This window comes from Oryctolagus cuniculus, chromosome 13 (genome assembly GCF_964237555.1).
Source record: "Oryctolagus cuniculus chromosome 13, mOryCun1.1, whole genome shotgun sequence".
In the NCBI taxonomy this organism is placed as follows: domain Eukaryota; kingdom Metazoa; phylum Chordata; class Mammalia; order Lagomorpha; family Leporidae; genus Oryctolagus; species Oryctolagus cuniculus.
This window is the reverse complement of record NC_091444.1, coordinates 6,001,051-6,073,139: the sequence shown is the minus strand read 5'-3', so window position 1 is coordinate 6,073,139 and position 72,089 is coordinate 6,001,051. Positions and strand designations below refer to the sequence as shown.

The window sequence follows — 72,089 nt, the reverse complement described above, 5'->3', positions numbered from 1 at the left end:
GTTAATATTTAACAGGAGAAATAGGATGAAACTGAGCTTCAATATATACTCCGTTAAGGCAAAGAAAAGAAAACTGCCTTGATGATTGATTGTGTTTGCAAATGCTGCTACACTGGTCGCGCTGAGTGCTGGGATCATGGATATTCCAGAAGGCAGGAGTGCTCATACTCCCATTTCACTCTCCCACGTTACACCGCTGAACAAGGCTGCAGCTTTGCTGGACTCCATTCACAGATGTAGGCATCTTAAAAGCTACATGAGTGTCTCCACAGAGGTCAGCGAGCAGATTTATTTATCGTTTGCAGACATCCCAGGCCAAGACTCCTCCCTTGCCTCATAGCAAAGGGTGGACCAGGTAAGATTGTGGGGTTCCTGGGGTGACTCAGCTGTTCCTGGGGTGAGCAGCCTGTGCCCAGCACCAACTAGGCACATGAAATCACAGCTCCTGTGAGGCATGGGGGACAAAGAAGTCAACTACGGGGCTCCCTCTGTGCCATCAGGAGCATTCATCCGAATCCATGACAACTAAAAAGGAAATACTCTCAAGGAAAGAAAAAGCTATTTAGTGTCATGAGATCAGAGTTTAGTATCTCTCTCTCTCTCTCTCTCTCTCTCTCTCTCTCTCAGTGGCCCTGCGTTTGAGTCTGTACATCAATCTTTTGGCTGGAGTCAACTCCTTATTGTCAGTGAATCCACTTTCAGACACACTTCCATGACTGATGCAAGATTTCAGATGATCTGCTTCAGAGTTCTCTCACATGGCTGCCAGTAGGTGGCTACAGTTATCTTCCACATGTGCCTCTCTTCAGGCTTCCAGAGTTTTCTGAGGAAAAGGCAGCTGTTGCCTTCTCCCCCTGGGCTGCCTCACAACATGGCAGATGGCTTCACTTGGAGCTACTGATGAGTCTAATATTGGAAATGACATCTTTCCCCTTTTTCATATGGTTTAGTTTTTGCTAGAACCAAGTCCCTTTGTTCTGCTTATACACTTGGGGAGAGAAATTAAATTTTATCTCTTGAAAATAGAACTGAATCAAAGGATCTAGAGACATAATTCTTAAACCACCAGAGTTCTACTTCTGGCTACAGATCACTTATATTTCTTCCAAGTGCAAAATATTCGCATTCCATCCCAAGGTCCACAAAATTTTCATCACAGCATAAAATGCGTTCAAAATTTAGAATGTCCTCATTTTAATTAGTCAGATATAGATGTGTTTCCTTATCTTGTGGACCAATGAAGGCAAGGAGGGAGAAATTTGCCTCCCAGATATACAATATACCATTGCTGGAAAGACCTTTTAGAAAAAAGCATGAAAAAGAGATGGGAGGCAGATGGGATGCAGATGGGATTCACCAACATAAAGGATTTCTTAAGTCCAGCCATACAAACACCAGGTCTGGGGATTCATTGCTGATGGTTCTCATTTCATCCTCTTTGCACAGTTCTGTCCAACCTGGCAATGTTTCTGCAGAGGCAATTATTTTCACACTTTGTAGACATTTTTTGAATGTAACTGGGGTTCACTGCACAAGCGTATATCTCTTCTCTGATAACACATTCTGGGCTTTGGACTTCTGCTGATGTGAGTAAAGAATATTGCCCTTAAGCTTCTGGAAAGCCCACTTGTGTCTTGGAGAATATTGGTGAGACACATCCTTGGTCTCCATACAGGGAACTTGTCTGACTGAATTGAACTAGAGGTCACCATTGTTGATCCTCTGGAGATAATAGTAAAGTTGATAGTCTCATTTAGAACTGTATTTTCCACATTTTCTCATAAACCTTTCAGCTGTAGCACATCCAAAATTCAAGATTCTGAGGACTTTATTCAGGGAACTTGCGCTAACATTCTCCTCAAAGCCAAATCCTAATCGTAGGCTACCTTTAGGTTTATGTTGGAGCAAACAGTACTTTCAATGCTCCTGAATTTAGTAGCTAAAACAAATCAAATATCTCTCAGCATTGTGGTGAGGTGGGTGAAGCCCCTGCTTATGACACTGGGCCCCATATTTTAGCTCTGGTTTGAGCCTCAGCTGTTCCACTTCCCACTCAGCTCCCTGCTACTGTGCCTGGGGAAGCAGCAGGAAATGAAACAGTTGTGCTCCTGCCACGAATGTGGGAGAATTTAACAGAGTTCCTGGTTCCTATGGCAGATTTCTTTCTCTGTCTCTCTCCTACTCTCTGTCTCTTTGCATTTCAAGTAAATAAAATACATCTTTAAAAAATACTATTCTGTATTTTTGTGGGTCATAAACATGGGAGCAGCTTACTTGCCTCTTATGATCCCTTCTATAGCTTTAACAGCCAAGCTGTCTGTTGGTTGGGTCTGCTGCTAAGTTTATTTACACTGTGCTGGGGAGGGACTTCAGTGCTTCACCATGTTGGTCTCCCCTAAAGCTGCCTGTGTATCTTCATGGCATGGAAGTAGGTTTCCCAGTTCCAAATTCCATCTCCTGACATGACAGCTACCTTTTCCCAGAGTAAGTTACTCAAGTGGGAGGGAAAGAGAGAGAAAGCCAGAAAGATCAGAATGGAAGCTTATGCCATTTTATGGCCTAATGTCAGGAGAGCTAATTTATTACTTCTTTTATGCTCTATGACACCCTTACCCAAAGAAAGGAAAATTAAGCTCTACATATTCAGCAAAGGTACCCAAACAAGCTTACTTCAACACTGTACTGCCTTATACTCATGAGGGAAAATACTGAAATCTTACAATATTTGTTATAGAATATTAGCCTCTATATTTTATGGAGCCTCACATAAACAATTTTTTATTTAACCACCACCATTATGAAACAGTGTTTCTTAATTAAAATCAAAGTTCCACCTGGTTAATATGGAGAGAATTTTAGTTCAAAGGGTTGAAATGGGTTTCATATATATATATGTGTGTGTGTGTGTGTGTGTGTGTATCTTTTCCACATATATAATCATACAGCTATTCTGTATGAACACCTCATTACTTTCTCACCTCATTTCTGTTTTATTTAAGCACAGATAATTGCTGTATTTAAATGTGAGCCTACATTAAGATCACTTGAATTAGTTATATTTATCTAGATACAAATCTTTAGTGTTTTTGTTTTGCTCTACCAGAACACCTGCAACTTGGTGATTTATAAGGAACAGAGATTTATCCCTCATGATCCTGGAGGGTGAGAAAGTCAATTTAAGAAGCCAGCATTGACAAGAACACCCCTGCTATGCCATCCCATGGCAGAAGGCAAAGAACAAGAATGAATGAGCCAGAGGAAGCCAAACTTGCTTTTATGACAAACCCACCCTTGTGACAAAAATCTACTTCCCTGACAACACTGAGCCATTAGAGGGTGTCAGAGCCCTCATAACCGAAACACGTCTCAGAATCACAGCTTTGCACATAAACTTTGGGAACACATTTAAACCACATAATTTTGCTTCTAACCCCCAAACTTCATATCCTTCACATATGCAAACCACACTCATGCCAACCCAATAGCCTCCAAAGACAACTCATTCCAGCATGAAATCAAAAGCCCACCACATATAGTCTTATCTAAAGGAGATGCAGTGAGATTCAAGGCACAATTAATACGGAGGATAATTTCCCTCTAGCTGTGAGCCAGCGAAATCAAAACAAATTACATGTTCCCAAAAAATGTAATGGAGGTCCTGACATAAGTTAGATTTACCTCTCTAAGTTGAAATAATATGTATGAGGAAAGAATAACATGCTCCAAGCACTAATAACACAAAGCCCAAGATGGTAGGTAAAATTGAATCTTAAAACTCCAGGGTAATTCCCTGGGTACAGTTGGAAGTTTGCATCTCCACAGTACTGAGTGGTCCAGCCCCTGTAGATTTGCTAGACTCAACCTGCTCAATAACTCTCATGGGCTGGAACCTCATGGCTGCAGCCAGCTCAGTCTGGAGTTATTCACTAGTACTTTTACACATTTGGGTTCTTAGAGACAACCCTACTCTCTCAACTCCACAAGGTGTAATGAAGTCTCGGTATTAGCTTCATTTCCATTGTTCAGCTACATATTGCTTGCATGAGGTCTGTTGCAGTTCTGCCCCGGAACCTCATCTCTTCATGGATCCCCAGTCATCCATGATCCTTTGAAATCTATGGAGGTTTCCATGGGCACCTATCTCTTGTATTCTGCATGAGTGTAGACTTAACATAATGTTTCCACCATGAGGAGCTGTGGCTTGCAACGATACTGTGGCCCAAGTCGTGTCAGGATCCTCTTGAATGGTGACCGGGGAGTCCCAGAATGGAATAAGGGGAACAGAGACCAGAGGTAGTCCCATAAAGTGAGAGCTGAAGACAGGAAAGAACCTCTTTAGAAACTTTGCCCTCAATATCTGGTTTTCCTTGAAGATCTCTGAAAAGGCTTTGATACTATTCTACCACATCCTTGTTAATAGCAATGGACATCCTTCTGTTCATAGAGATTTGGCAAATGGCCCATTGAATGGATTTCCCTATAAATATTCTTTATTCTTTATATGTCCAGGCTGAAATTTGTTTTTTATTTTCTGTTTCTTCTTTAAGCTATTTCAATTGTATTTGAGAGAGAGAGAGAGAGAGAGAGAGAGAGAGAGATCTTAGAGATCTTAGAGATCTTCTGTCTACTGATTTTCTCTCCAAGTAGCCACAACAGCCAGGACTGCGCCAGGCTGAAGCCAGGTGCCGAGAGCTCCCTCTGGGTTTCCCACATTGGCGGTGGGAACTCAAGTACTTGATCCATCCCCTGCTGCTTCCCAGCCACATTGACAGGGGACTAGATCAGATGTGATGCAGATGGGATCTAAACTGGCACCCTGAAAGGGGCTCATATGTCCCAAGTGGCAATTTAACCCACTGTGTCACAGTCTGCCCCTTTTGCTTCTCTTCCAGTTATAAATTCTATCTAGAAATATTCCCCTCACTTCATTGTAATTGTCCAAAAATAAAGCCATGCAACACGGGGAATGGATGTTTCTCCTGCCAGATTTCATAGCTCATTGCTCTTAACTTTTGCCTTCAACAAAGGCTTAGGATGTGGACAAAATTCAACTTTGTTGCAACTGGACAGGAAAGATGGGCTTTACCCCATTACTCAGTTCTGTCCCTGAGACCACATTGTGTGTCCTTTTTTTTTTTTAGATTTATTTGTTTTTTTTTATTTTTCTTTTTTTAATTTTAATTTTAATTTTAATTTTTTTAACTTTTATTTAATGAATATTGTGTGTCCTTTACTCCCATACTTCTAGGAACATTCTCTTGATGACCGCATAAGCAACTCTCTATCTGTTCCAGACCTTCCCCTACATTTTTTTTCCTTTTTTTTTCTGAGCCCTTTTCAGAATTTCCTTTAATATTATTTTATGCCAATTTAAAGATTTTGCTAGTGCATCTGTGCAAATTATTTCACCCTCAACCCATTTCCCAGTTCCATTACCACTTTGACATTTTCAGACGTTCATGATAGATTCACCCCACTCCTGCTACCAATGTTCTATCTTAACTCAGTTCGAGCTTCTATAACAAAATGTATGGGACTGAGAAATTTATCAAGAGCAGAGATTCGGCCGGCGCTGTGGTTCACTAGGTTAATCCTCCACCTGGTGCTCTGGTTCTAGTCCCAAATGGGGTGCCGGTTCTGTCTCGCAGGCTCCTCTTCCAGTCCAGCTCTCTGCTGTGGCCCGGGAGGGCAGTGGAGGATGGCCCAATTCCTTGGGCCCTGCACCCTCATGGGAGACCAGGAGGAAGCACCTGGCTCCTGGCTTCAGATTGGTGTATCTCCGGCCTCAGCTGCCTTTTGGAGAGTGAACCAATGGAAGGAAGACCTTTCTCTCTGTCTCTCTCTCTCACTGTCTAACTCTGCCTGTCAAAAAGAAAGAAAGAAAGAAAGAAAGAAAGAAAGAAAGAAAGAAAGAAAGAAAGAAAGAGCAGAGATTCACTGATAGAGTTCTAGAAATAGAGAATTAGATATGAAGTTGCCAGTGTTTGATAAGAACTTTTTTGTGGTGTTATCACATGGAGCAGGTAAAATGACAAGACATCAAGAAGGGGGTGAGCTCACTTTTATAACAAACTCACCCTCATTATTGCAAACCCGTTACTGCAAAAATGATTTTAATTTATTCACAAAAGCAGTGTCCTTACCACCCAGCCAATTAAAGGTCTCACTTATTAACACTTTGCATTGAATATTAACTTTCCAAAACATGAACTTGGGAAAAAACTTTCAAATTGTAGCACATATCCTGCTATCAAAAAAATCACTTTTATTTCTTTTTTTTTTTTAGTTAATAAATATAAATTTCCAAAGTACAGCTTATGGATTACAATGGCTTTTCCTCCCTGTAACTTCCCTCCCACCCGCAACCCTCCCAACTCCCTCTCCCTCTCCCATTCCATTCACATCAAGATTTTTTTTTTTGACAGGCAGAGTGGACAGTGAGAGAGAGAGACAGAGAGAAAGGTCTTCCTTTTCCGTTGGTTCACCCCGCAATGGCCACTGTGGCCAGCATGCCACGCTGATCCAAAGCCAGGAGCCAGGAGCTTCTCCTGGTCTCCCATGTGGGTGCAGAGCCCAAAGATTTGGGCTATCCTCCCACTGCCTTCCCAGGCCATAGCAGAGAGCTGGACAGGAAGAGGAGCATCTGGGACAGAACCGGCACCCCAATGGGACTAGAAGCTGGTGTGTCAGTGCCACAGGCGGAGGATTAGCCTATTGAGCCACAGCACTGGCCAAGATTCATTTTCAATTATCTTTATATACAGAAGATCAATTTAGTATATATTAAGTAAAGATTTCAACAGTTTGCACCCACACAGAACATAAAGTGTAAAATACTGCTTCAGTACTAGTTATAGCATTAAGTCGCATTGAACAACACATTAAGGACAGAGATCCGACATGAGGAGTAAGTGCACAGTGACTCCTGTTGTTGACGTAACAATTTGACACTCTTGTTTATGGCATCAGTAATCTCCCTAGGCTCTAGTCATGAGTTGCCAAGGCTATGGAAGCCTTTTGAGTTCGCCAGCTCTGATCTTATTTAGACAAGGTCATAGTCAAAGTGGAAGTCTTCTCCTCCCTTCAGATAAGCTACCTCCTTTTTGATGGCCCATTCTTTCTACTGGGATCTCACTCACAGAGATCTTTCATTTAGGTTTTTTTTTTTTTTTCCCCAGAGTGTCTTGACTTTCCATGCCTAATGTACTCTCATGGGCTCTTCAGCCAGATCTGAATGCCATAAGGGCTGATTCTGAGGCCAGAGTGCTGTTTAGGACATCTGCCATTCTATGAGTCTGCTGTGTATCGTGTTTCCCATGTTGGATCGTTCTCTCCCTTTTTTATTCTATCAGTTATATTAGCAGACACTAATCTTGTTTATGTGATCCCTTTGACCCTTAGTCCTATCATTATGATCAATTGTGAACAGAAATTGATCACTGGGACTAGTGAAATGGCATTGGTACATGCCACCTTGATGGGATTATACTGGAATCCCCTGGCACATTTCTAACTCTACCATTAGGGTCAAGTCAGCTTGAGCATGTCCCAAATTGTACATCTCCTCCCTCTCTTATTCCCACTCTTATATTTAACAGCGATCACTTTTCAGTTAAATTTAAACACCTAAGAATAATTGTGTGTTAATTACAGAGTTCAACCAATAATATTAAGTAGAACAAAAAAAATACTAAAAGGGATAAAGTTGTACATCAACAGTCAAGACTAGGGCCAGTCATCACTGTTGTTTCATAACAGAGCAAATTTTGCATTTTCAAAATATAGAAGATGAATTAAAGTCATTTTTACAGAGTGAATCACTAATATTATTGTAAGTATATTTATGACTGTACCTATATATATATATATATATATATACACATACACACAAATATATTTAAAAGCTGGAATATGGTTATTATTACTAAAACCATACATGCCTATATAAATGATACTATTTTGTTAGAAACTTGGATACAGCATTTGCTATATAACTTGGAAAATAAAATATTTCTCTTCATTGTTTTCTTTGAACTCGGACCTATATCCAGTTTGAATACATTCATTCTCAAAAGTTTCCTAAGTAGGGGCCTGTGCTGTGGTGTGGAGGGTAAGAGCCACTACCTACAGTGCCAGCATCCCATGTGGGCAACAGTTCAAGTCCCAGCAGCTCCACTTCCCATTCAGCTCTTCCATGGCCTGGGAAAGTAGTAGAAGATGATCCAAGTCCTTGGGCCCCTGCACCTGTGTGGGAGACTCAGAGGAAGTCCTGGTTCTTGGCTTGGGATCCGTGCAGCTCTGGTCATTGTGGCCAATTGGGGAGTGAACCAATGAATGGAAGACCTCTCTCTCTCTCTCTCTCTCTCTCTCTCTGCCTCTCCTCTCTGTGTATAACTCTGACTTTCAAATAAATAAAATAAATCTTTTTTTAAAAAAATCAGTTCTTCAAATCTTACTTAGCTCTACTAAAGGGAAATATTTACGTTTATGTTAGTGAAAGCTTGCTATTGTGCCTTCCAAACATGTTTAGTAAGCAAATTCACATGTGTTCTTTGTGATTTTATATTTTAAATAAATGGAAACATCAATACTGGGAAGTCACATTAGTTACTTAGAAATAGATAAATAGCAATGTTTTCTTTCCAGTATTATTCAAGATGCGGTTGCTTGAATTATTGATCCACAGTAGAAATGTGACATCTCAATCCTTGCAGTAGCTTCATAATGGCAAAACGCACTTTCTCACTTCCTGACACTGGACTTGACCCCATGCACTGATGGGTGGGTTACTTTCATAACTTCTATCATGATAGGGTTTTGTCTTAGATCTGAGAGACAGTTGTAATGGATCTGAACTCAACATTCAACTTAGCCAGGCATGGCTCTGACCATCTGAAACACAAATAAATTACAGAAGCAAGGTGAGAAATACATGTCTGACAGCTGATTGTTACCCACAATTAGCTGGTTATCTTCTGCAAGCAGTTAGATGACATTGGCAAACAAGTAGGTATTGTGGGCATGTGGAGATGAAATACTATAAGGCAGATGAACGAGACAGTGCAAGTTTTAGAAGCAGTACAATGATATTAGAAAGAAGTTTGGCATTTTTAGTATATTTAAAATGTGAATGCCCCCATGTATATAACCTGAACAAATTCAGAAAGTATCTCAGGATACACCTGTAAACAACACACACAGTGGCATCATTGATTCCAGATAAAATCAAGAATCATCTCATAAGTCCATCAAGAGCTGAGTGGATAATTAAACTGTAAGACGTTCACAGAATGAGATACTTGACTTCCAGGAAAATAAACCACAAGGAGAGACAACAGCATAGATAAGGGCATGTGAAAGGACCTTAGTTATTTCTAAGCTTCTGCAATGGCAATTGTAGTAATTCCCTACATATTATGCTTCAAGTGTGTTTAATGCCTGTGTTTTGTAGTTTAATTTTAAAAAGTGGTGGTTTTGTTTTGTTTTGTTTGTTTTGTTTCTTTTCTTTCTTTTTTTTTTTTCTTTGCTTTGGTTAGCATTCAGTTGATTTGTTGCACAGAATTACTGTGGAACTACTTGACTGATTAACAGCAGTTATAAATGCCATTGACTTGCTACCCTTAAATAAATTTAAATGATAAAAGGAGTGTTTTTCCAGAGCTTTTGGGTTGTTTAATTTTCAGTCTTTTATGTTATAAAAAGTGTCTATAATACTGCCATAATAATGATCATTTCCTTGAGCAAATATCTTCCTTGTTGAAGACTTTATTCTGATTACCTTTGTGAAGGAATGGTAATTTAATGAATCTGTGCTATCTGCTTATGGATTCAAATGCACCAACATTCAGAGTCACACTCTGTTTCCTCTTCCCCATCTTTTTAACCCGAGCTCCTTGTCCAGATATACTCACAATCCAAGGGCACATCAGGGACTTTTACACATACTTGCTTTTGAAGACACTGTGGACCCGACCGAGAGTACCTTCTCTCCAAATTTCTTCCTTGAAAAATCATTACAAATTATTTCCATATTCTCTTTTGCAAACAATCTCTCTTTCCCAGTCTTCCAGACAGCTTAATTAGTTGCTTTCCTTCTTAACCCTGAAACTAATTTATTAATATTTTTTCATAACATGTATGTTATACTGTAGTTATGATTTCCATGGTTTTACACCATTAGAATATCCTTTCATTAATGCACTTGGCAATATTTCTTTTTATTTTTATTTATTTATTTTTATTTATTTGACAGGTAGAGTTTACAGACACTGAGAGAGAGAGAGACAGAGAGGTCTTCCTTCCATTGGTTCACTCCCCAAATGGCCGCAAGGCCGGTGCTGCGCCGATCTGAAGCCATGAGCCAGGTGCTTCCTCCAGGTCTCCCATGTGGGTGCAGGGCCCAAGCACTTGGGCCATCCTCCACTGCCCTCCCAGGCCACAGCAGAGAGCTGGACTGGAAGAGGAGCAATCAGGACTACAACCGGTGCCCACATGGGATGCTGGTGCTGCAGGCGGAGGATTAACCAGTGAGCCATGGTGCCAGCCAAGGCAATATTTCTAAAAAGAATCATCCAGGGGTAGGTCGTAAGAAATTTTATATTTAGCAATTTCTCCAGTTAAATTCTACATTTTTTAACTGTCATTCCCAAGCTGAAATGGAATTCATTTCATTCACTTTACAGACTGTTTATATATCTTTCATGAGATCACACAATCATTTCTGTTATCAGTGGAAAACAAACTGTGAGAGACCAGCACTGGGTCATCTGCTCACTGTGTGTGTCACTGCTCTCTGCTTCAATCTGCTATCACCTGCCTCATCTTACTCAGCTCCAGCACATTTATACGGTAGCAGGTATCACAAAAACCTAGACAACTGATTTCCCATGCTGGACTGGCATTTATTATTCAATTTCACTTCTCCATCAGCGGCTGCATTTGCAAGCTTCTGAAAAATGGTTCACGTCTGCTATCACAAGTTCTGGGGTTGCTGTTACAAATTTCCCAATAAAATGTTTATTTTTCCTCTTTGAAGCACTTGTGTCCTTCTCATCCTTGGATTTCCTTACTATCTCCTCTTAAGCAGATTAATTCATATATGGAGATTTCAGCTCTTCCACGATGACATATTTAAAATATGAAACATAACTTATATACATTTGTGCAGTCTGTACGTATATTTGCATATTGAACAGTATGATATTTAAACAATCATGCAATCTTCTCCAATGATGTAAACGAGAATATTTTAGAACCAATTCTCTCCCTGGGGAATGTCACTCCTTCACTACATCCTCTACATTTGCTAGCAGTAACGATTCTGACTTAATTTTCACTACAGTTTTACCAAATGTATTTTATTGTAATTTCTGTATAGCTAGTTTGACCACATGTAAAGCAAACCACACTATATAGTTTATTTGTTCAATATCATCGAGCTATGTAACTTATTCTCATTACTAAAATATATACCAAAATTTGAATATAACACACAAAAGTATTATAAATTTTTTTTCCTGGTTTGAGCCCTTTATAGGCATGATTCTGTCATTATTCTTGTACATTTATCCAGGGACATTTGTGCAGAATTACCTCTAAAATGCACAGGTCTGTGACACTATCAAATCACATATTTGTATATTCATCAAAAATTTCCAGAATTTCTGTATTAAAAGTCTATAAGCAACACATTGCATTCCTGCTGCCTCAGTTGGTCACTCAACAAAACAGGAAGCCTGTGGACATGAGGTGTTGGCTGTGCAGATCACTGTGCGTGAGACGTCACCTCAGGCATCCTCATGGTATTGCCCTGTACAAGGACAATATTGACCAAATTCCAAGTGTTCCTTAGCCATTTAGAGCTACTCTTTCATGAAGTTCCTGTGATCTGTTTTGCATATTTTTCCATTGAATTGTATTAAAGGAAATTAAGACATTAAAGCGAAAAAAAAGAAGCACATTCAATACTGTATTGTCAAAAGTAATTTCTGATTTGAATTTATAGATCATAATTTGAATTAACTTGGGAAGAGACAAAGAACAGAATTTAGACAAAAGATAAAAATATGCATTATTCAATTTTAATTTTATCATGTAGTATTAGTGATTTTATACAATTTTTGAAAACTCTCAAAACAATTGAAAAATAAATGTTTTTATAGATAATTGTGTATTTTTCTGCAAACCCTCTTTGCTTAAATATTCTGGCAATTTGCAGTTCTGTTTAATGATAAGCAATTGTCTCACTTGAATTTTCTACAATGAAATCATGGGTGGAGTTAATTTGTTAAATTGGTCATTGTTTTGATTACATATAAACAGACATCATTCCAGTTAATCAAAGTAAGCATTTGTGACATTTTCTTTCCCTTGAATCTCTCATTTTCAACTTCATTTCAATTTAAACAAAGATAATCATTACTTTATAATTCAACCTGTGTGTGCAAATCACACACATTTGAATAAAATGATACATTGGAAGTTGATTTGCAAGTGTAATAATTCAGCTCAAGTTCATTTTAATTCTTTCAGAAACATTATTTTATCACTTCTCTCCAGATTAGTTTATGCACTCCTAGTCAAAAGTGCATGTGTAGTAAAAATCTTCTTGTCAAAATAACGCTGATGAAATGGGGTCTGCATTTTGCTATAGCGTATCAAGTTGCAGCTAGCAATGCAGGTCTCCCATACTGGCATGCTCATTCGAGTCTGTTGCGCCATTTCTGAACTAGATTCCTGCTAATGTGCCTGGGAAGACAGTAAATGATGGCTCAACTTAGGCTCCTGCCACTCATGTGAGAGACCCAGATGGAGTTCCTAGCACTTAACCTCAGACTGGAGTTCCTAGCACTTAACAGACCTGGCTGTTGAGGCCACTTGGAAAGTGAACCAGTAATTGGAAGACTCTCTTTTTCTTTTTTTTTTTATTTTTGGACAGGCAGAGTGGACAGTGAGAAAGAGAGAGACAGAGAGAAAGGTCTTCCTTTGCCGTTGGTTCACCCTCCAATGTCCGCTGCGGCCGGCGCGCTGCGGCCGGCGCACCGCGCTGATCCGATGGCAGGAACCAGGAGCCAGGTGCTTCTCCTGGTCTCCCATGGGGTGCAGGGCCCAAGCACCTGGGCCATCCTCCACTGCACTCCCGGGCCACAGCAGAGAGCTGGCCTGGAAGAGGGGCAACCGGGACAGAATCTGGCGCCCCAACCGGGACTAGAACCTGGTGTGCCGGCGCCGCTAGGCGGAGGATTAGCCTAGTGAGCTGCGGCGCCGGCCAAGACTCTCTTTTTCTTTCTCTCTCTCTCACACTCTGTTTGTCACTCTGTCTTTTAAATAAATAAACCTAGCTAAAACAAACAAACAAACAAAAAAGCAATGATCAAGGGAGAATAAATTATATTTTATGAAGAAGTTGTTGTTAAGGATCTTTTCTGGATAAAAAGAATATATGGATGTTTTTAGGTCACAAAAAAGGAAATAACAGACCTAGATTCACTTCTTTATACTGGGAAGCCAGGAATTATTTCCAAGGGCATCGGTGTGGCAGGAGGATCAGGAGTGGGACCAAGTCAGACACAAGAAGAGGGAGGATACACTGTGTTGTGACAGAGTGGCTATTTAGACTAAGGAGAGAAGTCTGTATTTGAAATGACTGGCACCTTTCAGATAAAACATCCAGAAGGTATTAATAGATGCTAGAGTGAATAAATAAATTCTTAACTAGCAAATTGAATTGAAATAACTCTGAAAAGTTACTGGAATAAATTTAGTAGATCGCATAGGCAGTGCTGTTGCTGGGGTTAAAAAGGTAGTGACAGCAATAGTTCACATGTTTAAAGGTGTGGACCAGAATCACTTCAGAGGCTGGAGGTGTGCAAAGAAAATAGAGCTGTAGGAATCTGATGGCAGAAAAATGTCAGAGTTGACATTAAATTGTTTATGCAGAGACTGATAACTCTCTTGCTTTTAGAAAAATGTTTTGAGAAAGTCTTAAAGGAGAAACTTGTGAAGTCTTTGGCTTGCTATCTGAATTTTAGAGTGATACTTTTTAAACGAATGACTAGCAGAAAAATTTTAGTCTTGTTTGGATATGTTTTGCACCATAAACAATAAATCTTCTCTTCTGTTGAAAGAATGAGTTACAATTAACTGTCTGGTCCTAAGAAAGCTAATTATTTTCAATTGTCATTGTTAATCCCGAAACGGGGGTAATAGTATGAGCCAGTATGGACACCTCCTTCATCTTCAGGAAGATTATGTCTGCAAGAAGACAAAATAGATCACATGAAACCCATTAATAACATTGCTTGTGTCATAAATTGTTGGCTTAAAAGAGCAACTGGATTGATTTAAATCACTCATGGACATAGACTCAACCCAAACTATATAACTGCAAAGTATACCTATAGATATCTTTTTTCTCCAGCACAAAACACCAGTTGTATGAACATAAATCATAGTATGAGAGCCTTAATTTGGTTTCTGAAGCTGTTTTATCAGAAGTGTTTAGAACATGCCCTTTTATTACAAAGAAGGCAATTACAATTAGAATTCTACATTGATGCTGAGTGTCATTGAGGCCAAGTAGTGTTCTACCCTTTTGCACAATCTGTATGATATGTTTTTGTTCTTTATTCTGAGCTGTAAGCCTTGCTTTTATTCCCATAGTGATGGCTGTAGTCCAATTACTGCAAAGTAAGTGGATTCTGCATTATAATTGCATAACTTTGTGAAACTAGGACACTGGTAATCTTTCAAGTAAAGAAGAAATATGAAACTGGCATTTGGAGAGAAAAATAGGTCTTGATATTGGAGGAAAGAGCAAATAATTGTAGCCAAAAATTTTACAGCACTCTCATGGGTGAAGTGGTGTTATTATGGCTGTTCAACTCCCAATAATGCTGCATAGAATTGGTTCTCAGGAGGTGAATCATTTCCTGAAGCATCCTGGAGAATCAAGAACGCTCAGCCAGCAAAGCACATAGGATGGCAGAAACCAATGGATGCAAAATGATACAACAAGCAAGGAAGACATCCCATTTCAGAATGCCGAGGTCTGTCTCAGTTCTGGCTCTGCTCCCAATTCCAGCTTCCTGCTAGCGCTCGCCCTGGGAGGCAGCCAGTGAAGCTCATGTACTTGGGTCTCGGTCACCCATGTGGAAAACCTGGGTTGAGGTTCCAGTTCCTAGTTCTGGCCTGGCCATCGCTGGCTGTTGCCAGTACTTAGGGAGTGAATAAGTAGGTGGAACCAATCTCTGTATCTTCCTCTAAGTCTCCCACTCTTTCTTTTTGTGCCTCTCAAATAGGCTAAATAAATAAATAAAAGTTTTTTAAAGTGAGAGATAAGTCGAATCCTAAAGTGTAGAGATGTGATTGCACAAGGGGGGTTTTGTATGAGACAGATGAGGGGTACCTGTTCAGAAATATTTCTATGTATAATACAAAGCTTTTACATGTCTGTTATCCAACTGGACTACACAAAGTCATTGAAGTATAAATAGTTTGTATTTTATCACTCTACAATCAGGGAGAATTATATTTGCAAAACAGTTCAAAGAGGTTAAGTGGTTTTTCCTGCTCTGACACACATAGTTCATTGCAGCGCCATGCCTTCCCTAGGAGCTCGGGTGACTGCAAACTGTACATCAGTCGGGGAGTATTATACATGCGTGATCTCCTATGTATTCAAAGTCCATTTTACAAAGTGTTTTGTGCTTCATTGTGAATCACACATTCATACAGTTATAAAGAGAATGGAAAGTTGATTTTCTCTTGGTTTATCATTTTGTTTTTACAAGGAGTTGGCTTTGTTAGTTTTTTTCTGATGTTAATAAATTCAATGTAGTTCACAGATACATTACTTATAATGATATTCCCTCCCTCACTCCTTCCCTTCCCCCTTTCCCTCAAGACTCCCACCCTCCCTCCTTCTTTCCTTCCTCCCTCCTTACCTCCTCTCTCCCTCCCTCCCTCCCTGCTCCCTCCCTCCCTCCCCCCTCCTTCTTCCTTCCTTCCTTCCTTCCTTCCTTCCTTCCTTCCTTCCTTCCTTCCTTCCTTCCTTCCTTTATTGAGATAACATTTTAATATACATTACTGTCAAAGGCTTAACGTTCCATTAATTAAAAAGTTTACCAAGTAAAAACCAAAAAAGACCCTAGTTAATGGGAATACAGTCAAGAGCTATAAGCAGTAATCAAATGGAAAGATGACCATTTCAAATTGCAGACAAATAATATTAAAATTATTTCACAATTATTTCATTTCTTTGTTAAACATACTTCTCTGAAATCAGAAATGTAGTACTAGGGGTCATACTCATAAATTAAAATATTTTAAAAATAATAGAAAATTATGACAAGCATATTGGTCATACATTGAAACTCATATTTCCAAAATGCAGTATTAATAAAATATACAAATTCTAGCATTCATTAGAATATTCACATCAAAGGTGAACTTATTTTAATAATGTTTACTTGTTCAAAAAAAATTGGAATTTGCCTTCTGTAACTTCTTTTGGAATCATTTACCCAATGCTAAAATAATACATTACCATGGATCTCAAGATTTAGTTCTGAATATGATTTGTATGCTGCCCCAAAATAAAAGAGCTATTTTTTCCACAATTTAAAAGTATTAAACATATATTCAAAATATGGAACGTATATATTTTGTGAGAATCACAAATGTGATTTTGATGGATGACATTACTTCAATGGTTCTGGGGGAGCTGTTAGGAGCATTAGCTTTGACATGCAATGCAAAATATAATTAGTACCTCACACAAATATTTCCACTGATAAAATTGAAAGTAAACATCTGAGGGCAATGTCAATGTCAATGTGTGTGTGTGTGTGCACGCGTGTGCACATGCGCTTGTGTGCATGCATTCCCCAGAGAGTTTTCTTTTTCTGACATTTCAGTGCAGATTTTTGGTCTATACCAGTGATATACAGAATCTTTTAATCAGTAACATATTTCACAAGCACTTCAAATGTACCCGCTAGCTCCAGTAGCTCTTAAGAAAATAAAACCCCTGTCTGAAAAGATTGACGAATACAGAAAACATTTCACAAGTTTTAAAGGTTCTTTCTTTCTTTTTTATTTACTTAAAACACAAAGCTACACACACACACACAGACACACACGCACAGAGAGAGAGAGAGAGAGATGTTTCATCTGCTTGTTCTCTCACCAAATGCCCACCGTCCCCAGGGCTGGGCCAGGCCAAAACCAGGAGCCAGGAACTTTATCCAGGTGTCATATTTGGGTGACAGAACATGAGCCAACCTTTGCAACCTCCCTCCACATGCATTAGCAGGGTTGCGAGACTGGAAGCACAGACAGAATGCAAGAATCACCAAAAATGGCTTAACCCACTGCCCCCATGGTGGGTTTTTCTCCTCCCTCTTCCAAAACACCACAGACTGAGACTTCTTCCCAGCACAGGAGGGGAATCTGAGAACAGGGAAGGAGTGCAACGCAGCAGGAGCATATGTTATTTCTGTATAAGACAAATTTTAAAAGAAAATGAAATTTTTCCCTTTTTTTCTTAAAATCTCCTACCCCAGCACTTTAATGGGCTTTATATCAAAATGATGATTACTCCTGCTAAACAAATATATATCGAGCAACTTTGTTTATGAAGTAAAAGATAAAATATTTGATGTTATCAAGAAGAATTTGATAATTATTCGGTACATTTTTTGTTCTGTGAATTTAAGAATATTCAACAATATTATAAAAATCAAAAAAATTATATGAAAGTCTACAAATTTTAATTTCAAAATAGACAAAAATTAGTGTGCAAAATAACCTACTTTGAGAATGTGGAATGTTCTTAGGAAATTAGAAGTGCAGAGAAGTGTTAGATTAGTTTACTTAGTAGTAATCGTAGTGCTCCAAACCCGGGTTAACATTTCATTAATTATGCAAACATGTGACTTAGACTCACACCATGCTGAACCAATGCCTCAAAACTGTGGAATCACACACTCTCTATGCTAAGAATCTCAACCTCTCTGTCTGCTTTGTATCTTTATGTTCTACTCTCTTGGCAAGTAGTCCTTTAATACAACATATATATATATATATATATATAGGTATATATATAGAGAGATAGATAAAGATATAGATATATTTGATATATTTAATATATATTATAAACATACACACACATGTAAGATTTATTTGATAGGTGAGATATTAGAGAGACAGGTAGAAGAAAATCTTCCAGTCACTGGTTCAGTCACCAAATGGCCACAATGACTGGGCTGTATCAGGCTGAAGCAAGGAGCCAGAAGCTTCTTCCAGGTCTCCCATGTGAGTTGTAAGGATTCAAGCTGTTGGGAAATCTGCCACTGGTTTCCCTGGCACATTAGCAGGGAGCTGGATCTGAAACAGAGTGGACTCCAACTGGCACCCTAACAGGGATGCGAGTGTCCTATGAAATGACGTACCACATTGTTCCACAACACCGCCCCAGATAGTAGTTTCTCGCTCCTCCAGGAATGCCTCAGCAGTGGGGGCTCACTGCAGCGACTTCTACCATCCTCAGCTCTTCAGTGGAAGAGCTCAGCAGCAGTGCTTGCTAAAACTGTGTGGATACTGTGAATACTGTTTCCAACCATTTTCAGTTGATACAACATGCTTCTTAAACACTTTTTTTTTTATTTTTGACAGGCGGAGTGGACAGGGAGAGAGAGAGACAGAGAGAAAGGTCTTCCTTTTTCCGTTGGTTCACCCTCCAATGGCTGCCATGGCCGGCGCACCGTGCTGATCCGATGGCAGGAGCCAGGAGCCAGGTGCTTTTCCTGGTCTCCCATGGGGTGCAGGGCCCAAGCACTTGGGCCATCCTCCACTGCACTCCCTGGCCACAGCAGAGAGCTGGCCTGGAAGAGGGGCAACCGGGACAGAATCCGGCGCCCCGACCGGGACTAGAACCCACTGTGCCGGCGCCGCAAGGCAGAGGATTAGCCTGTTGAGCTGCAGTGTTGGCCATCTTAAATACTTTTGATTGATCTCCACATTGGAAGACCTGTGTCAAAACCAATTTACAATTCCCGATAAATCCTGACCTCCTTCCTGTGTGGATACTGCCAAAGCTTTGTGAAGTGCCATTTTCCCTCATTAATAGTCTCAGCTTTGTCTTGTCAATAAGTTATGTAGGTATTATCTGATCAGCCAGGTTTCCACATCATCTATGAAGAAAAATTTTTTAAATATTTTATCAAATGTTGTTAGTTTAATTGCACAATATGTTTGGATGGAGCAATATTTTATAAGTCACAATCATTTCTTTATATTACCAATGAGGCAGATAAAGACATATTACACTTGGCCGGCGCCACGGCTCACTAGGCTAATCCTCCACCTTGCGGTGCCGGCACCCCAGGTTCTAGTCCCGGTTGGGGCGCCGGATTCTGTCCCGGTTGCCCCTCTTCCAGGCCAGCTCTCTGCTGTGGCCCAGGAAGGTGGTGGAGGATGGCCCAGGTTCTTGGGCCCTGCACCCGCATGGGAGACCAGGAGGAAGCACCTGGCTCCTGGCTTCGGATCAGCACGGTGCGCTGGCCGCAGTGTGCTGGCCACTGCGGCCATTGGAGGGTGAACCAACAGCAAAGGAAGACCTTTCTCTCTGTCTCTCTCTCCCACTGTCCACTCTGCCTGTCAAAAATATAAAAAAAAAATACATATTTCACTGAAATTAATTAGTTAAATCTTACTTAAATCACAACTGAAATAAAATAATGAAATACAATAAACTGCATTTCACACACACACACACACACACACAATGATGACTCCCTCAGAGAGCTTATATTTTGTTACTTAAACCAAAGTATAACATATAAACAAGTAGATGAATTGTGGGTGAGATCTTGAAAAATACAGTGGAAAATATAATTCAAGGCAACAGAATTAAGAATGGAGAGTGGTATTATTTTCACACAAAGTAGTAAATGAACACCTCTTGAGTAACGCGGTGCTTGGACAGAGATCTGACTGGGCTGAGGGACACATCCGTGTGAACATCTGGTTTGAATAATCTGAGTATAAGATGTCTGAAAGGCTGAAGGATCCCGGTGCACCAAACATGGATTCTGGGATGAGAGTGGCAGCCAATGGCCTCAGAAGGGCATTGGTAGGTGGGAATTTGAGTTTGCCATCAAGCACACATTTTTGTTCCAGTAAGAAAAAAAATTGTTCTCTAAGTGACCTAGGTGGGCACTGCAGGGTTTTCAAGTGGGTGTTAGCATGATTTAAGAGGTTTTAAGAAACTCACATTAGCCATTGCAATTCTGAGAAAAAAACACAGAGGCTACCATCTCAAAAATCCAAGATAAGAGAGATCAATAAGTATGACCAGATTTTATATGAAGTGACATTTTTCTATACATTATTTGAGGACAGAAGTGATGACATTTGATGATGATCAAATTTTGTCATGTGAATGGGTGTTATCCAGAAGAATGATTCTTAGATTGTGGTCTGAGAAGACATTAGTGAACTGGGAGTTCTGTAGGGAGAAATATTTTGGGATTGAGTAGCCAGGATAATTGCTCTAGGATTAATGGATTTGAAATCAATGCAAGTGGAGAATTTCAGAAGGTCTTGATACATAGGATTTTGAATGTTAATAGAGAAGAACATATAGATGGATTGTAAGCTCAGAATGCATTATGAGTCACTATTAAAAAAAAAAAAAAACTTTGCTACAGAAGAAACTGCACAATATGAAACTATTGCATTTCAAGAGACCAAGATAGACCAGAAGGCAGAACGAAGACATGGCTGTCACTTTAATGAAGATATCATCATAACACATTAGGAATCACTATTGATGGAAGTTTCAATAGGCAAGAAACCAGAACAACCAACCTGTTACATGGGACTAAGAAAAACCACTCAAATAGGGTGTAGACTTTGCTAAAGCTCAGACATAGTTTGTTCCCAACAGATCCCATGTTGATATTAGATCCCCAGGGTGGCTGCTTTGGGAGGTGAATTAGTTCCCACAAGGTTGGATTAAGTCTTCCAACAGTGACTTTCTTCTCCTGGGACTGATGGGTTAGTAACTGACAACCCAGCTGTCCTTGTACTCTCCTCCCATGCATGACACAGAATGTGGCTCTTGCTAGAAGGTGAGCAGATGCAGAGTTCAAAGCCTGTAGGCTAAGTAAACCTATTTCTTTTTAATTACCCAGCATCAGGTACTTGATACAAGAATATAAAATAGACCCAGGTAGACACTTAGGACATTCAGGAAGTGTAAGAATAAGAAACAAGAGAGGGCAAACAGAAGAGAGAAATTATTCCCAATTGGAGTTTTGCCACCAGATCAAGTAAAATAAAGGAGGAGTATTGACCACTGGAAACAGCACCTTGCAGGTAATGGCTAATCTGAAAAAAAAAAAAAGTGTTGATAGTAACTCTGCATTTAACTGGACAAAGCAGAAAAAATGAGAGGAATAAAAACAAAAATGCAGAAATAATCTTATTTTAAGGTGTTTTTGTGGAAAAGACATGAAAGTAAGTGGGAAAAATATGCTGGAATTAAGCCCTTATCTAACTAAAAAAATACTATCTACAGGTTGATTATGATTAATTAACATAACTCTTAGAAATACATAAAAGAGCAAAGACTATAGGAAAATTTATTTGTGACAAATCTCTAAATTCTTTCTTTTTTCTTACATATGTACAAGTGATGATGAAAGAAGAGATGTTTCCAGTTTCAGAATGTGGAAATGGTAAGAAAGGCATGGAAACAATAGCAAAGACGGGAAACAGCAGTGATTTAATGCCGCTTGTGCTTAGGTGTGATTAATTTAAATTTTCATGCTCACTTTCTGGCATAACTTCTCTTGGATCATCCATCTGTGCTTCCTGTGGAGAAACACAACTTCAAAAGGAATGAAAAAGGTACCCCATAGATAATAATTCTATTACAAGATTTTACTTGAAAATTAATAAAATGAGTATTGTGAAATTATTTATATGCACACTGAGAGAAAGATAACTAAATCAAACACATATACAAATAATTGTAACCCAAACTGTGTTAGGTATGTCATTAATAGTAATGTCCTGTCTATCAAGTCCCTATGCTCTCCACATCACTGCTTGAATGGATTATTCTAAGCAGCTTAGCCACAGTGAGAAGAATAAATTCTAATTAGGGTGCTAAAAACTTGAATTGTTGAGTGGGGATCTTTTAACCAGGAATTACTAGTAATGCACTCAACCTGTAAATTCAAAAATATTAGTTTTCACCTCTGATTCCAGGTAGAAAGTTAAAATCATTTGAATGCCTTTTTTAAATTTACTGCAAACTAATTTAAAGAAGCCCTAAAAGTGATGAATCATCTTATTAGCCTAATTTGTATTCATGGGGAGTGGGGCTGTATCAAGATTCCCATAGGGGTTGACATTGTGGCACAGTGGGTAAAACTGCAGCATCACTATGGGTGCAGGTTGTTGTCCGGGCTGTTGTACTTGCAATCTAGCTCCCTGATGATGGCCTGGGAAAAGGAGAAGACAACAGGCCAAGTAATTGGGCACCCTTCCAGGTGGGTGTGGGTTGCCAGACTCGACAATCTCTTTAGGAGATGGGAACAACTTACCTGCACCTCTTTGAAGGCCAAGATGCTGGGAACAGTCCCCTCCTGCTTTAGATTGTGGGGAGGCTCATACCACAGAGACCTGGGATGTCTTGTACCAGGATAACAGGCCTGTGTATCACACACAGGTCTGTGTATCACACATGATGTCCCCCTCCTCCTCGTAAGATATTAGACAAATGGGCAAGAGTCTGTTAGTCTCACAAGATGTCCCTCCCCTCCTTCTGAGACATAGCCTGATGCGTACTGCTACATAGGTGAAATAGTGTTGATGAGAACAAACAAGAGTTGCTGATGCAACAAGGCAGAATGTTAGCTAGAGAGAATAAAAGCCACAGGGAGAGGCAAAGAGAAGTTCCTTTCCTTCTCCCACAATCGCTTGTCTTTGTGTTTATGCATCGCACTCTGTCCCCTCTTCACCTTGGAAAATTTGCTGAGCAGATCTCTGCATGTGGAGACCTGGATGAGATTCCTGCCTCCTCATTTCTGCCTGTCCCAGCTAAGGTTGTTGTAGCAATCTGGGGAGTGAACCAGAAGATGGAAGATCTCTATCTCTCTCTCAAACAAATAAATAGAAAAACAAATAAAATGCTATTTTAAAAGACTCCCATAATACTTGCTGGAGATGAGTGCTTTTAGTGTTTTGCATAATGGTTAATATGCTACTTAAGATGTCCACATCCTATGGTGAAATACTTGGGATGGAGTCCCAGCTCTGTTCCTAATTCCTGCTAATGTGTACTTGCCAAGGCAGTAGTGGTGGCCCAGGTAGTTGGGTTCCTGCTGCCCATGAGAGACCTGGATTGAGTTCACTGCACCTGGCTTAAACCTGGTGCAACCCTGGATGCTGCCTGCATCTGGGGAATGAGCCAGCAGATGGGTGCTTCCCCTGTATTTGTTTCTGTATATGTGCTTGTGTGAGTGTGTCTGTCTCATTGCTAGTTCTCTGCCTCTCAAAAGGAAAAGTTTCTCGTATTGCAAAATTGCTGTGATGAACATTAGTGTCCACAGAACTCACAGGGATTGCTTCCACAACCTTCATACACAGTTTGTGAATTTAGCCTGCAATTTAAATAAAATCACACTTGCTTTCTTGACATTTTCAAACTCAAATTTCAGTAGATACAGACCACTAGAACTTTTGTGTAATCTCACATTATACAAATATGGACTCTGCTGCTATCTATTTGTTTTGAATATGTATTCTCAAATCACTGTGTTTTACACTTCTTAACTTATCCTGGAACAATTCCTATCCTTCTCTTTTCTTCTAGAATTCGGCAACCCCAAATCAACAGCAGACAAACACTGCTGCTCTTCTTGTCTCATCAGAATCTGTCTCTGCCCTCTGGTGTCAATTGAAACTGAACTTTCCAATGCTGTGACTGCCTCTAAGATCTTTTAAGTGGAAGCTATATGTTCTCACGTGTTCTGGAGATAAGTCCATTCTCTCAGTCAATTCTAAGAGGCACTTCCAAGTCCAAATTCTGATACTGCATGTGTATATAAAATAAATGCACCATTAAACATTCAGTAATGCCATTGGCTAGTCCTCCCGATTTCCATCATCAATTATATTTTGGTCAGTATTCTACATTTATTGAGAATGTTCTTTCACATCTCATTGAGTTCATTTTCATCTCAAGTGACTTTGCAGTCAATACTTGTTCAATACCAATTCTTCACATCTTTCCTTCTTTTTTAAATAGACAACTCCCCTCTAGGGAGAAGCAATTGAAGTTGGTCTTAGAAAACCAACTGCCCAACACAGTGCATGACTGACACAGTGTCAACTACAGTGTCCCAACCAACTATTTAAAATTGTCTTATAAAAAACATTTTCTGCATATATTGAAGACAGGATCAATCTCTCTTTAAATTAAGGTGAGCAAATCACTATGAACAAATCCAAAGCTATGATGGTCATTCTGCCATCCTGTAGCAAAGCTTATGACAATGACACTAATTAGAGTAGCCAGAGCATAGCAAGGCAGTGAGAGCCAGGCAGTACATGAATGAGTCATGGCCCACGACAATAGCAGTGACAAAATCTAGTTCCAAATTATATGAACCAATATTGATTGAATTGTGTTTTTCATTGTTTTTAGTATTTCGTTTAAAAATCACATGTAATAAATGCATAAATCAAACACAGCTCGATGCATTTTTGCACATGTCAAACCATTTAGATAAATATGACTTGTGGGGCTAGTAGTGTAGTATAGTAAGCTAAGCCTCCACTTGCAGTGCTGGCATCCCATGTGGACTCCATTTCCTGTCCCGGCTGCCCCTCTTCTGATCCAGCTCTCCACTATGGCCTTGGAAGCAGTGGAAGATGGCCCCAGTGCTTGGGCTCCTGCCACCCACATACAAGACCTGGAAGAAGCTCCTGACTCCTGGCTTTGGATGGCACAATGCCAGCCATTGTGGCCATCTGGGGAGTGAACCAGCAGATGGAAGACCTTTCTCTCTGTTTCTCTCTGTCTATTGCTCTACATCACAAATAAATAAATAAATAAATAATATTTTTTAAAAGTATGATTTGATATCACATAGAGCTGGTCAATCCTCAACACCCACCTAAATGCACAGAGGTAACCTGTCTTCACTTCCATGACTAAAGAAAGACTATACCGGAACACCATATACTGGAATGTTAGAATTTATTCTGTTATGCTTGTTGATGATGCTTTTGAGATTCATTGATGGTTGTAAATATATCAGCAATCTGTCTCTTGTTATTGATAAATAGTATTCTACTACTATGAGTAGACTACAATTGGTTTGTATACTCTTGTTGAGTGCCACTTGACTGATACCTATACTGGTGCTGTGAACGTTCATATACAAGTCTATTTGGGGATATTTTTATATATATATATATATATATATATATCCTTAGTAATTTATTTATATAAAATAGATGGATATGTGTTTAATGATATTAAAAACAAAATGCATTTCCAGGATGTTTGTGTCTATCATTGTGACTTTATTCTGAAGAATATAGACATAGGTGGAATATTGTCAATCACAAACAAAATTTTTAAAAGATTTTATTTATTTATTTGAGTGGTAGAGTTACAGACAGTGAGAGGGAAAGACAGAGAGAAAGGTCTTGCATCCACTTGTTCACTCTCCAGATGGCTGAAACGGCGGGAGCTGAGCTGATCTGAAGCCGGGAGCCAGGAGCTTCTTCCAGGTCTCTCACGTGGGTGCAGGGGCCCAAGCTCTTTGGCCATCTTCTACTCCTTTCCCAGGCTTTAGCAGAGAGCTGGATCAGAGGAGGAGCAGCCAGGACTAGAACTGGTGCCCATTTGGGATGCTGGCGCTGTAGGCGGAGGATTAACCTACTGCGCCACAGTGCCAGTCCCAGAAACAGAAATTAATTCATGAAACTGGCTGATCTTAGGTGAGGTGGGGAACACCAGGGAGTGCTCCCTGCATGGCCGGTAGGGGTGGCTGTAACCATGGCGGGTAATAGAAAAATCACCTGTTAAGCAGACAGCTGCTGCAGCTTGAGACTCAGGGTCTGTACCTACAGATGGGAAGGTGCTACACAGCCAGGAGCAAAGTTGAAGGGAATGTTGGCAAACAGGTCACAGCGTCTTTTTCATTCAGAAATGTGCTTCAGGAGGAGAATGCATTCCCTTATGCTGGCAGCTATCTAGACTTCACGATCTTACAACTTCATGAGGACTACACAATCATATTGGGTTAGGGTAGATACGGTTTCTCCTCGCAGAATTACTCAAACTGAATTATCTTCAAACAAAGCCAGGGTAAAGCAGTCAAGTGAGGAACCCAGTGATAAAAATGATGTCAGGGAGTAGAAAAGTTAGAAGATCTGATAAAGTTTGTTTCTCAGTCTCTCTTCAAATCCCTCCTATTAGTCATGTTCTACTTGTCAAAGGTAATTCATAATTTTATAGTTAAATAATTATTATAAAATTTACAATCTTTCCTAGGTGAATACTTCACAACTATTTTTTCATCTTATAAAATAAATATTTACTATTTTAATTTACATTATAGTACAAGGCTAAATATCGAGTTCAACAAATAAAAAGATACAATATTACACTAGGAAAATAAGCAAGGGCTATCAACAATAATCAAATGAAAGGATGTTTAACTTCACTTATAGACATTGGCCACAAGCCTAAATCGTGGTAGATGCTGAGAAGCAAAAGAAGTGGTCAAATTTCTGAACATCAGTGGAAGTGAAGGGAGAATCATGTAAGAAAAATGTCATCGTTTTAATCATATATCACTGCAAAGTTTGGGGTAGTACACTCAAAAAAGTGCCATAACTGCTTGGAGGGGTTACGATGACTATTACAGTTAGTAGAGGGAAATCTGTGCAAGGTGTTGAAAAGTTAATGGATGAGCTACATCCTTTTGTTACATACTGCGTGGAAGCAAGCAAATGCTGCTTCTAATATTTACAAAATACACATTGTTTCTAGGGATGCGTATGTTTTCCAGAAGGTCCAGCCTTGCTCAAATAATAAGTCTCTCAATAATGGCTTCAAGCATTCAAATTTTTTAACATTAACATGAAAAATAATGCAAGTGAATTGTTATAAATAAATAACGAGGTGGCCTTTGTCTTATTATTCTTAAACATCCTGATGCCTTAGCACAGTGGTTGTGCATAGCTAAATTTTAACCTGTCCTTGGAGAATAGAGTTGAGTAACTAGATTTGGGTTAATATAATAATGTTAATGTGTGCTTTGCCACCCATTGTATAAATTTTCAAGTTTGAGTAAATGATTGTTTTCAATTATTATTACCTTCTATTAGATAAATTTCTTATGCATGCTTATATTTCTTATTATTAAATACTCCTAGGAAATATATCCCTATATTTAAGATGCCATTATACCATATTTTTCAACTAGACATGAGATTGCTTCCCAGTGGATATTTATAATAGCTGGATATATTTTTGCACCATCTCAAATGGATACCTGCTGGCATCTAATAGGTGGAGGCTGTGGGTGGCAGCAAACATCCTATGCTGCACAGGATGACTCCTCACAACAAAGCTCACCCAGCTGCAAATGTCAGTAGTGGCTAGGGTAAGGGATCCAGCACCACCTGGTGTGCTAACATGTGGTATTGCTGCATAGATTTTATATTATGATGCCTACTGTCTGCAGTTTCATTTTACATAAACTAACCTATAAGAATTTCTTTGCTGTGAGGTATTTTAAATGGTTTACAACACATGTAAAGCCGTATCTTACTTCTGAAAATCATCTACACAGTTAATTGGATTCCATTGACCACACTGTACCTTAATCATCTGTACACTTAATAACTGAACAAAGGTTTGACAATTATGTCATGGAGAGGTGCTTCTAATTCCAGGTGACAACTCAGAAATAGTTTTAGGTCCTACTTTTCTCCCATGTTGATATATTTTTGTCTTGGATCATTACTTTCTGCAACCAAAAGACATTTAGGCTTTTTCATGCATCCCTAATGAAGACAATTAAAATACTTGATATATATTATATGGACAGGATCTCTTTTTAATTGTTTATTGTTTGCTTTCGTAGTGATCATTTATAGTAAATGAGCCTTGAAGTTAAAGAGCAGCTTGCTCTTCTGTTTATAATTTATCAATTTAGGTGATACTGACTGTCCTTAAGGGTTCAATCAGGAATTGGGAAACTGGTAAGATTCAATAAGATAATAAATTCTCAAAATTAACAGTTTTCCTTGGCAATTAATCTAAGATAAAAGCATAATTTTCTATACTTCTAAAATGGATTTATTCTAAAATAGTTATATTAGCTTTCTTTGCTACAAAATAATCTGAGAGAACCTGTTTTTTTTTTTAAGATTTTATTTATGTATTTGACAGGTAGAGTTACAGACTGAGAGAGAGAGAGAGAGACAGAGAGAAAGGTCTTCCTTCCATTGGTTCATTCTCCAATGGCTGCCACGGCCGGAGCTGAGCTGATCCGAAGCCAGGAGCCAGGTGCTTCTTACTGGTCTCCCATGTGGGTGCAGGGGCCCAAGCACTTGGGCCATCTTCTTTTTTTTTTAACTTTTATTTAATGAATATAAATTTCCAAAGTACGACTTATGGATTACAATGACTTCCCCCCCATACCGTCCTTCCCACCCACAACCCTCCCCTTTCCCACTCCCTCTCCCCTTCCATTCACATCAAGATTCATTTTCGATTATCTTAATATACAGAAGATCAGCTTAGTATACATTAAGTATGGATTTCAACAGTTTGCTCCCACACAGAAACATAAAGTGAAAAATAATAGATGATTTTTTTAAATGATGATGAAATCAGAGCAGACCTATTTTCATGTTTAATCCCAGTGAGAGTCAAGTTGGGAATTGATAATTTCTTTTTTTTTTTTTTTTACAGAGGATCAGTTTAGTATGCATTAAGTAAGGATTTCAACAGTTTGCACCCCCATAGAAACACAAAGTGAAATATATTGTTTGAGTACTCGTTATAGCATTAAATCTCAATGTACAGCACATTAAGGATAGAGATCCTACATGAGGAGTAAGTGCACAGTGACTCCTGTTGTTGACTTTACCAATTGACACTCCTGTCTATGGCATCAGTAATCTCCCTATGCTCCAGTCATGAGTTTCCAAGGCTATGGAAGCCCTCTGAGTTCTCCGACTCTTATCTTGTTTAGACAAGGTCATAGTCAAAGTGGAGGTTCTCTCCTCCCTTCAGAGAAAGGTACCTCCTTCTTTGAAGACCTGTTCTTTCCACTGGGATCTCACTCACAGAGATCTTTTGCCAGAGTGTCTTGGCTTTCCATGCCGGAAATACTCTCATGAGCTTTTCAGCCAGCTCCGAATGCCTTTAGGGCTGATTCTGAGGCCAGAGTGCTATTTAGGACATCTTCCATTCTATGAGTCTGCTGAGTATCTCACTTCCCATGTTGGATCACTCTCCCCTTTATTTACTCCATCAGTTAGCCATCTTCTATTGCCTTCCCAGGCCACAGCAGAGAGCTGGACTGGAAGAGGAGCAACCAGGACCAGAACTAGAGCCCATATGGGATGCTGGCGCTGCAGGCAGAGGATTAACCTAGTGCGCCATGGTGCCGGCCCCAGAACCTGTTTTTGAAGGAAAGAAGGAAAGAGATTTTTTAGGCTCACAGCTTACAGGATGACAGTGCTGTCAGATGATACTAGTGGATGCCATCACAGAATGCACATGGATGAGCGATCTCACAGGAAGACCCAGGAAGCAGACGGTGAGGCAAAAGAGGAGGGGGAGGCTGAGTGTATATCTGGGCTTTTTAATTTTTTAAAGATTTATTTGTTTATTTTTGAGAAGCAGAATTACAGAGAGAGAGAGAGGGAGCGACAAAGAGAGGTCCTCCACCCACTAATTTACTCCCTGAAGACAGAAACTGCCAGGGTGTTGGGCCAATCTGAGAGCCAACAGCCAGCTTCCAGCAGCCAGGAGCCGTGTGAGTGCCGGGGCTCAAGTACCTGGGCCAACCTCCACTTCTTTCCCAGGCCACTAACAGGGAGCTGGGTCAGATGTGGAGCAGCTAGATCTTGAACCTGTGCCCACTTGGGATGCTGGCACCACGGGCAGAGGCTTGATCTACTCTATCACAATGCCACCCGTCTCCGGCTGTTCTAATCTATCCCTTTGTGAGAACTGATGTCCAACAACATCTCCCAAGACTCAAGCACCTCCCAGGAGAAACACTTTCTAGACACTGTAATTGGATTATGCGTCCACCCTCATATCATCAACATTACTGACGATTAAACTTTTGGATGTGGGAGCCACATTTCATTCAAATTATAGCAATATTTAAGAGTTTGTACTTTCCAAATAATGAAACTTCATGAAACATCTCTCTGCACATGAGTGACAAAATATTAAATTGAACATCATCAAATTTGAGTGTTTTGTGCCTCAAAAAGCACCATTTCTTAACGGGATCATTTTGTTCCTGTGGAATTTCTTGAGCTCCTTATTTATTCTGGGTATTAATCTATTTTATCAGTTGTATACATTGCACATATTTTCTCCTGTTTTGTTGGTCGTCTCTTTGTTGAGGGTGTCCTTTGCCATGCAGAAGCTTCTTGGCTTGATGTAATCTCATTTGTCTGCTTTTGCCTTTATGGCCTCTGCTCCTAGGGCCTTATCCCAGAAGTTTTAGTCTAGACCAATGACTGAGGCATTTTCCTTGTTTTCTTCCAGCAGTTTGGTAGTTTTAGGCCTGATGTTTAGATTCTCGAATAGCGGTGAGTTTTTATTTTAATAGTGTATAAGGTAGGGGTCTTGTGTCATACTTCTGGAAGTATAGATCCAATTTGCCCAGTATCACTTCTTGAAGAGCTGGTCCTTTCTCCAGGGGGAGATTTTAGCTCATTTGTCAAAGATTAGTTGTTGCATATGCACAAATTAATTTCTATTCTGTTCCATTGGTCCACATGCCTGTATTTGTAAAAACACCAGAAAGTTTTGATTATAACTGCCTGATACATGTCTTGAAAACTGATATTGTGATGTTTCTGGCTTTGCTTATATTGTTTAAGATTTGCTTTAGCTATTTGGGGTCTCGTATTTCCATACGGATTTTAAGGTCATTTTCTCTATTTCTGAGAAGAATGTCCTTGGACTTTTGATTGTGAGCTCATTGAAATTGCAAATTGCTTTGGATAGTATGGACATTTTGATGATATTAATACTTCCAATCGAGAAACATGGATCTTTTAAAAAAGATTGAGTGTCTTCTGTTTTATTCCTTAATGTTTTGCAATTTTTACTGGGGAGATCTTTCACATCCTTAATTACATTTAACCCAATGTAATTAAACTTTTATAGCTTTTGGGATTCATACTGATAGTGGAAGTTCTTTCTCAGCTATGGCATTGTTCGCGTACACAAAGGCTTTTGATTTTGGTATGTCATTTTATATCTGCCACTTTACCAAACTCTCTTAAGAGTTCTAGTATTTTCTTAGCACAGTCTTTCAGTTCCCTTATGTATAGGATCATTTCATCTGCAGTGAGGAATAATTTTACTTTCTCCTTTCCCATTTAAGTTGCTTTTATTTATTTTTCTTGTCTAATGGCTCTGGCTAAAACTTCCAGAACTATGTTGGAGGATTAATGGGGAGAGCAGGCATTTTTCAAAGCACTGAGCACCAAAAAGGAAACCTATTAAAGTGAAATGAACACTGTGAGAAACGGTGACTTGATCAGCCCTCGCCCTGACTGTTGATGAGCAACTTGATACGTTATCCCTCTTAGTATTTTTTTTTTGTTCTACTTAATAATTTTGGTTGAATACTGTAATCAATACACAATTCTTCTTAAGTGCTGAAGCTTAACTGAAAAGTGATCGCTGTCAAATGTAAGAGTGGGAATAAGAGAGGGAGGAGATGTACAATTTGGGACATGCTCAAGCTGACTTACCTCAAATGGTAGAGTTAGAAACATACCAGGGGATTCCAATTCAATCCCATCAAGGTGGCATGTACCAATGCCATCTCACTAGTCCCAGTGATCAATTTCTGTTCACAATTGATCATAATGATAGGACTAAGAACCAAAGGGATCACATAAATAAGACAAGTGTCTACAAATACTAGCTGATAGACTAAAAAAGGGAGAGAATGATCCAACATGGGAAGTGAGATACACAGCAGACCCATAGAATGGCAGATGTCCTAAACAGCACTCTGGACTCAGAATCAGCCCTTAAGGCATGCGGATCCAGCTGAAAAGGCCATGAGAGTATTTCAGGCATGGAAAGCCAAGACACTCTGGGGAAAAAAAAAAAAAGAAAAAAACAAAACAACAACAACAAATAAAAAACACCTAAATGAAAGATCTCCACGAGTGAGATCCCAGTGGAAAGAACGGGTCATCAAAGAAGGAGGTACCTTTGTCTGAAGGGAGGAGAGAACTTCCACTTTGGCCATGGCCTTGTCTAAAAATGATCAGAGTCAGTGAACTCAGGGGACTTCCATAGCCTTGACAGCTCATAACAAGAGCCTAGGGTGATTACTGAGGCCATAAACAAGAGTGTCAATTTGTTAAGTCAACAATAGGAGTCACTGTGCACTTACTCCTCATGTCAGATCTTTGTCCTTAGCGTGCTGTACATTGAGATTTAATGCTATAACTAGTACTCAAGCAGTATTTTTCACTTTATGTTTCTGTGTGGGAGCAAACTGTTGAAATGTTTACTTAATGTATGCTAAACTGATCTTCTGTATATAAAGAGAATCGAAAAATGAATCTTGATGTGAATGGAAGGGGAGAGGGAGTGGGAAAGGGGAGGGTTGCGGGTGGGAGGGACGTTATGGGGGGGAAGCCATTGTAATCCATAAGCTGTACCTTGGAAATTTATATTCATTAAATAAAAGTTTAAAAAAAAAAGCATTTAATGCAGATGACCAAAAGACATAGAAAAGACGCCAGGATCACACGGAAACGCAAATATAAGCCACAGTGAGGTTTCATATTACCCCCATATAAAATGACTATAATCAAAAAATCAAAAAAAAATAGAAAATGTCAGTGAGGTAGTGGAGAAATGATATCCTAGTACACTATTAGTGAGAAAGCAAACTAGTAAAACCATTATGCAGGACAACAGAAAGACTCCTCAAAATCTGAAAATAGATCTGCCGTATGACCCAGCCATCCAACTCTTGGGCGTTTACCCAGAGAATGAACTCGGCATATGGCAGAGTTCTCTTTACCTTCATGTTTGCAGCAGCTCAATTCACAACAGCTATGATGTGGAATGAACCCTGATGTCCGTCAACTGATGACGAGATAAGTAAAATGTTGTATATGCTCTCAATGGAACACTACTCAGCCATAAATAAGAATAGCTCCTGACTTTCAAAACAAAATACTGGAGGGAAGCATCATTATGTTCTTAAAACTGCATAGAAAACACATACAATCTATTCCCTTTATATAAATAAATTTAAAACAAGGACATCGAAAACTTGAAAAGACAACCAATAGAAAAATAGAGCATATTTATAACCATATCTACGATCAATAATGTAGATGCATAAAAGTATGTTAATTGGCATTTCTTCAAGGAAGATATAAAAAAAATGAGTGAGTGGAGCAGACATAGCAGGTAAACCCGCCACCTGCAGTGCTGGCATCCCATACGGGGGCTGGCTCGAGTTGGCTGTTCAACTTCTGATTCAGCTCTCTGCTATGGCCTAAGAAAGCAGTAGAAGATGGCCAAAGTGCTTGGGCCCCTGAACCCATGTGGGAGACCTGGAAGAAGCTCTTGGCTTTGGATTGGCGCAGCCCCGGCCATTGTGGCCAATTAGGGAGTAAACTAGTGGATGGAAGATCTCTCTCTCTCTCTCTCTCTCTCTCTCTGCCTCTGCCTCTCTATAATTCTGCCTTTCAAGTAAATACATAAATAAATCATTTTTAAAAAGATGAGTGAGCATATAAAAAGATCAATGAGAGCATTAATCTTCAGACAAATGCAAATAAAACCACATGTGACACCAGTTCACACTCACTGAAATCAAAACATCAGATTGTAGAAAATATACCTGAGGATATGGCAGAATCATGGCCCTCACAACCTGCTGGTGGGGCTGTCAGGTGATACAGTCACTTGAAATAGTTGAGAATTCTTCAAGAGCTTAAACATAGAAGTATCATATAACTCCATAATTTCTCATAATCTTAGAAGGCTTATTGCATCATTATCCTTAATAATGAAAAAATTGAAAAAATTAAAATCATTCAGCTAATACATGACTTTGAAAAAGTTAGATATTCATATGCTGAAATATGTTTTATCCACAAAGGGGATGAAGCAGTGAAACTTGCATGAATCTAAATGCATTATGCTCAAAGGGATAAGTCAGTGATAACAGAGAGTACAATGTATTTTCATTTCATAAGAAGTATCCATAACATGGGTCCACACATATGGAAAGCCAATTATTTATCCTTAGATTGAGGAGGGAACAGTCAAATACTGGGATGATAGCTAAGGGTTCTGTGATTTATTTTATAGATGATACATGTGTTCTAAACCACCAGCAGTATAGTTGTACATATTTGTGAATATACTAAAACCATTGAATACTATTTGCAAAATAAAAAAAAATAAAATGGGGAAACTATGAGCTATTTATGAAAATAAACGGATGAATATTAAAAAAACAAGTAACACCAGGTGGAAGATCCATGTGAAAGGCAACATATTGACTCAAATTATTAGACATTTGCACAAAATCTTAGTTTTGATAACATAATCAATGACTCCCAGAAGAGGGAGTGTAGAATGAAGTAGGTAAAACATGGGAGGGAGTTGAAAAATGTAGCCTGTATGATACGTTGTGGTGGATTCATGATACTGCACATTTGCAAACCAACATAACTTTGTAACACAAATATTTAACCTTAACCTTTGTAAACTCAAAATTTATTTTGGAAACTGAGATATACAAAGATAGAGTTGAATGCATAGAGTGAATGTATAGGTAAAAACAGGGTATATGAATACATAGGTAAATAAACTTCTAAATATTGCCAATTTATGGTAGTAGAGAGAAGGAATAAATACACCATCCCCATTTGGCTATATTTCAGATCCTATGGACTGTAGTAAATATTCTCTTTATTTTCTTCAATCCCCTCTATCCATCATTAACAGCCTTGAGATATTCTGAGCACTTTACTATATACTACAAAAATACTGTTATCTCTTAAAATTCAATAATATCCAGATGTCAATATTGTTAAAATAGAATTTAGAAAATAAATTATGGCGCACTAAATTAATGAGAAATATAACTAGTGTTTGAGTATAATCATCCCCACACATACCTTAGCCTACTGACAGAAGCATGCACTTCCTTGGTTCCTTAGCAACTGCCTCCTGATTTGGCACAGAATTTATCCTGCTGTTCCGTAATTGACAATTGACATCCTCAGTGCATGGTTTAGATTTCCATCCCTGTGGGAGTATGGATTCTTTCATTCATCAATCAAACTCTGAACCTTGTAAAATGTTTGGCACAAAACAGCAACTCGATAGACACACACTTAATTTAATCACCATTCACTTTCTATTCAAGTCTATTGTATACCTTTCCAAGATTATACATGGCTATGCTTACATTCTCTAGCATCATTTGCTGAATTATTAGATTTTACTATCTTTTTCATAACTTTTTTCTCATGGAAATACAATATTTCCCTTTCACAGCCTTAAATCATTCAGTTGCCCACTCTCTCTGACAGCTGCAGCCATTTCTCTCCTCTGCTGCAAGGTGCCCTAACCTTCCCCTGACTGCAGAGCACACATCAATGGTGTTGCCACTTTGATTAATATTATTTTAATGCTCTATATGAGCCGGCATTCTAGTATGGTAGGTAAAGCCACCAACTGCGATACTAGCACCCCTATGGGCACCAGTTCATGTCCTAGCAGCTCCACATCCAATCCAGCTCACTGTTAATGGCCCCTGTCACCCAAGAGGGATAGCTGGATTCAGCTCCTGGCTCCTGGAATCAGCCTGGCCCTGTGCTGGCTATTGTTGTTGGAAGATCTCTCTCTGTCCCTCCCTCTCTCTGTGTACTTGTGACCTATAAATAAATAAATCCTCAAAAAATTTTCTATATGAGTTCTCACAAAATTAGCCTACATTTTTGACCCAAATACATACTCCCCAACGTATAGATTTTGCTAACTGAAAATCACACAATAAACATGTCTCCTTGTTCACTTTTATCTGGCCTGGAAATCACAATTTGATACTCATATTATTTTTGAATTTTCATATCACTTTCTACTAAGGTACTTAAGAAATGTTTTCCAATAGAAACAACTACTATCATTATATTGCAGTTGCTTTTCCTTTATTTTTTCAGAGGTGCGTGTCTCATTCTCATAAGCATACTAGAATTTTAGGTAAAAGTTGAACATTCATTTTCTTTTTTTTTTCTTTTTTATTTTTTGACAGGCAGAGTGGACAGTGAGAGAGAGAGAGAGAGAGAGAGAGAAAGGTCTTCCTCTGCTGTTGGTTCACCCTCCAATGGCCACCGCGGCCCGCGCGCTGCGGCCGGCGCACCGTGCTGATCCGATGGCAGGAGCCAGGTGCTTCTCCTGGTCTCCCATGGGGTGTAGGGCCCAAGCACTTGGGCCATCCTCCACTGCACTCCCTGGCCACAGCAGAGAGCTGGGCTGGAAGAGGGGCAACCGGGACAGAATCCGGCGCCCCAACCGGGACTAGAACCCGGTGTGCCGGCGCCGCTAGGCGGAGGATTAGCCTAGTGAGCCGCGGCGCCGGCTGAACATTCATTTTCATTTTTTTTTTTTACTAACTAGAAAAATTGACTGAGTACAACTCAATGGGGTTTTCGTTCTTAGTGGATTTAGAAGAGAATATTCTTTGGGTATGTTCATGAAAATTACTTGTATACTTAAGTGTTTTTGGTGCCTCTATTGGACTGTTTTTAGAAATAATAATGCAAGTGTTTTTGATTTGTTTGTTTTTTTAGAGTAATTACTTGATTACCACATTATGTAGTATTTTAATCTGCTGGTTACTAATTTTCTATTACAGATGGTATTTTTCTTTTTTAAAAGAAGTATTTATTTATTTGAGAGACCAAATTACAGCGAGAGAGAAAGAGAGAAAGAGAGAAAGAGAGAGAGAGAGAGAGAGAGAGAGGTGTTTTTCATCCACTGGATAACTTCCTGAATGTCCACACAGCCAAAGCTGGGCAGATCAGAGCCAGGAGCCAGGAGCAGGAGCGCTCTCCTGTCTCACACATGGGTGCAGGGGCCCAATGACATTAGTAGGGAGCCGGATCAAAAGTGGAGCAGCTGGGATATAAATGAGTGCCCATACGGAATGACAGCATCACAGGCGGCAGCTTAAACTGCTATGTCACAATGCCAGTACCCATATGTGATGCTGGCACTGCAGATGGCTGTCTTACCCGCTAGGCCACAGTGCTGGCCCCGACAGTGAGATTTTGATAGACCACTGCTCCAACAATGAATAACTAGGTGAGATTACACACACATACACACATACACACATACACATATACATTTGTGTGCACCAGGCAAAAGGAAACCATGGGATAAAAATTTCAGTAAGGGTAAATTTAATATGTGAGCTGGCGTGACATTGTGTCTTTCAGTTTCACTGCTACTGAGTTCTCAGTAACTCATTTTAACTTCTTTGCTTTGTATCAATTTGTTTGAATGTGCCACCATGTGCATTACTTGTCCCATCTCTGTGCGTTCTCAATGTCTGGAAAATGGTTTAAACTTCAGCAGAGAGAGAGATAGAAGTGATCTCTTTGCATGGGGAAGGCTGAATTTTTACAGAGTCCTCTTTTTGCCTTAGATTCAGCCAAAATATAACCACAACCACCACCCAGCTATCATGGGACAATGATGTGAAGACAAACCAATTTCTATTATTTTGAGAACCCTCTAGTTGGGTATCTTTGTTATAGCTGAATACCCTTTCATCTGGGTTATATATTAAATATTTGTCAAATGTTGAATGGAGTAGTTCCGTAAGGACACCTACAGTGTGTGCTGGTGGGTCACCATTTGAACATTGTACAGTAAGGAAATCATAATTGCATTCTGAAAAAATTATGGCACTTGCTATGCCATTGAAAAAACTGTTACAATTAATTCCTTAGAAAACTACTGAAAGTAATCAGAATGCCAGCTTACAAGTCTTAATGGTGGAAGTAGATATCTTGTTAAAAAGTTCAATGAAGCTGCATAGATCAAAATAAGAGTTTTCAGATTACTAAGCTGATTATTAATCTAATTACTATTGAATAAAGCAAATTTAAGACAGTCATAGACCACACCAAACATGAGGGCTCTCTGAAAGGCCATAGACAATATGTATTATGAAAAAGCTACACATATATTTCAAAAATTTTTACACAAAAGTAAACTTTTTTATGATTTATTTATTTATTTGAAAGTCAGAGTAACAAAAACAGAGGGGAAGCAAGGGAGAGAGAAAAATCTTACATTGATGGTTCACTCCCCAAATGGCTACAATGACTGGGGCTGGGCCAGGCTTTCCTAGGCATATTAGCAGGGAGCTGGATAGGAAGTGGAGCAGCTGGGAAAAGAACTGGTACCCACAGGGGATGCTAGCACTGCAGGCATCAGCTTTAAATGCTGCGCTACAGTACTGGCCCCGCAAACTAGACATCTTTTGCTTCCATTTCCCATCCTATTGAAGAATATGTAATAGATTTAAGAGCTGTGGCCAGAAAAGGTTTTAATATGTGGTAACTTTCAGAATATCTAGAAATTACTGTTGGTATTAAGTAATAACAAATTTATCATAGTCAGCCAGCTGGATAACTCATCGGATATTGTTACTTTCAGGAAGCCATGGTTATGTAACTAAGTATCGGATATTGTTACTTTCAGGTAGCCATGGTTAGGTAACAGTTTGTAACACTGCAATCTGAGTGGAAATAGTAATTGTCTTTGCCTGATCCTGGCCTTCAAACATCGGTCTTGTGATCTTCTCCCCTTCTTCCTCCTGCTTCACAGACAAGGTATGTAACCAGGTTTGTTCCTGCAGAGCACAGTAGTTTTGGACGTGGTGGTAGAGACACCAAATGAAATTAAAATGTTTCACTTAATGGTCTCAAAAATGAAGTTCTTTTGACCATTGTGCATTTCCTGGATACCATGTGACAGATATGCGTTTCTATTTTGTCAAAACCTCAGTATTGTATGTCTTTGAATAGAGGAATTTAAATGAAGTAATACAGAATTATCACTTGAATTTGAAATGTTTGTATTTATACCAACTAGAAGTACTAGTGAGTTAATGCTTCACTCAATTTTTCCAATATGTGTGTCTTTCAGAAATTTATCAACTGCATAGTCCAGAAGAGCACATTTGCTTCCTGGCAGAGTATAGTTTTTTAGGGGGACGGTTTTGTACATGTTTTACTCTAATAATTCAGCTGGCGAAAGTGATTGTTTTCCAACAAGAATGATATATGTGTGTACATATGTATGAATGTGCATATATGTATGTGTGAATATGTGTGTCTGCACATGTGCAAGTATGTATGTGTGTATGCATGTGTATTGTATCTAAGCATACACATATGTGGACAGGTGCATGCGTGTCCTGGTATGGACGTTCATATCATTTATGTGCATGCATGTGTCTGTGTATAGATCTATGTTTTCAAATCTTTGTAATTTCCTTTGTTAAGGACTAGAAATTATTAAAAGGATGCAGTCTTGTCATTTGCAACATAGATGGAACTGGAGGTCATTATGTTCAGTGAAATAAGCCAAGAACAGAAAACAAGCATCACATGATTTTGCTCATGTATGGCGTTTAAAAAAGTTTTTCTTCATAGAAGCAAATAATACAATGGCACTTGTAGTGGGCATTGTGGTTCTGCAGGTTAAGCATCCTCTCAGGACACCTGCATGCCACATGGCAAGGCTCCTGTGAGTCCCACGTCCTTTGCTTCTGATCTAGCTTCACACTAATATATGCTGAGAGGCAGCAGGTGATGGCCCAAGTGCTTAGTCCTCTGTTAGACAGCTGGTAGACCTGGATGGGGTTCCAGGCTCCTGGCTTCAGTGTGGTCCTGCCCTGGCTGTTGCTGGCATTTGAAATGAACCAGCAGATGGATGATCTCACTGTTTCTCTACCTGTTGAAAAGGCAAAAATAAACGAACCCTAAAATGCATACACATACACACACATGTATATGTACATAGAAATGCATGGATATAATGGTGGTTACCAGAGGCTGAGCAGGAAAGAGGGAGGGAGTGATGGGGAAATGTTGATTAATAGGTTCTAGGCTATAGCTGTATAGAAGCAAAACACTCTGAATTTCTATTACACAGTACAATAAATATAAAAAATTTTAATATACTGCATATTTCTCTATCTTAAAAAACAAGTAAAGTTGAAGATATGATTTTGGATGTTGGCATCAAAAAGAAATTTTAAATATGGAGTGGACCAGTGAATAGAAGATCTTGCTCTGTCTTGTTCCCTCCCTCCCTTCCTCTCTTCCTCCCTCTCTATCATTCTGCCTTTAAAATATATAAATAAAAAACCTCTTAAGAAAATTAGTGTCTGGGGGTAGGTGCTTGTTGCAGTGGTTAAGACATCACTTTGAGGCCATATCCCATGGAGCAGTGCTGGCTTCAAGTCCTGGCTCTGAGCAGATTCTAGCTTCCTGCTAATTGTGCATCCTGGAAGACAGTAGGGATCTCTCAAGTAGTTGGATTCCCACCATCCAAATGGGTATCCACCCTGGTTGTTGTGAGCATTTGGATTGTAAATCAGGGGATGGGAGATTTCTGTCTGTCTGTCTAATTGCTATTCCCTGACTCTACATCTCTCTCAAATAAATACAGTTTATGAATAAATAAAACCAAAAATCAAATTTATCTTAAAATTTCAAGGGCATAGTTCAGTGATTTAACTGGGTTTCCATTGTTGTGTAACAGACCTCTAGAAAACTTTTTTCCTGCCAGTTCCAAACATAACATAATATAAATAAGCTGAAATGGAAGTGTGGTTGTAAATGTGTACTTATGTGCACAAACATTAAATGCACAGTGCAAACCATAGAGTAACTTTGACTATGTCTTTGAATAAGAAAACCTAAACTAAGTACCAGGGTATAGCAGGTTTGAACATGATATAAAGCTCAAAAGTGCAGTTTACAATTAAAAAATATTTTATACACTGCAAAATTAATGGATTACGTCACATTGATAGGTACTAAACTCATTAACATTAAAATTTTCTAACTATAACAGAGTATGGAAAATATAAAAAGCCCCCTAAAAATTTTGGTATTTACATAAACACACCAAGGAGTTCTTTTCCTTCACAAAGTTTATTCCAATATCAACAAACATGTGCTTTTGGGAAATATATTTAAATATACTTAAATGCAAGCCATATTTTCTAAAACTTTTAAACAAAACATAATTGGTGACCAGTGCCGTGGCTCACTAGGCTAATCCTCTCCGCCTTGTGGCACCGGCACACCAGGTTCTAGTCCTGGTCGGGGCGCTGGATTCTGTCCTGGTTGCCCCTCTTCCAGGCCAGCTCTCTGCTGTGGCCAGGGAGTGCAGTGGAGGATGGCCCAAGTGCTTGGGCCCTGCACCCCATGGGAGACCAGGAGAAGTACCTGGCTCCTGCCATCAGATCAGCGCGGTGCGCCGGCCACAGCGCGCCGGCCGCGGCGGCCATTGGAGGGTGAACCAACGGCAAAGGAAGACCTTTCTCTCTGTCTCTCTCACTGTCCACTCTCCCTGTCAAAAAATAAAAAATTAAAAAAAATTAAAAAACATAATTGGCATTTAAAATTTTAGCTATTGCAAAAACTTGTAATGATTTCTTAACAGTATTTTCACATAAAACATAATATAAAAATTATGATTAACTAGAGTTCATATAGGAGATAAGAATCTTACAATGCAAAATGTAATAGGATAATGAAATATGCAAAAAGAAACATTGCAGGAAGTTAGTAGATTGTCAGAATTTTAAAACATGTACTTTAGAATATACACGTGAAAATTACTGGGTTATCAAATAGCATTTTAAGTGGCATATATTTAAAAGATACATGACATTACTAAGGGTGCAGGAGCCCAAGCACTTTGGGCATATTCCACAGCTTTGCCGGGCCAGAGCAGAGAGCGAGATTGGAAATGGAGCAGCCAGGACTTGAACTGGCGTCCATATGGGATGCTGGCACTGCAGGCAGTGGCTGTACTCATTACACTACAGTGCCAGCCCCTATTTTTTTTTTTTTTTTGACAGGCAGAGTGAGAGACAAAGAGAGACAGAGAGACAGAGAGAGAGACAAAGAGAAAGGTCTTCCTTTGCCGTTGGTTCACCCTCCAATGGCCGCCGCGGCCTGCGCACCGCGCTGATCCGAAGGCAGGAGCCAGGTACTTATCCTAGTCTCCCATGGGGTGGAGGGCCCAAGCACTTGGGCCATCCTCCACTGCACTCCCTGGCCACAGCAGAGAGCTGGCCTGGAAGAGGGGCAACCAGGACAGAATCCGGCACCCTGACCGGGACTAGAACCCGGTGTGCTGGCGCCACAAGGCGGAGAATTAGCCTAGTGAGCAGCGGCGCCAGCCCTAGCCCCTATATTTTCATTATACATGGCTATATACATAGCTGAGGTGTGTTGTGATGTTTTCACATTTGTAAAACATTAAATTAAATTAAATGCTAAATTGTGAAATGACAATATAAGCTAAGGGGAAGTTCATTAATCAGCGTGTACATTTGTTACAAAGACAACCTTGAAGTGTGGAAACTAAAACAGCTCATCAGCTATATTTCACAGAAAAAAAGGCAAGAAAATTGTTAATATGTGAATACACATGTATATAATATATAATTTTGCCATACAAATTGGCATAGGTATATGCTTTCTGGGAATAAAATAAATCAAATATACCCAATGACAATTTAAATTTAATTGCATCTATTGCTTAAATCCTATTAGACTTTAAATAATCAATACTTGCTACTACAAGGTATATGATTTCTATAACTTTGTATAATGTAGAAAAATGTGGAGGAAAGTGTTTAGTTTAATAAGGAATTTTATATTTAATTCTTGGAAATTCATTGAGGCTGGCACCACGGCTCAATAGGGTAATCCTCCGCCTGCGGCGCCAGCACACCAGGTTCTAGTCCCAGGCCGGGTGCCGAATTTTGTCCCGGTTGCTCCTCTTCCAGTCCAGCTCTCTGCTGTGGCCTGGGAATGCAGTGGAGGATGGCCCAGGTCCTTGGGCCCTGCACCCGCATGGGAGACCAGAAGAAGCACCTGGCTCCTGGCTTCAGATCTGCGCAGTGCCAGCTGTAGGGGCCATTTGGGGAGTGAACCAACAGAAGGAAGACCTTTTCCTCTGTCTTTCTCTCACTGTCCACTCTGCCTGTCAAAAAAAAAAAAAAAATCATTGACTCTTTTTTCAAAGAGCATATTTACAATATGAACTGAAATTGTGTGTTAATGACTACACATGTGGAAATTGAGAGTGGGAAGTAGCATGACTATCAAAGCTTGAACTAATTATCCAAAACATGAGAAAAATGAGGTCACTCTAGGTTAATTCGTGTGTTAAACAGGAGCCTAAAAATCAGAATTCCTTATATCCAAGCCAACTTCTCTTTCCATATGAGTGACCTCTAAAGGTAGAAGAAAATGCTCCAAAACAGTAGGTATTCATCTCAGACTCATTTTTAGATAATCAAAATATGCTAGGATACTTAGAAATTGCATTTTAATTATTAAAATGTGAATCAATGTAAATGAGTTGACATCACACAGTTCCCTGGGTTTCTGTCTGCTGGAGATGCTGTTGACAGGTCATCAGTAAGAGGACTTTGAGACTAGGATTCTTTGTCGTCTTTCAACTCTGAGTAATTCCATGATAAGAAAGCTGAACACCTGGTATCATCTTTTTTTTTCTAATTTTTTGTTGTAATTTTTTGGTTATAAAGTTTTTCTAATTTTTCAAGATCCCTAAATTATAGACTTTGATGTAACCCACTAACTAAACTTTCCAGGTTTTTGTGTAATGATATACAATTTTATGTTTGGTTATGGATGATTTGTTTACTGATAAAATACCAGCTTCTCACAGCATCTTAAAATGAGTAAGCCTATTTTTGCCTGGTGATATGCATCTGTTTTCTAAGTTCATACAATGAATTTTACTGCTGAAATGAAAATACGAACGTTCACAAATTGAATATTAAGAGAAGACAGATTTCTTCCCACTGTTTTTGGATGAGATGCTGACAATGAGCAGTGGGAGGTAAATCCATCTAAATGTCATTCAGTGAGGTCTTCCTGTCTATTGTCTAAAAAGCAGGAAGCTACAGAAACTACTGCTGCAAAAATGTGTAAAATCATGTGCCTTTAGGTTTCTATGGCTTCTTTCTCTCTTTTTGAATATTAGTATAATCAAGTAGAAGTTCAAAACAATGTTTTCAGGTAATATTCACAAAGTCATGGATGGAAAATAATATATAATTTCTGTTAGCCATTAATTCAGATATTATTATGCTGAGTGATCCAATTTGCTCACAAAAATTTAACATTAGATAATCGATTCACATACTTCACTATGTATACTTCTTCCAAAATAATGGAAAGAAGAAAAATTTACAATATTTTTAAAAAGGCATACAGGAAAAAATTTGTTATAATATTGAAATAAAAGTTATACATCTCATCTAAGCTTAAACATAATATAAAGATATAATACATGTCCTGGGTTAATTATAGCTTACTATCTTTGCATATCTGATGTCACGGATTTATATAGATTATTGTAGTTGAAAATGAAATAACTAAGCCGGCGCCGTGGCTCAATAGGCTAATCCTCCACCTTGCGGCGCCGGCACACCGGGTTCTAGTCCCGGTTGGGGCGCCGGATTCTGTCCCGGTTGCCCCTCTTCCAGGCCAGCTCTCTGCTGTGGCCAGGGAGTGCAGTGGAGGATGGCCCAGGTGCTTGGGCCCTGCACCCCATGGGAGACCAGGAAAAGCACCTGGCTCCTGGCTCCTGCCATCGGATCAGCGCGGTGCGCCGGCTGCAGCGGCGGCCATTGGAGGGTGAACCAACGGCAAAGGAAGACCTTTCTCTCTCTGTCTCTCTCTCACTGTCCACTCTGTCAAAAATTTAAAAAAAAAAAAAAAAAAAAAAAAAAAAGAAAATGAAATAACTATATAGAAAAGACTTGCTTAACAGTTATTTATTTACCTGATTGAAGAGGAAGAGGCAAAATACTTGGTAAATATGCAAAATTTACTGTTAAACAGAACATCTTATGTTCCCAGATTAAGAAACTATCGCTGTTCTATTCAAGGTACATTATACTTAATGACAAAAAGAGACGAACATGAAAATTACTGACCCTGGAGTGCTAAATCCTGGATTTGCATCCTGATCTTGCTGTAAATTTGAATACAATCCCAAACTATACTGAAAAGTAATCCTCTTCATACAAATAGCAGAACTTCATGTGGGGCTTTGAAATGAAAAGCTTTTGAACTCCTTGTGTATCTTAAGGAAAAGTAAAACATAATCAGTACTGTGTTTTAGAAAGATTTTTCTAAGGGCAGGCGCTGTGGCATAGTAGGCTAAGCTTCTGCCTGAGCACTGCATCCCATATGGGCTCTAGTTCTAGTCCTGGCTGCTCCTCTTCAGATCCTGCTCTCTGCTATGGCCTGGGGAAGTCCTCTGCACCCACATGGGAGACCCAGATGAAACCCCTGACTTCTAGCTTCAGATCAACACAGTTCTAGCCCATGGGGCCATTTGAGGAGTGAACCAGTGGGTGGAAGACTTTTCTCTCTGTCTCTCCCTCTCTCTATCTGTAACAATACCTCTCAAATAAATGATCTTAAAAAAAGATTATTCTAGGAACAATGAAGCAATGGATTGAGAAGGATCCATAAAGGAGTGTACATATCTGTAAGGACACAATGCACTCTTTACATCTGAAGTAATGGGCATCTAGCTAATGTAGAGACTTGAGTGACAGAGAAAGGGATCAATAAGGAAGATAGTAGAGTCAAATGGACATTAACAAACATTTGTACAGTATTTTACATATGCAGAAGTGAGGCACAGGAGGTTTAAAATAATTTCCCCTGGGTCATATGGACTACTCCCAGAATCCATGGACATAATCACTACTGTTTATTCACAAAGTTAGCCACATATAGTAGATAAACAACACAAAGACGAGAAATGTTTCCACATTCCATGTGTAATGTAGCTAACTGTGTGGTGGTAGGATTCACTGGAGCACAAATTATTTGCCAATAAGTCAAGTAATGACAGTACTCTGACTTCATGTGAGACAGGATTTTAGGGAACCAGGTTCGTGTTTTGTCTCTATAAGACTCAGAATGGAAATGTAGATTCCAGTTGGGATAGACCAGTCTTCTGTCAGTAAAAACAAAACTATAGTAGCAGGGCCACCGATGTATTCTTACAGAATCTGCTCAGATTTGGCATTTGCCATTTTGTTTAAAAATATAATCTAACCTACACTAATATTAAGGTCAAAAGAATTATCCAACCACAGGAAGAGCCACAAGACTAAAATCCCATAAACACAGTCCAGATGGAAAAGGGAAGATTGTATTTTGCTCTAAAGCAAAGCGTAACCTATAGAGGTAAGACAATTCTGTCTGCAAGAATAAGCTGAGGAAAATGAAAATGTCTTGAGGGTGGCGTTTTGTCTAGAAGTTAAGATTGCTGCATTACAATCAGAATATTTATATTCAATTCTTGGCTCTGGCTCCTGCTTCCAAATTCCTGCCCATGTAGACCATTAGGAGATAGAATGTGATGTCTCAAGTAGTTGGGTCCCTGCTTCCCACATGGGAGACCTACACTGAGGCCATTAAGAGCATTTGAGGTGTGAAACAGCAATTGGAAGATCTCTCTCTGACTCCTTGTCCCTGTTTCTCTGCTTTGCATTATTAAAAATCTTGGACAGAATTGCGCTAAGTAGATGCAAGGAAAAATAATGAGATTTCTCTGAGACAACTTTGTAGAGATTCTTTCTTGACTTACATCAGGCAATTAGAAACAAGTTTACCAGCATTCCTTGGAATAACATTGAAGAGTAGAGAAGTAGTAGTTTCTGAAAGAAAGACTTACAGAGAAAGATTAGGGATGGAGCAAAATTAATGATGTCATTGCCCAGATCATAATGAAAACACAGTGTTTAAAAGACTGTGAGAGATAATTGTTGATTACATCTCTAATCATAGACAAGTAAAAGTAATAGTTTTTTTCTCTAATATACGACATGTTACCATCATGCATCATGATGTTTATAATGTTTAATATTAGTGGAACCTAACATAACCATGATGGAGACAAGAGACAGATTCTTAATAGAGAAAGGTAGGGTGTGACAAGGACCAATGAGGAAGATCAATGTAAGCACCAGAGGAGGCCACATCAGCCAATGGCCATGACCACTGTGACCCTGTTGGAGCATTCGATCAACTTCCTCAAGCAAAAAGAGTTACTCAGGCTTTGACCTCCCAGGGACTCCATCTCCAGAGCACCTCCCAACAAGCACTTCAGCTTCACCTCATTAGCATATCAAACACAGCAAAGGTGATTCTGGCAGCTGCGACCTGATTGGCTCATCATATGCACCACCGTATTAGCATACATAGTAAGAAATCCAGGAAGATTCCTCACTTAAAAATATGAAAACCTGTACATACCACCACTTCTTTGGCTACCCATTTTGGAAACTCTTGCTATCACTTCCAGGAGCTTTCTCTTTCTCTTTCTTTTCCAATTTCCCCTTTTTTCCCTCACTTCATAAACTTCCTTTGCATAGGTTTAACTCTTCATGGTCATGAGACAAAGACCTGACAGAGACAAAGAGTTTTAGAATAATAGGCCTCTAACAATCGAAGCTATAAAATTTCTACAGACTCAGCAGAAAGAAAATCTGCAACATGCATGTTAGAAGTATTAGGATAATCTTTAGGGGTTATAACTATTGAATTTACTTTCTATAATGTTTTATTTAGTTCCTGTTGTTTTACATTGGTATCAGAGTAATTAAAATGACATTTTTTTAGCATTTTCACTTATATAATTGCTTCTGATGATACTGAACCAAATAATAGCATACTAAAATTGATATTTTTTCTTTAAAAATGAGAAAATCTGCTATAAGTTATGCTCCATAGTTCCTCAGAAGAATAAATCACCTGTGTGTTAGTATATGAGAAATAAACAGAGAACTTCAGTAAAGATGCATAAAATTCTTTCAGGTTTAGTAATAAAAGCATCCACCATGTTGTTGGTTTAAGCAGCGTTAATGGAGTAAGGGGAGCCGAAGTCTGAATGCAATGCATGAGGCGTGTATAAGAATGAAGCAACCTGTTTGCAGACAGTACATGAAAGAGGAGGTTAGTTATGTGTGGCAGCTTGTAAGAACTTCCCTTCGGATAACTTTTGAATACTTAAAATATAATCCCTTTTATTCATTTGACTAAATTTAGAAGAGGTGGAAATATCACCTCTCCATCCCTCAAAAAAACATGTAATATAAGGACAAATGAAGCAATTCCATAAAGATTAAGTAGATAATGAAATGCAAGGCACATATGAATAAGGTATTCAGGGGGAAAACACACACATTTATTCACTGAAATAGAAAAAAAGCCCAGTCTGCATACAGGTAAGGTACTCCAAGGGGAAGAATGTGGACAGAGTGCACTTCTGATGCCTTCTACTTTCTCACTGAAGTGATAGTTATATTAATTTCCGAGAGATACTGTGTAACCAGTGCAGTAAAGCCTATCTGAAGAGGTAGGACATTTTGGCATGATCTCTGTAGTACTATCAGTTAACAATATTATTTAATACAGATAGTGAGCTATAAATAACCTCCTATATCTTACTTAGTCAACATTCCAGTACTGTTTTATGTTTGATTCCTAAATGAAGTGTGAAGTTCACAGAAAATAGCACAGTTAAGTAAAAGGATGCATTTATGATTAAGCTTTTGTTTATAATTGACATGTAAAGTCATCCAAGGTTAATAATAAGACAGTGATCAGAGTTACGAATCATTGGGACCCTGCTTTGGGTGTGGGGTGCTTAAGAGAGATGTGACTGATAACTTGGCAGAAAGCAAAGAGTTTATTATTCTTTAAAGAAGCAAGGGAACAAGGGAAGCAGTAAAAAAGGAAAATGAGGCAATGAAAGGAGACAACATTGTCATTGAACATGGGCAGAGCTGCTGCTGCTGAGACTTGCTGGGAAGCCCTTGAAACAGTTTTGTCATCAATTTTATTATTAGAACATTAAGATATTTTAGGAACCTTTAGTAGTTAAGAAAATAGGCATAAATGATAATAAAATTTTGTACCTATCTATGAAATGAAGATGATTTTACTAAACTTTTTACTGTAGATCTTCCCACACCTACAGCTTTTGAGTCATAGCTGTGATTCACATTTTTAATACTATCTTAATGGTCTCTAACTTAAAAAATTAACTGAAGAGTATACTTAAAGAGAATGAAAATTAAAAAAAAAACACTTTTACATTCCAAAAATATAAAACTATTATTTCTCACTGCAATACTTGATTTTTACAGTTTTCTTCTTTCTGAATTCCTATTCAACTTTCAGAAAAAGCTTTTTTTTTATAAAGAAATCTGTGAAAATTGTCAAACACTTCATTCACTATATCACGTTGCTGACATCATGTTGTAGAAAGCTCTGCCAGTTAAGGTACTATACAGAATTGTGCTTGTTCAAATGTGTTTTATTTTTATTATATATGTTTTATTGATAGTGGGTAAATTCTTTGACATTGTGTTGGCATCTTATTTCCCACTGTGTCCTATGCACATCGTAAGCATTTGGTAAAGGTTTAACAATTCAGAATTTAACACAAGAGTTTAAACTGAGAGAAGATAAAGAGAAGACCTGATGTGTGTGCCAGAACAGATAAAAAAAAAAAAAAAAAAAGTCCTTCACATTTCAGTCCTTATATAGACTCAATAGACACTAGGAACAGTTTGTTCAATATTCATTATTATTGCAAATAAGGAAAAAGGAGTAATAAAGTACAATTAAAAAAAGCATAAAGAGCTACTTACTGGAGTACAAAAACTAAATGAGGTTCCTTTAAAAAATTATTTATTTATTTGGAAGGCAGAGGCAAAGAGAGGTCCTCTATCCACTGGTTCACTCCCCAGATAGCTGCAAAGGCTGAGCTGTGCTGATCTTAAGCCAGGAGCCAGTAGCTTCTTACAGGCTCCCAGTGTGGGTACAGGGTCCTAAGGACGTGGGCCATCTTGTACTGCTTTCCCAGGCCATAGCAGAGAGCTGGATCGGAAGTGGAGCAATCAGGACTCGAACCGGCACACATATGGGATGCTAGCACTGAAGGTCGCTGTACCCACCACGCCATGAAGTTCCTTAATGAGAGGAATGCTCAGTCAAGGAAGGGAGAGAGAGGTTGCTTCTAACCTTAGCTTTACTGTCCACATGAAGACATTAATTTAATAAAATTAAGTTTGGAAATTCTCTGGATAGAATTTAAATGCATGGATTTAGCTGAATATTATAATATTTTATAATACTTAGAATACTCCATTAAAAAGTTTTCTTTGGCCTCAGTGCCATGAGTGTTCAATACAAAACTAGGTACTCAGTTAGAAAAATGCATTCATTTAATAACTTAAAAAAATTAAAAAGAAATAACATAGAAAGTTAAGGGCAGTACACCTGTTCCAAGACTCCCACCATGACTCATGCCTTTCACCTGGGGCTATCTATCTAGCTCCCTCCCACTATCCCTCCCTACCTATCGATTTATCTATGCATCATCCTGTCCATCCATCCATCAGTACTTACATACATACATTTTCTCTGTCTCTCTGTCTCTAGACCCCAGTCTCCCTCTCCATATATCTTACTGTATTTGCTAACTCCAGGAATCTTCATTGTAAGATTATATAAAGATTATTATAGTGGACCCTAATAGTGGAACCTACTAGGGTTCTTCAAAAGTTTATGGAAAATACATTTTATGAAAACATCTAGGCATGAGAGTAAAAAAAAAAAAATTGTAATAAAATTGTGTACAGTGGAATACGCTGAGCACAACCCATCTTGTTATCACCCTATTCCTGTCAAATGAGTATTGTTTTGCTTTGATTTGTTTAATTTGAGGTTTTTGATTTGTTTAATTTGAGGTATGGAGAAGGAGAAAAATATGCTGAAACTTTACAGATACCGAGTAGTAGAGGAAGGATTGGAACCTGGGCAATTGCTACCCAGGTTGTTCCTTTTGTAACTATTTTTCAAAATAATGTAAACACAAAATATTTTCTAGTAACCATTTGGTAAAGAACAAATGCAAAGAAAATATCTTACTTATATTTGCACTTGCCTTTTGCCAATTTTGTCAAGATACAATTGGAATTCAAAGTTTTCTAACAAATTGATATTAACAAATAAAGTATTTCAATATAGATTTCAAATATTATAACTAATAAAATTCCACAACAATTACCTTCCAACATTGCACATAGAACTATTCATGAGCTATAATGTCATTGTAGTAATAAAATGCATGTTCAGAAAAAACATGTTATCATTTTATTGTGTTTAATTTAAGCATAGAATTGAGCATAGCCACCTGCAAACTACAAAAATGTCATAATGCTATAATTTGAAAGGCATATCAAAACACAGAAAAATGCAATGTCAGAGTAAAACCTTGTCAATATACTGCTGTAATCGTCAAAATCCTTATGTATTGTACAACGTTTAAAATTATATACAGACTACAAAAATGATCATTGTGTCAAGATTTTGCTACAGAGCTGAAACCCAGCTGCATTTACAGTTTTATTACAAACAATTTAGCACCTTTCTAAGTTCCTGGCAGGCTGAAACCTTTCAGAAGCAAGTGTCTTTTATACACACAATGATGGTGATGGCAACTGTGTTGCTCTCATTGTGAGCACTGCCATTATCCTAACTCCCAAAAACCTTTAGTACGCTAAGCTATATTGTTTTGACTCCTAGAGAATAAGGGTGAAGTCAAGGTGTTCAGTGGCTGGAAAAGTCAGGGTTGAGAAATGCAGCAGTATGGTGGCAGTTCTCCAAGAACAAGCAGTTTTGTTCAGAGACAATGCCTCTGTCGCATTTTCTTATGGACAAAGTAACAAAAACCTCTGCAGGGTCCATTGGGACCCTTTAGCTCTCACTGTGTACTGCGTGCCCAATTCTCCCCTCAAAGAGAAAGGGAAGTATATATTCAAAACCTAGGTAAAAGAGAGTGTACTCAGAATCCTTATTTCCACGGGACTGAATGAAGACACATGGTCTAAGCATATCCTCTAGTTACGGGCTCAGGACTGAATTTTTACTTCTGAGCTGTTTGTCTTTTCAACCAAAGCGATTTTATCAGTGCATGGCTTTTTGACTTGTGTTTAAACAAAGAAGGATATTTAGAAACATTAACTCCTTCATAAAAGAAATTGGCATTAAAATATTTCATTTGTTTTTCAGATAAGTTGTGCTTGTTTGCTTGAATGGATGAGAGAAAGGAGGAGGCTGTGTGTGTGTGTGTGTGTGTGTGTGTTTATGCGTGTAGCAAGAATTCCTATCAATTGTTTTACTTCTCAAATACGCATAAAAATTGGGGCTGGACTGGCCCAAGATGGAGCCTACAACACAATCTGCTTCCCATGTGGGTGTCAGGAACCCAGCTGTTTGAGTCTGCACTGCTTCCTCTCAGGGTTTCCATTGAGAGAAAGCTGGAGTGAGAACCAGATGTGGAGAGTGGGATACAAGAACCAGTAGGATGAATGCCTACTCTCAAAGAGTAATAGAGGGGATAGGAAAGGAAGACCGAGATGGGGAGCGTGGGCAGGAGGCAGGATATGATGGGAAGTATCACTATATTCCTAGCTCTGTATGTTTAAAATACATGAAATTTGTTCACCTTACATAAATAAAAATTTTTTTAGAAAAGAGCAAAAAATAATATTTGAGCGAACTTGTTATTCATTTATCAATTTGAAAGGCAGACAGACAAAAAGGAAGATGGAGATCTCCCATTCGCTGATGCATCCCAAATGCTTTGGCCAGGCCACAGCCGGGAGCCAGACTTCATCTGTGTCTCACCTGGCTGGCAGAAATCCAAGCATTTACATTGTCACACGCTCCCTCCCCAGGGGCACATTAGGTAGAAGCTGGAATCAGGTGCAGTGCCAGCACTCAAAACCAGGCACTCCAGTATAGGATGCAGATATCACAAGTGACTTAACCACTGTGCCAAACGCCACCCCCACTTTCAAATAAAGTATTTATTTATTTAATTTATATGAAAGGCAAAAAAGACAGAGAAATGGAGAGACTTAGGGAGAGAGAGAAATATTCTAAAACGAATGGAAGTGAAGGAGCAGCTTATAGTGGTTTCTATAAAGAAAAAAAATGCACACTAAATGAACAGGAAGTGCCAGGCCCTGAGAAACAAACAAGAAAGGTTTTTTTTGTGTCTGGAACTGGAGAGGATCCACCCTTTCATAAAGGTAAGACTATAAAAGAAGAAGGCAAAATGGTATGGGAAAAAGGAAAAACAAACTCTAGTCCAGTCTTTTGTGTCATGTTAAGAACTTGATGCTACTTGGACTTTGAATGTAAAGCAATGCTGAGTGATAGTGACAGATTCAGGGGCAGCACTGTTGGTGCAGACAAGCATGGCAGAGGGGAAACCATGCTGCACATGTTCCTTATTTCCACTTTTTTTTTAGAAATGGCAAAGGAACATATTCGAATGGCAGGTTCAGATGCAGTTGTGGTAGATTTGGTGGGATATTTACAAATATCCAGTTCATGATTCAAAATGTTGAAGTCATAGAAGTATAATCATTTATAAATGATTTATATAGAACTCTTTTATGCCGAATTATATATTATAGCAAGAGTGAATACATTTTTATTTTTGAGCATATTGACTTATTTATGACTAGCTTAAATGTCATCTAGGATATTTTAAGATGTGATTGCATAGATAAAAATATTAAACGTAAAATTGGGCTGTAAATCTCAATAAACAGGATAAATAGTAATTCTTTGAAAAGGCAGAATACATAATTGATTTTTGTAAATTGCCTGGGCATTTACAGAGATTGTTCAGTGAAATCCTTTGAATACAATGAGTGTATCAAGCTTTCTATAGAATTTGCAGTCTCTCAAATTCTAGGGCTGGTTAATGTCTATCATAAAAATGTCAAACAGTCTATTTTTAAACATTATCCCTTGATTCTAATGAAATACTTGAGAATTTTTCTGATTGTATAATGAAGCCATTAATAAGCATGCTTATTGATAATAAATTCAACCTTTTACTCTCTAGGAATTTTCAATTTTGACATTCATTATTTAAGATAATTTAAATATGAACATGCAGATTTGGTATTTTGATTATAATTTTCCTTTTTGGATTCTTGAAATAAGATACTTAAGGGATTATGAGAATTATAATACATATTTGAGATATAGAGAATGTATTAAAACTTTAAGATTGTGTTAATCTTCTATGGTATTTGCTTACCTTACAGCAGAAAGATGGTTGCGGGTGGGAGGGAGGTTATGGGGAAAAAAGCCACTATAATCCAAAAGTTGTACTTTGAAAATTTATATATATTAAATAAAAGTTCAAAAAATTCCAGAAAATATTTGCATCACTGTATGCTATCTTCATGGCTCAATTTATACAATTCAGGACAAGGATGTGTTGTTATTACATTGCAGGTCATATCATGATGAGAAAGCATAACTATATTAATGAAAATCTCACATTTTTGTATAGCAGGTTAATTTGTTTATGTTTATATTATCAAAATTCCTATTTTGGCCATTTTCTGAGTTTTAATAACGGTTATTGGCGTTACAAGATCTGACATTTGCACTCTTGAAGACACCCATTTTCCCAAAGCCACATACTCACCATTAGGTCTGCCACACAAGGAAGTGCATGACATCCCCGGCCACAGGATCCTCTATCCCTCACTGAGCAATCCTGTTGTGCCAATAGATGCACTTTCAGAAGCACCTGCTCTCTAACAAGCTGTCCAATGTGAGCCTGGGTGAAGACAGAGCGGGGTTATTGAAATAATGTTAGTAACTCTAGGCTGATACTAGATACTCCCTTACCACACATAGCATGAGCTGCCAGGTGGGCAGGGGTGTGCTCTTGTGGCTACTAACACTATGAAAGATGGCAGTGCTCTCGCCAAGTGCAGTCCAGCACTGGAAATACTGAGTGCTGGATTCCTGTATCTATTGGCTGGAGCAAAAGTTCTAGAGGCCTATTTTTTTTTGTAATTAAAATTTTATTTATACAGTCTGTTAAAATTCACTTATGTGTACAGTTTAGGTAGGAAAGGGAATTAAATGAATTAGAAACCATGTTCCTATAATTTCAACAGATGTCGCTGAAACATCTCCAGTGAATTTTGAATGTGGTATATACTTCAAGAGAGTATTGATTCTAGGCCACATTATTATATACCTATGACTATATATCATAACAGGTTACACATATTCTTAAATTGTTACAGAAAGGCTCTTCTTTATTCTTTTCTTTAACTTTTATTTAATAAATATAAATTTCCAAAGTACAGCTTTTGGATTAATGGCTTTTCCCCCCCATAACCTCCCTCCCACCCGCAACCATCCCATCTCCCGCTCCCTCTCCCATTTTATTCACATCAAGATTCATTTTCAATTATGTTTATACACAGAAGATCAATTTAGTATATATTAACTAAAGATTTCAGCAGCTTGCACCCACACAGAAACACAAAGTGTAAAGTGTTGTTTGAGTACTAGTTATACCATTAATTCACATAGCACAGCACATTAAGGACAGAGATCCTACATGGGGAGTAAGTGCACAGTGACGCCTGTTGTTGATTTAACAATTGATAATCTTGTTTATGGTGTCAGTAATCACCCTAGGCTCTTGTCATGAGTTGCCAAGGCTATGGAAGCCTCTTGAGTTTGCCAACTCCAATCATATTCAGACAAGGCCATAGTCAAAGCGCAAGTTCTCTCCTCCCTTCAGAGAAAGCTACCTCCTTATTTGATGGCCTGTTCTTTCTACTGGGATCTTACAGAGATCTTTCATTTAGCTTTTTTTTTTTTTTTTTTTTTTTTTTTTTTTTTTTTTTTTTTTTTTTTTTTTGCCAGAGTGTCTTGAATTTCCATACTGAAATACTCTCATGGGCTCTTCAGCCAGATCCAAATGCCTTAAGGGCTGATTCTGAGGACAGAGTGCTATTTAGGACATCTGCCATTTTGTGAGTCTGCTGAGTATCCCACTTCCCATATTGTATAGCTCTCTCCTTTTTAATTCTATCAGTTAGTATTAGCAGACACTAGTCTTGTTTATGTGATTCCTTTGACTCTTAAAGTATCATTATGATCAATTATGAACTGAAACTGATCACTTTGACTAGTGAGATGGCATTGGGACATGCCACCTGGATGGGTTTGAATTGGAATCCCCTGACACGCTTCTAACTCTACTGTTAGGGGCAAGTCCGATTATTCTCCCTGATTGGTGACAACTAACAGAGCACCAAAAAGGAAACCTGTTGAAGTGCAATGGTCACTATGAAAAACAATGACATGAACAGCCCTTGTCCTGACTGTCGAGGAACAACTTAATACTTTATCCCTTTTAGTATTTTTTGTTGTTGTTGTTCTACTTAATACTTGCCCCTAACGGTAGATTTAGAAACCTGCCAGGGGATTCCAATTCAATTTTTTACAGAATGTTTAGAGTTGGTAAGAGAGCTTTTGGATTGCACATGCAGAATTTCCCAAGAGTAGATTTCAGATTCACATGGAATACATGAGGAACTGAGTATCCAAAGGAGCTTCACAGTGATAATCACCTCATTACATATATCAAAATACATCATCAAAATTTAAAATTGTCATCAAAAATTTTAAAAATCCAGGGGCTGGTGCTGTTGTATAGTGGTAAAAACCACTGCCTGCACTGCCACTGACAGCATCCCATATAGGTGCTGGTTTGAGACCTGGCTGCTCCACTTCTGACCCAGATCTCTGCTGTGGCCTGGGAAAGCAGTAGAAGATGGCCCAAGTGCTCAAGCCCCTGCACCACATAGGAGACTCGGAAGAAGCTCCTGGTGACTGGCTCGAATCAGCTCAGCTCTGGCCATTGCAGCCATTTGAGGAGTGCACCAATGGATAGAAGACCTCTCTCTCTCAATCTCTCTCTCTGACTTTTTGTAACTCTGGCTTTCATATAAATAAATAAATCTTAAAAAAAAAAAACTAGAATACAAAGAAAAAATGCATGTCTATGAACTTCAACTCAATCACCTGTATAAATACTCAGAAATTGCTGATAATCAGAATAATGACCTCAATAATATTCGAAATATGAGTATCTTTGATGCTATATTTCTATTTACAATGTTGTGTATAACTTAATGTTTCCACAATGACCCTATTTGTTAATATCCCCAGCACATTTTGGAAATGAGAAATGTCATGACTTTTAGACACAGTGAGTATAAAACTGCCTTTGCTGCTGTTTATAAGTGTGTGTGTGTGTGTGTGTGTGTGTATATATATATATATATATATATATATAAAATATCCCCCATTCCTTGGTAAGTGTTACTTTTAGTTAGATTTTATTTTAAAGCATTCACCACTACAAGAAATTTCTCCACTCTAAAATGTGACATAGAACACAGCTGAGTGTAAGTCACTGTGGGCAATGAAGTGCACTCTGACAGATAGCTTCCCAGAATTGGAATTGCTGATCCAATAAACGTTCATGTTAAAATATGATCGTTACAACCAAACTGTGCTGGAATATGGTCTTATAATCCACTTTCGCAGAAGCTATATGCTACTCTGGTATTAGCTTTCCCACGTTCCACATTACAGTTAGACACTATCAATTCCATTAATTCTCATCTGCACTATATGGAATGAACGCATGTAAATTGCTGCTTAATGGTAAGTTTTCTGATTACTGTGATTCCAAATGTTTCTTGTCATATTTGTACAGATTTTCTGCTTTTCCCATCAATTTTATTAATTAATTAATTAATTTATTTATTTTTTGACAGGCAGAGTGGACAGTGAGAGACAGAGACAGAAAGGTTTTCCTTTTGCCGTTGGTTCACCCTCCAATGTCCACCGCACTGTGGCCGGCGCACCGTGCAGGAGCCAGGTGCTTCTCCTGGTCTCCCATGCGGGTGCATAGCCCAAGTACTTGGGCCATCCTCCACTGCACTCCCTGGCCACAGCAGAGAGCTGGCCTGGAAGAGGGGCAACCGGGACAGAATCTGGCGCCCTGCCCGGGACTAGAACCCGGTGTGCCGGTGCCGCAAGGAGGAGGATTAGCCTAGTGAGCTGCGGAATTTTATTTTTAATACCGTTTAGTAATTACAACATTCAAATGGAGTATGTGTAGCAACAATATTCATCATATCCTAAAGTATCTTTTTGGTTCTAAAATCCATTTAAATTAAAATCTGTTTGCATTATAAAGAACCACAAATTCACCAAAACAGTGTGATATCTTCTTAAAATACACTACAATGTGATCAGAAATATACTTATAAAAATCTTCCATGACAAAAAATACTTTATGTACAATAATTATTCACTATGCATTGACAAAGCTTTTTTTTTTTTTTTTTTTTTTTTTTTTTTTTTTTTTTTACCAGCTACATATGTTCTATTTCTGTTTTTTTTTTTTTTTTTTATGTTGTATCTTTTTCAATTGGACCTAGGAGTCATTTTAATATAGATAATTGAATTGCCGTTAATTCTCCATCTGGTATTCCAGATTGGTTACTTATTACTGCTGATATTTTTCATTTATACTACTTGATCCTTTTATTCACTGTCACATCTCCAATGGTATGTGACATTTACAAAGCATGTTAAGCGAACAGAGTTCAAAATTCCCTAAGTGTAGTTTCTTACTGAAGCATTCATATGCCTTACACAAGCCCTTATATAATGCAAATTTTGGTTTTTAAATTATTCTTTCTTTTATTTCCTTTGTGAGGTTTAAATATATACACACTTCATAAGCAGACAGATGTGTGAACTGCCACACAATCTACAGCTTTGGTGCACTAGCAGTGAAGAATGCATAAATAACAAAGTTTGATAAAGTGTATTATATTGAAACTCAAGGTAATTCTTATTTTATCAGAAAACTGTAGGCTGAAAAGACTGCATTATACTATTTAGACATAATAGCATGCATTCCGCTTCGTAAGGAACAATCAAGCTTTAAAATATTTTAAAATACTTTCACTTAATTTCATTCCGTTAGGTAAGTAAGGAATCTTGTGTGCATTCATAAAATAATTACTTTGGGGCCAAAGAAAATGTATATTTCTATGAGGACTTCTTACAAGTTGGAAATTTATATACTATTTTTATCTATTAATCTTAAAGCTCTTAATATTTTTCTTCTAATAGATTTAAATGGACTAAAGATAATTCGTTACGTAAATTAAATTCAACATGTGTTTGTTATTACCTCTTGATTGTTCTCATTTTAACATTCATAGAAGTTCACACTTACTTCACAAGTTCCACGTGTTTCAGAGCCGACAAGAACACACGCTCCTCATTCTCAATCTGCTCTCTGGAATGTGTCGTAGATTATGGAGAGTAGGCATCATCCAATCTAGATCCAGGGTAGCCTCATGTTAAAGGGAGCCAGTCTGTGCATGCAGATTATGCATACTTGGAGTTGCAGCTTTGAAGGCAGTGAAAAATCACAAGGGGCTCCAGGTCATTCTTAGGAGTTTCAATTTCTGGGCCCTACTGTCCAATCTTTGCTCCTCTACTCTATGCTCTGTTGACTGAGGTCTAACTTCAAATGCAAAGTAAGAGTGTATATATAATCTATTAAATTAGCTCCCGCAACTGCATAAAATCCCATCTTTATAATATATCCACCATTCCAGAATTCACCTACATACAAATATCTATTATCTGTCTGTCTATCTGTCTCTCACAGGATCTCTGACTCCAAGGTGTCACACTATATACACCATAACAGAATAAAATCCAAAGATTGTCTAGGTTTCCTCCAATAGACCACACCAGAGACTGGATCCAGCAAGCGAACTATATTTCCAGCGTCATTGGACTGTCTGTAGTGTTTGAGCACGTGGCAATAATATACACTATTTTTGAACTTGGACAACGTATGTGCTTGATGCTGCTGATTCTCCATCCTGATCCCCTTGGAGTACTTCCATAATGTATTTAGTTGTTCATTAACAGTCAGGGCTTCAATCCTACTTCTGCTCCACACTGAATCTGAATTCACACTATTCTTTTAAAGAGTGGCTGTGAGTTACTAGATCTGCCCCACTTTTATGCACAGAGAGATGAACTTGCGTGCGGTTTAATCTTTCACTGTATCTGCTCATCCCCAAATGGCAAAGGGTTATGAAAACCCAGATATCTTGTTTGAAGTCGGGCTATATCTTGAGACATCATTTATGCTGCTGAGCTGCATCTGTATCTCCCATTGAAATCAGATTGTAAAAGGGATTTACAATTTGCCCTCCTGTTTGTATTTTTTCCAGTCTTACTTCCCATACTATCTTACTAGGTTCATTACAGAAAAGTTCCTTCATAAGCAACTTCTACAAGGATTCTCATTCCTTGATCGTGCTTTTTGTGGATCCAAATTAAGATTTCATGGAATGATCAAATAAAGAACAGATATTCATTCTTATAAAGAAGCTCATGAAAACGGATTGCTGTAATTAATGTAACCTAAGCCATGGTTAATAGGAATCTATACAATTAAGTTATTCAAATTCTGGCAAGGCTCACATAATTATCACATGTCCATGTTTTATAGGAGAAAAAATAAACATAACCCAGAAGGAAAAAACAAATAGGTTTCTTTTGAAAAGCAGAGTGACAAAGATGGACACACATATGCACACACACACACAGAGAAAGAAATAGAAAGAGAGAGAGAGAGAGAGAGGTCATCCATTTACTGACTCACACCACCAAATGTCCACAGCATTCGGGGCTGGGTCAGGTGAAACCAGGAGCCAGGCACTCTATCTGCATCTCCTATCAGGGTGGCAGGGACCCAAGCATTTGAGCCATAACCTTCTGCCTCCTGGGTTGTGCAGCAGCAGGAAGCTGTATCAGAAGCAGAACAGGGACTGAAGACAGAACATGAATTTGGGATATGGGCACCCCTAGGGGCAGCTGAACCCATTGCCCCACAGAGACCACACCAGTGCAAAAAATTAGAAAGTCAATGACATTTTTAATGTTTTTATTATCACACATTAATGAAAAAGCAAATTTAATGGATTTGAATCAGAAACTATTCTTTTAATGACTGGCATACAAAGTTCATGACTTTTCATATAATTTTACATAGTTCTTGCTTACATTCCTTCTTAAAGAAGCAAATTATCTTAATAATACATAAAGTCAATTTCCCATTTGAAAATATGAAATTCATCTTAAAATGAAATATTAAATCTAAGATAAAATTTTATTTTCTCTTCTCAGTCATTTGTTCTATAGTTTGCTAAGGCTAATGACTTCATTTACCCAGACATTCTTCGATTTTTATGAGCTGAGAGATATTCATTACTTATCTTCTTTAGGTTGCTTGTTTAAATGTAATAATATTATTAGAATTTTCTCCTTGTTATTAAGGATAAGTGTATTTCAATATCAATAACTTTTCATCGACTATATATTTTAAAAACCCTTTTGCTACATGATCATGTTGGTTAGCATTAACTCATTTGAAATGCAAACGTGATTTATACTTTCATTGGACAAGGAGATTGCGAGACAGCTAATCAATGCTTGAATTTGTCCTTTAGTTTTGAAGCTGTCAAGGATAAAGCATGTCAATCAGTGAGAAGTAATGCACCTTTAGTTAAAATCACCCCAGCAAAAATGTCACAGATGTCCCATCAGCTCTCAAACATTAAAGGTAAGTAAGAATTAGCACCATTGAGTGTTCAATTTTATTGTCCTATATTTTATATTAATTAACCAAAAGAAATATTGAGTTAATTCTGCCTCTCAGACCTACCCATTGATTTTTATATCATCATTTTCTTGTCCTTGACTTGCTAGTCAAGAGATTTTTAGCCTTTAATTATAACCATAGATTAGAAAAATATATACCATTCTAATTCATGGAATGATGTGAATTAAAATGATCATGAAGCTTGCAATGAGAAAACATTGCCATTTATTTCTTGTATGGCCCAGGGCAACTTGTTTCAATTTTCAAACCCGCCTTTTGCATTTCTACTATGAGATAAATAATTCAGAGAATGTTCAGGAGAATAAAGACAAAACACTTGTGAATCATATAACATAAGTGTTATTCAGAGGAAAAAAAATAAGTATTTGAGTGAATAAATACACTTACAAGATCCATGTTCTTAACATGAGGCTTGAAATTAAGGGAAATTGGAGCTATATAGTGCAGTTTAACCCAGCTTTTCTATAAGGATCAACCTATAGGCTCATGTTTCAATGTAAAGAATTACAAATAAACAAAGCAAAACCTCTTCACTTTACATTGTTCAGTTTTCACATATGCATGCGTGCACACACAGAAACCACAGGGACTGACCAGATCATAAAATGGCAGATCACTCACTTCTGTGCAGAGTGCAACAAATCCTCCAACAATCCAACAAATGCTGTGACCTTAGATTGATGCAGATAGATAAAAGATACTAATTTTTCTATAATTTTTGTTTGCTAGATTTTCATTTGTGTTCTTGATAAAAGATATTTTAAAAAAATTATTAATTAAAATATTTTATGAAGTCTCAAGGTAAGCATAAATCCCATGTGAATACAAACTTTAAACAAAATTAGCTTCTTAAAGTAACCCACTGGACAATTTGCAAGGTTGGAATGTATAATTCATCACACCGGTCACTTCGTCTCCCATGGGCCCCAGCAGTCCAAGGTTGCAAGGATGTGAGATTTTGAGTATCAAGATCCACAGAATTACAGAAACAGCCAGGAATTTTTCATTTTTGCTTCTGGGCAGCCAACATATATGACTCCCATCACATGGTAATTTTTAGTGACCACTGGAGTCTTTCAAATGGAAATACAGTCACCTTGAACACAGAGGATCTTCCAATATTAATACTTGACCAGAAAGACACTCACATCCATCAGAAATATCTCGACACAATGTAACTTGGGTCAGATTTTCACCCATGCATCTCAGAGGCAAAATGTAATGGTAGCAAGAGGAAATGATTTATCAGATGTGTGGAAGGCTGAGGAAGTGTATCTACTTTGATACAAATGAAATTGAATATTATGCCTATCTAGTGGGTTGGGGGTGGGAAGCTGGCTGTAGGACCTAATAGTTGTAATAAAATAGGAATGCAATAATGTCACTAGAATACATGCATTTGTTTTTTTCCTGCTACTTCCTAAACATAAACTTATAGGGAATTTCTTCGTAGTGAAACAGTCAGGTATGGAGTTAGGAGCAAAGAAAAGTTATATAGTAGACATGAGTAGAGTCCATTTCCAGAATCTCTTCCTTTCTTCTCCATTATCTGAGCACCAGATTTAGCTAAAACTCCCTGGAATCCAATATTAATTAAGAAAATTCAGCCTGTAATGCAGGAACTTGAAAGCAAACAAATAAATGACAGCAACCAGAAAACAGTGCAGCAGTATTGCTTGCTGGTATACAATGAAATATTTCAAGCCACATTTACATAAATTTTAAAACTTAAATATGTGTTTTTGTCTTTATTAGATTAAAACTGTTTTGTTGAATCCACAAAGTTTATGAGTCTCCCATTATCAAAAAAGCCCACACTACTTAATAGGCGATGGTGAGGCTGTCTAGGAGAGAGTGAAAGGCATAGGCTGGAGCAGGGTTTTGTTTTCTGTTAAGAAATATTGATACAAATTGGTTTATCTTAATGTAGACTCATAGTCATGGTATAGAGACTCAGACTCTGGATTATTCCCCAGTGGAGATGTACTCAAAAGAAAGGTGTCAATGGATATATCAGCAAATGTGTCTGCTCTGCCACTGGTCATGATTAAAAAGGGCAATATTTAAATATTTTTTTGCTCCACGTCTCAAGAGGGGAGGACATGAACTTCTCTTTTAGGGCTTGCTTATACTATAAAAGTAAAAAAAAAAAAGATTATGTGAACATGATTTAGATGGAAATTAACCACAATCAAAATTATCTGATAATGGAAAACAGAGAATTAGCTAATAAGAGACAGAAAATATGCAATAGTATTTCAAAAAAGTTTATGGAAAATGGAATGAAATGATAGGTTTATATTGGACAAAATTATGAAACTCAAGCATATGAGGTGGTCTTTAAAACGTTCATAGAAAATGCATACTAAGGGAAACCTATACATGGATTTCAAAACTTTTTGTACAAAAATGATTTAATTGTTAATTCTAGTTTCTATTGACCTTTTGGAATTACCTCGAAATACTAGTCAACTGGCTTCAAATCTGTTTATTTAAAGGAGTGTCTTTTTTTTAAGATTTTTATCTTTTATTTATTTGAAAGAGTTACAGAAAGATGGGGAGAGAGAGAGAGAGAGGGAGAGAGAGAGAGAGGTCTTCCATCTAGTTGTCCACTCCCCAAATGACTGCAAGAGCTGGGGCTGAGTCTCCCTGAAGCCAGGAGCCAGGAGCTTCTTCCAGTCTCCCCTCCATCCTCCACTGCCTTCCCAGGCACATTAGCAGGCAGCTGGATAGGAAGCAGAGCAGCCAGGACTCAAACAGGTGCCCATGTGGGATGCCAGCGTGCTTCAGGCCAAGGCTTTAACCAGCCGAGCAGTAGTGCCAGCCCTGTAAAGGAATGTTTCTAATGGATTATCCTACTTGAAAATTTATTATTTACATCTTTAGTTTTTTATAAATATAGGGACCAAAAAATTTTTTGCAGACTCTCAGTTTCCTGCACAAAACAAGAGGCAAGGGAAAAAGAAAGGGTATACCACTTTTGGATCACATTTAACAATGTTTTACTTTAGTGGTGAGAAAGCCAAAATTGTAGAATTTTATTGGACCAGTAGATACAGTTTCATTAGCTAATCACATACATGGTCCAATTGGATGCCACACGAATGAGGCACTCTGTTCAGAAAAGTGATGTCCATAAGACAGCATAAGAATACTTAGCGTTTTTGTCTGTGTTATGGCTATTGAGGACACAAATGAATAAAATTACTGTCAGCAATGTGGCACACATCTTAGCTCAACACGCTTCAGAATCAGTGATTTAGCCAGAGTTTTGCAGATTCTTCTATATTGTCAATATTGAAGTTTCATTCCTGGAGTATATTTCTTATCACTTCAATCTAAACACCATGTGCATTTTCTAGCATGCGTTGACATTATCCTCTTAAAAAATTCAAATGCGATGAAGTGATAATTTAGAGCCTGTGACTGCACAAAAGCAGCATTCCTTGCCTAGATAAAAAAAAAAAAAATCAGAATATGCAGTTGTGAGAGAAATAAAAGAACTCAGTACATTTTTAAGGTAAATGAATTTTTGAAGAGGATGACAATGTAAATTTAAAACAAATATTTGAAATAACCATCCACTGCTTAAAAGTTTTACTTAAACCATTAATAGTAGATCATAACATTGTACTTATAGTGTATATTAGGATAAAATGTATAGAAAATATATTAATTAAAGAGACTAATAGTAACAAAGTCCTCGTAAATGTATGTTATGTTCCATTTTATTAGTCAAAATATTATCTTATACTTAAAGAATTCTAAAGTTATTTAGTCATAACAAATAAAATTCAGTGGTAGAGTTTCAAGCAGGTCATAAGAGTCACTAAGGGAATTTCCATAAGAGTCACATTGCAGAAACGTTTTGAAGATATTTTTAATTCTTTTTGTAAAGTAATGCATATTAAATAAAATTTACCATTTTAGCCATTTTTAGGTACACAACTCCAAAGTACTATGTGTATTAATATTGTGCACCCAGTTTGCAAAACTCTTCAGCTTACAACAATACAACAGGATGTTCCCTTCCTACCTCCACCTTTCTGTCTCTCTGAATTTGACTACTTTACATACAGATGTACGTCAAATTATAACACTTGTGTCTTTTGTTATTGGATAATTACACTGAATTTTATGTTTTTATATTGTATATGAGTCAGAATTTTCTTCCTTTTAAGGCTGAATAATATTCCATTGTATGTCCATACTATAATTTGGTCATTCACTTATCTATTGGTCCTCAGTTCATTGTTTCCACTTGGTAATTATTGTGTATAATATTGCTAAACTAAAATGTATGCAAATATATATACCAGAATAGACTTAACTGGACCATATGGTAAGTCATCATTTATTTATATGAGGCACTGCCACACTGGTTTCCACAGCAGCTGCACTAGTTTGCATTCCTATTTTAGACAATCAAGGGATTCAATATCTTCACATCTCATCAACACATTTTCCATCTTTTGATAGAGGTCATCCTAATGGATATGGGGAAGTATTGCACATTGGGGAACAAGACAGCCACGGTATTGACGAGTTTGAATCGCTGTGTCTGCACACATGGCCAACAGACCCTCGAGGAAGTGAAGACGGCACTGAACACAGTGAACTCCGTCCTGTTCTGCAGAAGATGGCACAGAACCACAGTTAAACAGTGAGAGAGAGAGAGAGAGAGAGAGAGAGAGAGACAGAAAGGTCTTCCTTCCATTGGTTCACCCCCCAAATGGCTGCTACGGCCAGTGCGCTGCGCTGATCCGAAGCCAGGAGCCAAGTGCTTCCTCCTGGTCTCCTATGCAGGTGCAGGGCCCAAGCACTTGGGTCATCCTGCATTGCACTCCCGGGCCACAGCAGAGTGCTAGACTGGAAGAGGAGCAACTGGGACAGAACCGGCGCCCCAACTGGGACTAGCATCTGGAGTACTGGTGCTGCAGGCGGAGGATTAGCCTAGTGAGCCGCGGCACCAGCCGACAATGTTTCTAATTAGAATAACAGAAATTAATATTTGGTCAAAGAGACAGGAAAAACTTTGCGTGGTTTTCTGAGAATTGATTTTATAGACAAACTTCAGTGATCCTGTGTCACTCAGAAAGAGGTACATTCCACCAACAAATTCTTGGTATCTCAATGGCTTAAAATAACAAAGGGTATTTCTTTTCCTAATCCCTACCATGTTTAATCAGCTGGGGACTACGAACCTTACATCCTGCAAAAATGAAATGAAACCCATAGGAGCTTATATCATTTGGGCCTCAGCTTTTTCTAAAGTAGGGGAATAGAATTCCACAATTCAAAATTATTCTATCCAGGCTTCTGCTCAGAGTTTACTGGCTAAAGCAAGCAACACAACCAGGTTTAATCTAGAGATAGGGCTATTGTCATCCTCCTAGAAGTATGAAAAAAAAACAATAGTGGTAAGTATTATAGAATATAAATATTATTATCATTTTCTTGCCAAAGGCATAGTAAATAAATGCATAATAATATGACAGTGTAAGTATAGTTCTAAATTCAAATGTGTGTAGATGATAGGGCCTTCAAAGAAGTCATGGAAAATGCATATTATGGAAATCCTATGTATGAGTGTCAAAAATGTTTTTGCTATAATAAATTTATTTTTAAATTTTGTTTTCCCACATTTGTGTATTAGTAACTGTTACAGAGAGAATAATAATGCAATAATATTGATAATTGTATTTATTATAAACATGATTTTTGATTCTATGACAAAAATTACATATATTATTAGCTAAATTGTGTATTATTTTACATGGTAATGTTTATTTATTTGGAAGACAGAATGACAAAGAGATGGATTGGAGGACGGAGGGAAAGAAAGAGCAATTCCGTCTGCTGACCGATTCTCCTTATACTTAAAACAGCCAGGACTGTGCCAGGCCAAAGCCAGGAGCTAGAAATCCCACTCAGGGCTCCATATGGGCGGCAGGGGAACAAGTACTTGGACCATCATCTGCTGACTTCCCAGGTTCAGTGTCAAGAAGCTGGATCAGCAGCAGAGTAGCTAGGGCTTGAATTGGTACTCTTCTGTGGCATGCCAGCCCCCCAGTTAGTTGCTTACCCACAACACCTACCCCAAGCCATGCATTATTAAAGGTATATGTGTACATGTGTAACTATATGCATATGTATTTTTTTTTTTAATTTGACAGGCAGAGTTATAGACAGTGAGAGAAAGAGACAGAGAGAACGGTCTTCCTTCCGTTGGTTCACTCCCCAAATGGCCACTACAGCCAGCACTGCGCTGATCTGAAGCCAGGAACCAGGTGCCTCCTCTGGTCTCCCATGTGGGTGCAGGGGCCCAAGCACTTGGGCCATCCTCCACTGCACTCCTGGGCCACAGCAGACTGGAAGAGGAGCAACCGGGACTAGAACCGGGCTCCCATATGGGAAGCTGGTGCCGCAGGCCGAGGATTAACCAAGTGAACCACATTGCTGGCCCCCATATGTATGTTTTTTAAAAAAATTTCATTTTATTTGAAAACATACAGAGATCTTCCACCTGCTTGTTCCCTCTCCAAATGGCTGCAGGAGTCAAGATGGGACCAGGTTGAATCATGGAACCAGGAACTCAATACAACAATATTATATATTATTGTTAAATAGTCTTGATTATTACAGAGTCATTTTCATGTTATTCCATTTAAAATTCATTATGCAACAATCTATGGCATTTTAGTGAATAATGGATGGCTTCTTATTTTCCTTAAGAAATTAAAATTAATTACAGAAATAAATTGCAATTTATTAATCAAAAAATACTCATTAGTCATGTTATTAAAAGTGCACTACCAATAGATTCTATTGTGAAAATTATATATTTATATCTTTTCCACACACACGTACAATAATTATAGTGAAAGACTGAATATAATAGCCCCCCAAATTCCTGTTTTCTTAATTATCTCACAATTTAACACGCATGCTGTAATTTGTTTACCTTGCTTATATTGATTACTTTCGTATTTCACTCAGCAACTCGGCCCCTGATCCTCACTGCCAACACAGTAGACACATTTAGATTTGTAGCTGTGTACTCAATTGTACAAATCCAAGAAGTTTAAAGGCGTGATTCCTCATCAACGCCTCCCATTCTGCAACCTCCACATCCATGATGCCCATTTTGCCTTCCTGGCTTATGGCTCCACCATTCTTCTAGTAGCTCCAAATAAACTCTAGGAGTCTTTGATTTGTTTCCTTGTCACACACCGGAGAAATTCAACTGCCATCCAAACGGCACTCCCTTCAATCTATACCCTGATTTCAACTACTCCTCCCGTATCACCTGAGAAGAAATTTTCACCATTTCAGGTTTGGAGTTCAGTGCACACCAGGGAAATTCTCTTATGTCCATACAAGGTACTCTACAGATTATCACCTAAAAAGGAGCTTGATGAATTTTATGAACTCATGAGTAAACAAAATTTGCTCTCTTGGTGAAAACTCTCAGTGGTTGGATATTTCACTGACTGTACAATTAATTATATTTAATCAGGATAAAATCCAAATTATTCAGTGTGACCTAACAAAACTACTCATGTTGCCCACCTTCTGGTCATCATCAAATCCAATCATTTCCCCCATGTTTACTTTGCTTCTCTTTCTTCTCAGATACCTAATTCTCCTCTTTGCCTAACAGTTCAATGTACTTAATTCCTTTGCCCAGTGCTTGCTGTTCATATCTAGACTATCTTGACTGAGTTAATATCAATTATTTACATAATAAAATAATTTCTATAGAAGACTTTTGTCAAATTTCAATATTACATATTTATATATAAGACTTTCAAATATTTATCTTATGGTATTGAAACGAAAGAAACAGATTTTACAGTCAGCTTTTCTATACAAAGAAAAACTGTCATTTTTTAAAATAGATTTTTATTTATTTATTAGAGAGGCAGAGTTACAAACAGAGAGAAGGAGAGACAGAGAGAGAGGCCTTCCCTCTGATGGTTCACTCCCCAGATCCAGGAGCACTGCTTCCCCAGGTCACTGGAAGAGACCTGGATTGGAAGAGAAGCAACGGGGACATGAATCAACACCCATATGAAATGCTGGTTGCTGGTGCTGCAAGTAGAGGTTTGCAGCATCGGCTCAGAAACTGCCAATTTTGAAGCAGAATCTTTAATCTCCCCTTGCTTCATACCAAATGAATCTTGGGCTAGTTTATTGGCTTCTTTTTTTCTATACTCTGCCCAGTAATGAGACTCAATAACTATGTAAATTCATTAATCTCATAAAGCAATTAGTGTAAAACCCAATGACTGTTAAATTATTTCAAAATGAATTAGTTACAACATAATATTTAATTTTTATGATAGCCCTCATTTATTTACACAATATGATAATTTCGATTAAATAAATGCGAAGATTTAATATATTAAACAGAGCAGCCAAAAGCTTGTTCAACTCCTGTAAAAGTGCCTTTTATGACCTAGGGCTACACGAATTAATGTGTATACATGGAGTACCCTGGCAGATAGTAAGAAATCAAGAAATGTGGTGGCCTCCTTCCTCACCTAGTGGAAGTGAGTCAAATACCTTTTAAGAATGAATGAAGGGGTCAGCACTCTGGCCCTACAGATTAAAGCCCCAGCCTACAGTGCCAGCACCCCATATGGGTGCAGGTTTGAGTTCCGGCTGTTCCACTTCCGATCCAGCTCCCTGATAAGTGTGCCTGGGAAAGCAGCAGAGAGCGACCCATGTCCTTGGACCCTTGCACTGCTGTGAGAGACCTAGCTCCTGGCTTTGGATGCACTCAGCTCTGGTCATTGTAGCCATTTGGGAACTGAACCAGTGGATGGGAGACCTTTCTCTCACTGTTTCTACCTCTCGCTATATCTGTCTTTCAAATAAATAAAGCAAATCTTTTTTTAAAAAGAAAAGAATGGAGACTCCATTGAAAATATTCTATGGCACATAAAACTCTTGAGAGGAAAAAAAAAAAAAACTAATGAAAATCTCCTATATATTTTTTCTTTCTCTGTTGCTCTATTTGCTTTTGCCCTTAATAATATTTATACTGCTCCAGGTTTTAAAATGGTGTGGATCAAGAGAGAGGTAGCTGTATCAGAAGAGCTGTAGGAGGAAGTATCTTAAACCATAGATATTCAATATATTTAGAACAATTTTGCATTTGTTCACTGTAAAAATTTGTGCAGCTCTTCTACTCTGATATAAGATACAATGGATGATAACACTTTGGGTTGCAGAAAAACTATGAAAACTGCAGCATCATACGTTCAGTGACAAAAACCTGATACATTCTTGGCTTTATCACTTAAGCCATATAATGCTCTCAACTGAAGTGTTAACTCCCTCTTTCCAATATGAATTATGATTAAAATGATGAAAGTGACAATGGTCACATTTTTTTTTCTTTTTAAGTAGTTAATTTATTTGAAAGCCAGAGTTACAGAGAAGCAGAGGCAGAAAGAGAGAGAGAAAGAGAGAGAGAGAGAGAGAGAGAGAGGTCTTCCATACACTGGTTCACTCCCCAGATGGCTGCAACAGCCAGAGCTGAGCTATCTGAAGCCAGGAGCCAGGAGCCAGGAGCTTCTTCTGGGTCTCCCATGTGGGTGCAGGGGCCAATAGACTTGTGCCATCCTCTACTGCTTTCCCAGGCCACAGCAGAGATCTGGATTGGAAGTGGAGCAGCCGGGACTCGAACTGGCGCCCATATAGATGCTGGTGCTACAGGCGGTAGTTTTACCAAATACACCAGAGCGCCGGCCCCAAG

The 72,089-nt window shown here is 38.4% G+C and overlaps 1 long non-coding RNA gene across 1 annotated transcript; it reads left to right on the top strand.

Annotated features, from left to right (window-relative positions):
* Positions 1–37,581: 37,581 nt before the first annotated feature.
* On the top strand, positions 37,582–67,907 carry LOC127483503 (uncharacterized). The gene is made up of 4 exons (XR_007909822.2): positions 37,582–37,660; positions 39,071–39,201; positions 62,151–62,263; positions 66,803–67,907. It is a non-coding gene; the product is annotated as an uncharacterized lncRNA (long non-coding RNA).
* The last annotated feature ends 4,182 nt before the right edge of the window (positions 67,908–72,089 follow it).